This window comes from Colossoma macropomum, unplaced genomic scaffold (genome assembly GCF_904425465.1).
Source record: "Colossoma macropomum unplaced genomic scaffold, Colossoma_macropomum, whole genome shotgun sequence".
Taxonomy (NCBI): domain Eukaryota; kingdom Metazoa; phylum Chordata; class Actinopteri; order Characiformes; family Serrasalmidae; genus Colossoma; species Colossoma macropomum.
This window is the reverse complement of record NW_023494792.1, coordinates 25,990,563-26,051,510: the sequence shown is the minus strand read 5'-3', so window position 1 is coordinate 26,051,510 and position 60,948 is coordinate 25,990,563. Positions and strand designations below refer to the sequence as shown.

Genomic DNA, 60,948 nt, shown 5'->3' with positions numbered 1-60,948 from the left:
TTTAAAACAGAACGCCAGACAACTTGAGCGTAAATGGCGCCTGACTAAGCTAGAAGTGTTCCAGTCCGCCTGGAAGGAGAGCCTTACAGACTATAGACAAGCACTTGCTACAGCACGCTCAGCTTATCTCTCCTCTCTCATAGAAAACAATAAGAATAATCCTAGGTTACTTTTCAGCACAATCTCTAAACTAACAGAGAACAAAACAGCTAGTGAACCCCAGATGCCATCAGCCTATAGCAGCAACGATTTTATGAATTTCTTTAGTGATAAAATTGAAAAAATTAGGCAGAAAATTCAGAATACGCAATTAAACTCTAGAAACCTGCTTCCCCATAATGCCAGCCTCAACCTTGAAAATATTATAATTCCTGCAGAGAGGCTGGAATCGTTTACCTTACTCCAAGAAAATGAACTATTTAAAATAGTCTCTTCCGCGAAATCATCTACCTGTATGCTAGATCCGATTCCTACAGGTTTACTCAAGGAAATTCTGCCAGAAATAACCAAGCCTATTCTGTCAATAATAAACTGCTCTCTTAGCCTTCGGTACATCCCAAAATCTCTTAAACTAGCAGTAATTAGACCGCTGATTAAGAAAGCTAACCTCGATCCATGCGAACTTTCAAATTATAGACCCATCTCGAATCTCCCCTTTATATCTAAGATCTTGGAAAAAGTTGTAGCAAAACAGTTAAGCTCCTTTTTACATAGGAATCAAATACATGAAAAATTCCAATCTGGTTTTAGGCCACATCATAGTACAGAAACAGCACTAGTAAAAATTGTAAATGATCTATTATTATTTTCTGACCAAGATCATGTGTCCTTGTTAGTCCTCCTCGATCTTAGTGCGGCATTTGACACAATAGACCACACTATCTTACTAGACAGACTAGAAAACCTTGTAGGGGTAACAGGAACAGCTCTTTCCTGGTTCCGGTCCTACCTCACTGATCGGTATCAGTTTGTTAATATAAACGGTGAATCATCTGTTCTCACAAAAGTAAAATATGGTGTTCCACAAGGCTCTGTTTTAGGACCTGTATTATTCACTTTATATATGCTACCACTGGGCACCATTATCAGTAGACACGGCATAAACTTCCACTGCTATGCCGATGACACTCAGTTATATTTAGCAAGCGACCCAGATGATAGAATTAAACTTAGCAAGATTGAAGACTGTATAAAAGACATAAAGGACTGGATGTCGAGTAACTTTCTCCTTCTAAACTCAGATAAAACAGAGGTTCTGCTTCTTGGTCCAAAAGCAGCTAGAAACAAACTGTCTAATTTAACACTTAAACTTAACAATTTCTCAGTTGCATCAAGCTCATATGTAAAAAACCTTGGTGTCATTATAGACCCTGATCTGTCCTTCGACACACATAACTAATATTACTAGAACAGCCTTCCTGCATCTTCGCAATATTGCTAAATTGAGAAATGCATTATCTCTACAGGATGCAGAAAAGTTAGTTCATGCATTTATTACTTCAAGGCTAGATTACTGTAATGCCCTGCTGGCTGGATGTCCCAGCAAAAGCATTAACAAGCTTCAGCTAGTCCAGAATGCTGCAGCCAGAGTTCTTACTAGAACCAGAAAGTTTGACCATATCAGCCCAGTTTTATCAGCCTTACACTGGTTGCCAGTAAAATTTCGGATTGATTATAAAATTCTCTTGCTGACTTATAAAGCACTAAACGGACTCGCCCCGCTGTACCTGAGTGAACTTCTCTCTCACTATGAACCATCCCGCCTACTTAGATCACAAGGTGCTGGCTTACTATTAGTACCCAGAATTAATAAAGTTACGTCAGGGGGGAGAGCTTTCTCATACAAAGCCCCCCAGCTTTGGAATAGTCTTCCTGTTAATGTTCAGGACTCAGACACAGCCTCAGTCTTTAAGTCTAGGCTAAAAACCTACTTGTATATTCAAGCCTTTGGTAATTAGTTTTCCCTGTCAGTTCTATACCTGCCAGAGTCTCTGCTAACACTGTAATTTGTGATCGGTCACCCATTACAGAACTAACTCTGTGTGTTTTCCTCTCTGTGTGTTTTCCTTTCTTTTCTTCGCCGAGTTGAACAGCTGCCCATCCTGTGCGTTCTGATGCTGCTGCCTTTTCTGCCTCGATCGGGTGCCACTGCTCGCCAGCCCTCTGGACCGGGTTACCAACATTGAGCCTCCTGCTGTACAACGCCGTGCAAACCTCACCCTCACAACCTGACCCCACTGATACTACTGCTGTTGCTGCATGAACTATTCAAAATTATTCACTTGAACCAATCAATCATTCAAACTAATTCAAATTAATCAATCACCCATTGACTGTGTTTTTCCTCTCTTTCTTTTGCCGAGTTGAACAGCTGCCCCATCCTGCTGCTGATGCTGCTGCCTCTGCTGCCTTGATCGGGTGCCACTGCTCACCGTGCAAACCTCACCCTCACAACCTGACCCCACTGATGCTGCTGCTTCTGCTGCATGAACTGAACTATTCAAATTAATTGTTTCCTTCACGTTTTACCCTGTTTTTTGTACTATAATACTTTATACTAACAATGTTTACTATCCGGTGTCGACCAGAGGAGGATGGGTTCCCCTTCTGAGTCCTGGTTCCTCTCAAGGTTTCTTCCTGTTTCTCTTAGGGAGTTTTTCCTTGCCACTGTCGCCACTGGCTTGCTCATGGGGGCTCGGACCCGGACTTCTTTTTGTAATGCTCATTTCCTTGTAAAGCTGCTTTGTGACAACACCTGTTGTAAAAAGCGCTATATAAATAAACTTTACTTACTACTTACTTACATAGTGGCAACTCATACTTTCATTTTGAGTGTAAACAGATTACAAAGAGATCTGACTCAAACACAGAGAGGCTTACGGAGTTAAAGGGAAGCACCCACCCACAAACCCACACACACACACACACACAGAAAATTAAAAGTACAGTGAGAGCTGTATGGTACAGAGAGAATGTTATGTCTTTCTCAGGGCTCAAGGCCTTATAATCAGGCCTGTTGGAGCCTTTGTAAGACACACACACACATACATACTTTCCCTTACGAACATAAACATGTTCAGTTAGAATAAAACACACACATTTATGCACTACTCAAAGCCTACAATCACTGAAGTAATGACTTTAATATTTTCTTATTTTACTCAAGAATGATTTTCACAATGCAAACTGAAAGAATCTAAATGAAATTATGACTTTTTAAACACAGCACATTCTGCAAGTCAGTCAAAGTTTTTTTATATAGCACTTTTTACAACAGATGTCACAAAGCAGCTTTACAGAAAAATCTGGGTCTAAAGCCCCCATGAGCGTCACCAGTGGCAACAGTGGCAAGGAAAAACTCCCTAAGAGCAAAAGGAAGAAACCTTGAGAGGAACCAAGACTCAGAAGGGGAACCCGTCCTCCTCTGGTCGACACCGGATAGCAAACAGTGTTAGTATAAAATATTAAAATACAAAATGGGGAAAAACAGGTGGAGCAACGGTTAATTAGAGAGTTTGAGTCTGTGCAGAAGCAGCAGCATCAGGAGGGTCAGTTCATGCAGGTGAGGTTTGCACAGCGTTGTACAGCATGAAGTTCAATGGTGGTCGAACCGGTCCAGAAGGCTGGTGAGCAGTGGGCACCCGATAAAGACAGAAGAAGCAACAGCATCAGACACACAGGATGGGCAGCTGTTCAGCTCGGCAAAGAAAAGGAAAACACACAGAGATTCAGTTCTGTAAAGAGTGACTGATCACAGATTACAGTATTAACAGAGAGCAGCAGAGACTCCGGCAGGTCTAGTTATTACAGCCTAACTACAAAGGAGAGACAGAAAGGTAACAGAGACATGAGGCTCCCTGAGACGTCAGCGCCCCTCCACTCCACTGTCAACAAACCTGAGTGAGTGTGTTAGAGCAGCAGGACAACAGCACCAACACTCCCAGTATTTGCATGGAAGTTCTACCCCCTGATGTAGCTTTATTAATTCTAGATACTAATAGTAAGCAGCACCTTGTGATCTAAGTAGGGTGACGGTTCATCTCATCATAATGTCATTCTCAAAATTCCACAGGTGTCTCATTTATTATAAGACCTATCAGAGTGCATATTATCAGCGTCACATTATATATTGCCTATATATAGATGTAGTATATCTCGAGACAGGAAGCACAATAAAGGGTGCAGAACATCTGTCACAGAACTGAATGCTGTGTAAAGTTAAATGAGAATCTACAAAGCGCACACGGAAACAAAGGAAGGCAAAAGGGAAAAAAATAAATAAGAGTCATATAAAATGGAAATGGAAAATGGAAACAGAAATAAACCCCTTTTTAGTCAACTACCAAACTTTTTTTGTTTTCTTCGTACACACATATTTTCTTACTAAGTAACTAATTAACTAAATAAATATATAAATAAACACACACATATCCAGGCTACTCACCTCTTTCTGACTTGCCTAAGGCAGCGTGGAACTCTCTCACTCTAGATCACTCTGAACAGATTAGACAGTTGAATTAGTCTTTATTATATCGTTTATATCGACAGTCTAACCGTTTATGAGAAATAGTATTTTATTTCCTTAAATATTTTACACAAACACACACAGTTCAACATATTGGAAAAAAAAATTGAACATAAAAAACTACCCATTACGTGTAAATGTTAAGTTGTGGTGAAAGGGAAAAAAAAACAGGATGTGCCCCACCCCCACGCTTCTCTGTGACACTGCATTCTGCATGGCCTTCAGCAGTCGTTAATGCAGCGAGGGCAATGCTCAAGAGGTTTTTCAGACTACGAAGATGGCTGGCTGGCCACCTTCAGGAGCTGTTTGTGGGAACACTCATTATCTGCCTGGTCTGGTTAAGCCAGATCCAGATCCAGCTTAATCTTGATTCAGAGGAGATGTGTGCCTGTATCCAGTGTATGGCAGGAAGTAAAGAGGATCCCTGGTTTGCAGAGCGCTACAAGCACATGGTGCCAAAACTTCTGTCTAGGCAGAACAGCGAGCTCCGTCCAAAAACCAGGAAATGGTGGCAGGTAAGGGAAAGAACATCAGCACTGACCTGTTAGTTGTTCTTGTTTAGCTTTGAAAATGGCTGGAAAGGTAAAACTGATGTTGGTTTGAGATCCTGTGTCTTGCCTGTTTCTCTGCATCACTGTATATTGCACTATACACTCCATAGCAGATCTTATCAGATAAACTGATACGCAGTATGCATTATGTGTGTTAAAGGTCTAAGATTTACCTAAGGAATGACAAGAGTACCTTAGATTTGAAATAAGCCTTGAAAATCCACCATTTCTGTAAGAAAAATGAGATTCCTGTCCAGTAGTTTATATATGTCCTTGACAAGTAGTATATATGTATATCATATTTAAATATAGAAAACTGTTATAAGTGTTATATATAGAAAACTGATTTAAGTGTACCCCTTTGAAAGACTTACAGGACAACAAAAACCTAATGATGGAAAAGTATTTCTTTTAACTTTCTGCTATATATATATATATATATATATATATATATATATATATATATATATACATATAAAATTTAATGATTTTCTCTATTAAATTTATTGTTTTAATCATGTTTTAATTATGTTTTAACATTGTTTTTAATTAAACACCATTTTTACTTCACTTTTTTTAAAAAACTCTGACTCTGAATTTTCCCATTTGTAAAGCACTTTGAATTGCCTAGCCTTGCCTATATATACATGTAGTATATCTCGAGACAGGAAGCACAATAAAGGGTGCAGAGCAATAACGTCTGCCACAGAACTGAATGCTGTGTAAAGTTAAATGAGAATCTACAAAGCACACACTGAAACAAAGGAAGGCCCTTTTTAGTCAACTACCAAACTTTTTTTGTTTTCTTAGTACACACATATTTTCTTACTAAGTAACTAATTAACTAAATAAATATATAAATAAACACACACATATCCCGGCTACTCACCTCTTTCTGACTTGCCTAAGGCAGTGTGGAACTCTCTCACTCTAGATCACTCTGAACAGATTAGACAGTTAAATTAGCTTCTTTATTATATCGTTTATATCGACAGTCTAACCGTTTATGAGAAATAGTATTTTATTTCCTTAAATATTTTACACAAACACACACAGTTCAACATATTGGAAAAAAAATTAACATAAAAAAACTCACACTGTATGTTTTTATTTCCCCCATTGGTTAAATTCAGCAAATAAACAGTAATTGAGCATCAGAATGTGCAGAACTGTGTTCTCTGTACAGGATGTGTTAACGAGGGTTGGGATAGCTACTGAAAAATTAGTAGTTAGCTATTTTGTAACCACTTTCCTAAAATTTGTAGCTAGCTGCAATTTAGCTACTTTTCAAGAAAGAGTAGTGGCTACTTTTTAGCTACTTTTTTAAAAAGTAGTGCACTACTTTTTAGCTACTTTAAGAGCGCGATTGTCAGAATGTTTGTGAATCTCCATCTGACACACCAAACAAGCCCAACTGACAGTGTGAACAAGGCACTGCATTTAATCACTGGCCAGGAAGAAACATACAGTTGAAAAGCTGCAAATATACAAAAAGGTCACCTAAAAGTAAGTTTAAGTGTAACCAACAATCAAACGTACACAACCAAAGGTGTGATATCCAACAAAGATTTAGACTAAAGGCAAAGTCAATCATTCCAGGTTTTTCCTAACAAAAATCAACAAAAATAAATGAATACAAACCAGAGAATTTTGTGCAAAGCACTGTCAGCTGTTGAAATAAAACTGCTCCAATTTAAACATTTCAGCAAGATACACCAATCAGGCATAACATTCTGACCACCTCCTTGTTTCAACACTCATTGTCCATTTTATCGCTCCACTTACTATATAGGTGCACTTTGTAGTTCTACAGTTACAGACTGTAGTCCATCTGTTTCTCTGCATACTTTATTACCCTGTTCTTCAGTGGTCAGGGCCCCCATGGACCCTCATAGAGCAGATACTATTTGGATGGTGGATCATACTCAGCACTGCAGTAACACTGATGTGGTGGTGATGTGTTAGTGTGTGTTGCTGGAGCTTTTAAACACCTCAGTGTCACTGCTGGACTGAGAATAGTCCACCAACCAAAAATATCCAGCCAACAGCGTCCTGTGGGCAGTGTCCTGTGACCACTGATGAAGGACTAAAGGATGACCAACACAAACTGTGCAGCAGCAGATGAACTATCATCTCTGACTTTACATCTACAAGGTGGACTGACAAGTTAGGGGTGTCTATTAGAGTGGACAGTGAGTGGACACAGTGTTTAAAAACTCCAGCTGCACTGCTATGTCTGATCCACTCAGACCAGCACAACACACACTAACACACCACCACCATGTCGGTGTTACTGCAGTGCTGAGAATGATCCACCACTCAAATAGTGGACCCTCACTGCTCTGTGAGGGTCCATGGGGGTCCTGACCACTGAAGAACAGGGTAAAAGGGGGCTAACAAAGTATGCAGAGAAACAGATGGACTACAGTCTGTAATTGTAGAACTACAAAGTGCACCTATATAGTAAGTGGAGCTGATAAAATGGACAATGAGCGTAGAAACAAGAAGGTGGTCATAATGTTATGCCTGATCAGTGTATGTACAGACATGACATTTAGAGTCTTTATTAAACTTCAGCAACACTTTAGCCTCAAACTTTAGCCTTCTCATCAGGTACCCTGGCTCTTTTTGGGGTGAGAATCAGGCCTGAATAATCTCTCCACTGTTGCTGTTGTGGCTCCACAGCAGAACTAAATCATCATCATCATCGTTAACCGCTTAGTCCAGATAGGGTCGCGGTAGCAGTTGGGAGAGCAGAGAATCCCAGAAGCTGTCCCCCGCAACTTCCTCCAGTTCATTCCCGGGGACCCCAAGCCGCTCCCAGGCCAACTTGGAGATATAATCCCTCCAGCGGGTCCTAGGACGACCCCGGGGTCTTATTCCGGTAGGCCGTGCCTGGTACACCCCCACCGGGAGGCGTCCAGGGGGCATCCGGATCAGATGCCCGAACCACCTCAGCTGGCTCCTCTCAATGCGGAGGAGTAGCAGCTCTACTCCGAGCTCCTCCCAGATGGCCGAGCTCCTCCCCCTATCAAATAGAGTGTAGCCCGCCACCCTGCGAAGAAAGCTCATTTCTGCCGCTTGTATTCACGATCTCATTCTTTCGGTCATTACCCACAGCTCATGACCATAGGTGAGGGTCGGGATGTAGACCGATCGGTAAACAGAGAGCTCTCTTCACCACTACAGTCCGGTACAGTGACCGCATTACTGCTGCTGCTTGTCCCAGCCTGCGGTCGATCTCACGATCCTTCTTCCCATCACTCGTGAACAAGACACCGAGATACTTAAACTCCTCCACCTGGGGCAAGTCCTTTCCCCTTACCTGGAGTGGGCATACCATCCTTTTCCGGGCTAAGACCATGGACTCAGACTTGGAGGTGCTGATCCACATACCAACCGCTTCACACTCAGCTGCAAACCGCTCCAGTGCGCGCTGGAGGCATCCATGTGATCCAGCCAAAAGAACAACATCATCTGCAAATAGCAGAGATGCCACCCTCCGGCCTCCACACATAATGCCCTCCTGACCCCGGCTACGCCTTGACACCCTGTCCATGAATATCACAAACAGGAGTGGAGACAGGGCACAACCCTGGCGGAGTCCAACGCTAACACTGAAAGAGTTCGACTTAATGCCGAGTATATGAACACAGCTCTCACTCCGGGTGTACAGAGATTGAATGGCCTGGAGTAGTAACCCCGGCACCCCATACTCCCGGAGGACCTCCCACAAGATATCTCGGGGAACACAGTCGTAAGCCTTCTCCAAATCCACAAAACACATGTAGACTGTGTTGGCAAACTCCCATGCCCCCTCAACAATCCGTGAGAGGGTGAAAAGCTGGTCCATTGTTCCATGGCCAGGACGGAATCTGCATTGTTCCTCCTCAATCTGAGGTTCAACTATCGGTCGAAGTCTCCTTTCCAGCACCTTGGCATAGACTTTCCCAGGGAGGCTGAGCAGTGTGATACCCCGATAGTTGGCACACACCCTCCGGTCCCCTTTCTTGAAAATAGGGACCACCACCCCGGTCTGCCAGTCCAAGGGTACTGTTCCCGAGGTCCATGCACTATTGCAGAGGAGTGTCAGCCACGACAGCCCCACAATATCCAGAGCCTTAAGCATCTCCGGATGAATCTCATCCACCCCCGGGGCCTTGCCACTGAAGAGCTTGCCAACTACCTCAGTAACCTCCACCAGGGAAATGGAGCTTGACACGCCAGATGTCTCTGGCCCTGACTCCCGTGAGGGAGGCATGTCTCCCGGATTAAGGAGTTCCTCAAAGTGCTCTTTCCACCGACCGACAATATCCTCATTTGAAGTCAGAGTTTCTCCACCCCTGCTGAATACAGCCTGGGCGCAGCCACCCCGACCGCTCCTGAGTCGCCGGACAGTTGTCCAGAACCTCCTCGAGGCCGACCGAAAGTCTTTTTCCATGGCCTCACCAAACTCCTCCCACGCCCTGGATTTTGCTTCTGCCACCGTTGCAGCTGCCACCTTTTTTGCCTGTCAGTATCTATCTGCTGAATCGGGAGTCCTTCGGGCCATCCAGTCCCTAAAGGCCTCTTTCTTAAGCTTGACGGCCTCCCTCACCACCGGTGTCCACCAGGGGGTTCTTGGGTTACCGCCATGACAGGCACCAACAAGCCTGTCTGTAAGTCTGTGCTTTTGTTTATATTATACTATCAGCACATACTGAGATATACAGCCAAGATGGTAAAACGGACATAAAATGTTGTGGCTCACAAGGTGGTTTGATTTTTGTTGAAAGGACAAAATGGCTGCGACCCCTAAGCTAAGCTACAGAAAATTGTAGCTAACGCTACTCAGCTACTCCCCCATCCCTGGTGTTAACTTATCTACACTTAGAAAATCAACAAAAATATGCCATTGGACCAGGGGCACTTCTGCGTGACTGTATATGTAACCATCTAAAAAACTAATCACCATTATACCTGTTTATTATACTATACACTGTTCAAATACTTGCCATATTTTATTTACAGATTTTTCCACATTTTTTTCTATTTGTCCAACACCTGTGTAAGGTTGCCAGATTGCTTCTATGGTTTGTAGCCAAAACACTTTTGTCTTTAGTGTGGCGGGTCTGAAGAACCAAAAGCTTTAATGTATTATTTGTTATTGTGGACACTTTGAAATACCCTCACTGCATGTTATTCAAACCTTTCACCAGAGATTTCACTTCATTTGTCGTTGTGTATTATTAGTCTGACCATCTTTACAGCTCACAGTGTTAGCTTTTCATACTTGATGTGCTGTTTAGAGCACCAGCAGTCTACCACAGTGCGTGAAAAACATCTATGCTCATTACGACTTTCCAATAACAAAAGTGTTGTAAGGCATACATTACACCCTACAGTACCAGGCAAAAGTTTGTAGAATTACTTAAATACTTGTATAGTTACAATTACATCCATAACACTTTCTTAGGCAAGAGTACATGACTTTATGAAGTCACGTTCCATATGAATTATATCTGTCCATTTCATAAGAATATTGCCCACACTTATGTTATAAGGCACTATAAGACTTTAAAGAACTTTATGCCAGGCTGTTACAGGCTTTAAGTGAAGTGAGGTTTTTTTAAATGTTAAAGAATTTTCACCTCAGTACATAATACCTTACAGATCTTTTGAAGTGCTTTTTACAGCCTTTAAGTGAAGTGAGATAATTAATAATACAACCCCATTTCCAAAAAAGTTGGGACACTGTAAAAAATGTAAATAAAAACAAAATGCAATGATGTGCAAATCATTTAAACCATATATTTAATTGAAAATGCTCCAAAGACAACATATCAAATGTTAAAACTGAGAAATTTTATTGTTTTTTGAAAAATATTTGCCCATTTTCAATTTGATGCCAACAACACGTTCCAAAAAAATTGTGACGGGGCGACAAAAATCTGGTAAAGTTGTGTAATGCTTAAAAAACACCTGGTGGTTAATTGGCAACAGGTCATTAACATGATTGGGTATAACAAAGATGAGAAGGGGTTGACCACTCTGAAAGACTGCATGGGCAAATAAGGCAACAATTAAAGAATAACGTTTCTCAATGTAAAATAAAAAAAAAAAAAACATTTGCTGTTCATCATCTATGGTAGATAATATCATTAAAAGAAAAATCTCAGAAAATCTGGAGAAATCTCTGTATGCCAGGGACAAGGCCAAAAACCAGTATTTGCTGGCGGTGATCTTTGGGCCCTCAGATGGCACTGTATTAAAAACATACATGATTCTGTAGTGGAAATCACTGCATGGGCTCAGAAACACTTCTGAAAACCACTGTCTTTGAAAACAGTTCATCGCTGCATCCACAAATGCTAATTAAAACTCTTAAATGCAAAGAAGAAACCATATATAAACAGGATCCAGGAACACCGCCACTTTCTCTGGGCCTGAGCTCATTTAAAATGGACAGAGGGGAGGTTGAAAAGTGTCCTGTGGTCCAAAGAATCAACATTTGAATTTCTTTTCGGAAATCATGGACACTGCGTCTTCTGGGCTAGAGACCACTCATCTTGTTATCAGTTTACAGTTCAAAAGCCCAGCATTCATGATGGTATAGGGGTGCATTAGGGGTGCACATGGCATGGGTGAAATGCACATCTGTGAAGGCACCATTAATGCTGAAGGTTATATACAGGTTTTGGCAACATATGCTGCCATCCAGACGACGTCTTTTTCAGGAAAGGCCTTGATTATTTCAGCAAGACAATGTCCACATTCTGAATGTATTAAAACAGCCTGGCTCCATGTTAAAAGAGTCCAGGCGCTAAACTGGCCTGCCTGCAGTCCAGATGTGTCACCCACTGATAACATTTAGCACATTATAAAATGAAAAAAATACAACAAAGGAGACTCTGACCTGCTGAGCAGCTGAAATCCTGTATCAAACAAGAACAGGAAAACATTTCACTTTCAAAACTACAGCAGTGTCTCCTCAGTTCCCAAACACTTACAGAGTGCTGTTGAAAGAAGAGGTGATGAAACACTGGGGTAAACAGCCCCCGTCCCAACTTTTCTGAACGTGTTTTTGGCATCAAATTCAAAATGGGCATATATTTTTTAAAAAACAATAACATTTCTGAGTTTCAACATTTGTTGTCTTTGTAGCATTTTCAATTAAATATAGTCTTTTTATAGGATTTTGTTTTTATTTGCATTTTGCACAGCGTCCCAACTTTTTTGGAAATGGGGTTGTAAATCTAACTGGTAAAACTTAGTCATTTGTGTATTCAATAGTACACTTTATTGTAAAAATAAACAAACTGTGTCTCAAATCCTGTTTTCAACATTTTGAGAGACACAGCTTTATGCCAGGCGTCTGTCTTACGCACTGAGTATCAGATGTGCATATATTGCTCTTTTTTCCAGTGCAGGAACTGTTTAAGGTTTCGAATTAGCAGTGCTAGCTTAAAGGCACTGCTAACATTCGCTATATTCCTGAACAAGGCAGCTGTTGTTTACTTTTGTAATCTACTGGCTAACATAATGCCCTGCAATGGACTGGCGACCTGTCCAGGGTGTATCCTGCCTTCCGCCCAATGACAGCTGGGATAGGCTCCAGCACCCCACCGCAACCCAGAAGGATAAGCGGTTTAAATGATGGATGGATGGATGGATGGCTAACATAAAGCACCTCTCTTAGCTGCTAAAAGTTTAGCTTGGGCTGCTAACTGCTAACAGTCTAACACCTGTAGCCAGCTAGCCTAGCATTAGCCTAGTTTCTAGTTATCTAATAATAAACAAACTCTATCAAATTCACACTACATCCACACTAAAAGGAGTGAAGTAGCGATACCAAAAACATCTCACTCCATACAGAAACTTCTCCCAATACATTTTTACCTGGATGTACACCTGGGTCTGCAGAGATATACCAGGAGCTTGTTATTGTGTGTTATAGTGACATACAACATTCAAGTTTACCATGTTTTTGTGAACAATTTATAATGTGTTATAACACCTGACACCTGACACTATCAAGTCATATACTCATTTTAGTAAAGGGTAATTGAAGTAACTATAACTGCTTATAAGCAATTATACAAGCTTATGCCATGCATTATAAGGTATTATGTATGTCATGTAACACCTAATTAATGCATTCATAAAGTGTTATGAACACAGGATCCACATGAAGTATTGATGTCAGTTTTTTTCAATGACAAAAATACCAAAATGTATTATCACCAACACACTGCTGCTATTAAAAAGTGACATTCGGGACACTACACTACACTACACTACACTGCATACCATGTTTTAATTTTCTTAATGCATTATTGCGATACCATAAACTGTGAGAAAAGGCTAGATAATTATTGTCATAATACATTTTTGGATCATTGTTGCTCTACCATATGATAGACAGTGAGGCCACAAGCATCCTGGATTTTATTATGACCCAAAGGGTTCCAAAGTCAAACCAGCTAGTCTACACTGAGACCACACTGAGCAATTTGGCAAAACATTGCTGATTACCGAAACATATTCCTGGCCATCTGATGCTGGCTCAAGAAAATAAAACCTATAGCGACTATGTCTAGCGGCCCTGAGACAAGGTAGACTGCACCTGGGGCTGTACTGGATGTGCAACTGAAACTTTCGCACTAATGGCTTGTTTTATAGTGCGAGTGGCAAACAGGAAGTTGTACAGGAAACACGTTTTTCCTTGCTGACTGCATGAAAGTGGTCCTCTGCATTTCTTTTGTATCAATATCCATTCATCATTTCCTACACCCCTGAGTGGCAGTGCCAGTGAGTATGATCATATTTACACCACTAGGTATAGGTTATTGTGTATATTTCATATCTCACGCAGTTATACAATCCTCTAGGAATGTGTTAAGAAATGATGATGTGCATTCTAATGTAAGCCCTGCTTTTAGGGTATGGGATGCCTGTACATCGATTTTCCTCGATTTTGAGATCTCTCTGTGTTTTATGTTTGAAAATACCCTGTGAAAAACAATTAAATGTTAGTTTCTTCACTGTTTTGTATTTTCACACTAGTCCACAAGTCAACTAGTCGACTAGTCTGAGCAACCTCTATATTAAATCAGTCCAAACGACACATGCTGGCCTGTTTCTTGGAGATAAGATATATGAGGAAGAGTTTAGCTGGCTGTAAAAGACTAATACACATCAGAGGTAACATTAGAATGGAGCAGTACAGTGTGCTAAATCCTGGGCTGTGGTTTTGTAGTTATTATGCAGCACTAACTTCCTTCCTGTACTTTCCAATTTTACATAGTTCCTCTTCTTGTTTTGTCTTCTCAATATGCACTGGGTCTTTGAACCTGAACCATAAAACACTTTACGAAGAAGAATACTGTGTACTTAAGTGAATCAAACCAGTGGCAGAGCAAGTGCCAGTTTGACACTCTGAAGTCCACAATGAGCAAAGCATTTGATTAGCCTTAGATGGATATTACCTACATTATGAAATGGGCTACAATTTTTCAAAATCCTTCAACATACCATCTGTAGTAGCCATCAAAACCAAGAACTGAACATTCAAAGAACAAGACATAAACCAATTGTCAACAGCTGGACTCTTATTTAGATCAGTTCCTGTCCCCTCAGCTGAGATGTGGTACCTCAAGAATTTGACCTCATGCTTTAGAAAATGAGATTTTTCCAACTCCATCTTGAGGCCAATTACTTTGAATTATTCCAGTACTTTATTTAGCTTCTGCAGATGTTCCTTGAACATCCCACAGAATGCCAAAAAATGATCCAAATAAACCAACATAACCTAAAATAATTGCTGCAATAATCTCTGAAACGTCATTGATCTTTTAGAAGGGAATTGTGAACGCAGTCTTATGCTACTTAGCATTAGCACTTCATGCAAATGCTAATGCTAAAGTAGCTGCTCAGAAACCGCAGTACAAAGCCAGAACAGAATATTGGTCCCAGTCACTTCATTTGCAGGACAGATTTGACCCACTGCAAGGTCTCAGTGAGTCTCCTAAGGGCAGTGATCAAAATGCAGAAAGAACCAGAAGTGGCAGCCAGTCAGAGCGCCCTGGTAGAGTCATTGGGCCCTGGTCTGTGGCCACAGCAGACACCCTTGTTTTTGAGAATGACTCTGTTAATGATGTAAAAAAACAGAAAGTCACAGTTCAATGTGAGCCGAACATCGCAGTCTCCGAGCTAAATGAAAAGCTTCCTACATTACTGGCCGACAGTGAAGCGAACCATATTCGTGTAGGCAGGAATGACACGAGGAAGCACGAGTCTGGAGCATTAAAAAGTGACTTTAATGATCTTTTCAACACACTCAGAAAGCTCAACGTGCAGCCATTTATTAGTGGTTAATGATGTTCAACTGTATCAGTGGCTGGAGACCCGAAAACCACATGAGCAATCCTCGGCTACTTGACAATGGGTCTCAACCTATCAGCCACTGTTAAGGATGTCGCTTTGTCAGATCATTACTGCATTTTCTTTGAAATGTTGACCTCACTAGACATCAGGACCAGACACACTTGCTTCTCCTCAAAGTTTGTCAGTGTCATGGATATGATTGTACCAGTTAAAGTTAAACCCATGTCATGCCAACAGAAAGCATCTTGGAGGAATGCTACCACAGTTCAACTCCAAAAGACAGAATGCAGGAAGGCTGAACGCAGATGGTGTAAAACCAAGCTTCAGATCCACAAGATAGGCTTGATTACAACATAATAATGTGCAAAGCTAGACAATCCTTTTTCTCCAATAATATTAACAACAGCGGAATACTCTCTAAATCACCTACATATATGGCCCCTGAATTAGTATCACCTGAGAAATGTCAAGAGTTGCAAATGTAATGAGTGCATACTTTTTTAACACTAAAGTCCATAATATCAGTCAAGCCATTAATACATTTGTATCCACCAAAGAGCCAATGTCCAATCCATTACCACATAAAGGTATCATGGTCAAAATGTCCTAGGTTAGTGCCATTAGCTAGTGCTAAGCTAGTGCTAACTTGATTTTTAATTTAATGACTTTTGTCTTTTAAAATCTGTTATTTTGATCATGTTTTAATTTTTTTTATTTCTATTCTCCTTCACTTTTTTTTTCTATTGTCCTTCACTTTTTAAATGACTTTGTATTTTGAATGACAGCAGTGTATGAAAGGTGCTATATAAATAAACCTGCTTTGCCTAATGCCAACTATTTCCAAGGTCAGTGGTTGAATCAAATACTGTGCTGTGTAAATGATCAAAACTGAAGCTTGGTAACAGGAAAACATCTTTCCTTGTTTTCTGATTACATACATACATCATCTAAATCGCTTATCCTTCTGGGTCACGGTGGGATGCTGGAGCCTATCCCAGCTGTCATTGGGCGGAAGGCAGGAAACACCCTGGACAGGTCGCCAGTCCATTGCAGGGCAGACAGACATACACATTCACTCACCTAGGGGCAATTTAGCATGTCCAATTAGCTTAACTGCATGTTTTTGGACTGTGGGAGGAAACCCACGCAGACACAGGGAGAACATGCAAACTCCACACAGAAAGGACCCTGGTCGCCTGGCTGGGAATCGAACCCAGGCCATTCTCGCTGTGAGGCAACAGCGCTACGCACTGCGCCCGTTTTCTGATTAATTTTAGATAATCAATTTTTGATAATCTATGCACATGTAGATGCTTTTTGTACTCTGACTACACAAGAAGCCTAAGAGCTACTGCTCTCCTGAGTGACACCTTTTCTCCAAAGATTGGACCTCTCTGTTATATTGCTTGTCCAGTGCTGTCAGATAAATGCTGGAATTTCACATCACAATGTAATCCTCCACTGACCTGCTCTACTGGAGACAAAAAACAGTTGTGTTCTGGGGAAAAACCACATGTCCTCATTACCAAGATAAACAACCTATGTGATCCTGTGAATCAACCGGAGTGTGGATGACAATCAGACCTGCAGGCAATGAAATATTTTATGGCATAGATAGCATCATCTTTACTAGATTACTTTGGACAGACTAATGTCATGAGTGACCTCAGATGACAGGGCTGTATCTCTGCCTGCTAATCTAGCAATAGCCTTCTTCTTGACATTATATTTTAGAATTTGCTGAAAATGATGCCTCCAGTCAGATTCAAAACTCTAGAATCAAACTCCAAATCAGCTCCCTATGCCAATTAATTACGTTCATGCCAAGAATACCAAGGACTACATCTGGTTATTCTACACTTTACTACCTAAAAACACACTTTTAGCTACTGTTGTGTCCAACACCTAAACTCTCAACTGCACAGCATTTCCCGATAGCATATTCCACACCTGATAAGGGGATAGCATTGCTTAAGTTGAATCAATAGCTTGCCCCCAAATTGCCTGAATGTCAACAGGAGATTCTAGTTTTCCTGCAAATGGGATTCAGGGCAGAGTACACTTTCAGTTACAAGTGACTTTAATAGGCAAATACTAGAAATATGACCTGACATTTGAAACAGACAGGTTTGCCATCATCTGTGAAATTTTGCTGAGACCTCTACTTACTTTCAGCATAGCTAGAGCTCAACCTCTGGGTAGTGAGATTGTTTACTGCTTAGCTCACTAACGTCTTTCTTTACATGGCTACTGACTTTGATTCACTAACTCCAACCACAGTATACTGTGCAGAACCACCAGCAACCATAAGGCCCTTTGCTCCAACGTTTGGTGGTGTTGTGATCACAAAACTTACCTTGCCTTCTGCCCAATGACAGCTGGATTAGGCTCCGGCTCCCCAGGAGGATAAGTAGCTTAGAAAATGTGTGTGTGCTCATCCACCATTTATTCTGAAATCAAGGGTGTTAAAAGGGAGTTCGCTTTTTTGCAGTAATAGCCTCTACTCTTCTGGAAATACCCTAAAAATAATACTTTCAATCTGCCAATAAGACTTTTTTACATTTTAGTAGTAGCTGTTTTAAAACAAGAAAAGTACTTTAACACATTATTTGTTAAAGGAACACTAACATACAGTTATGCTTTTTATTTGCAAGAATGACAATAATACAAAGTAGGCATCTTTAATCCTGAAAAATCTAGAAATATTTGCAATATGATTAATTAAGCAATAGTGATAATGTATTCAAATTATTTCATACGTTAAATATCTTTCAAGTTATGTATTTGAATTCATGTGAATTAATTAATGTAATTTAAAAAAGACCAATGTAAAAAATTACAAAAACATCCATAATGCTTTATTTAATTTGCTTGAAGAATCAAGAATGGCTTACTGTTTTATGTCTGTGCAGAGACTTCAAGGTGGGCCAAGTAAGAACTACAGTGAACTTGTGGAGACTCTGTTCTCGCTGTTCCCTGATGAAGAACACTACTCAGATGCTGATCCTCACCGCTGCAGAACCTGTGCTGTGGTGGGCAACTCTGGAAATCTGAAAGGATCTCATTATGGCCCTTTAATAGATGCCCATGACTTTGTTATAAGGTACTGACAAAGAATGATTATCTATCTATCTGTCTGTCTGTCTGTCTGTCTGTCTATCTATCTATCTATCTATCTATGTCTAAGTAGAGCCTGAAGGAGCTGATCATGTAGGCCCACATGACTTTTTAACCAATAAAGTCTAGATCTCTGGATTTAAGGAGAAGAAAGAGCACTAACAAGCTCCACTTCACTCTTGGCAGTGCTCAGTTCCCATCTATTTTGGGGGAAAAACAGTGGACAAATCATGTTTACCATGGAAGTTCAAGGCCTGGAAATACCAGCATGCGTCCTTCCACGAGCACTCTGGCCGCATCTGGTTTATGAATTCCCTATAAAAACAGTTGAGGGCTTCAAGAAGAAGGCAGGCAGGTTTCAGTGGAAGAGTCTTGGACTGCCTCAAGTCCAGCCTCCTGCCTCAGCTCCCCTTGAGCAGCCTGAATAAAAACATGATTTCCACATTAAGTTTCATAATGCTTCAGTTATTTCAGCCATTCTGTTTGCAACTCAACCATTTGAAAGCATATCAACCATCTACTGCCAAGAAGCAGGTCAGGTCATTGCTGAGGTTGGTCAGGTAGTACCCACTGTGTGCTTTGATCTCCGTGGTTTCGCTTGTTCAGTGGAATTGTTTTCTGTACAGCAAGCTTTCTTACAAGCACACCAACTTCATAAAGACAATCATCTGACATTTTTCTGTTTGAACAGCATGTTCTGACCACTAAGTCTTCAAACACATCTGCACATTTCCTGCCAGCTATGCCCTGCTCAGCCGCAACTTCCTGTTTATATTGTTTTTAAAATCTTGTATATCTTCCAAATTGTCATCAATCATGCATGCTTTCTTTAAACGTCCATGCGTCAAAGGCCCTTTTGACTAAAAATAAATCAAGTGTGTCTCTGAACATTGATGCGTGTGTGTCCAGAGAAGGGTCAAAGACAATTATAACTTCCCACATTGTGGCATATACACTCACTGAGAAGTTTTTTAGGGACACCTCCTTGTTTCTACGCTCACTGTCAATTTTATCAGCTCCACTTACTATATAGGTGCACTTTGTAGTTCTACAGTTACAGACTGTAGTCCATCTGTTTCTCTGCATACTTTGTTAGCCCCCTTTTACCCTGTTCTTCAGTGGTCAGGACCCCCATGGACCCTCACAGAGCAGGTACTATTTGGGTGGTGGATCATTCTCAGCACTGCAGTAACACTGACGTGGTGGTGGTGTGTTAATGTGTGTTGCGCTGGTCTGAGTGGATCAGACACAGCAGTGCTGCTGGAGTTTTAAACACCTCAGTGTCGCTGCTGGATTGAGAACCAAAAATATCCAGCCAACAGCGTCCTGTGGGCAGCGTCCTGTGACCACTGATGAAGGACTAAAGGATGACCAACACAAACTGTGCAGCAGCAGATGAGCTGTCGTCTCTGACTTTACATCTACAAGGTGGACTGACAAGGTAGGAGTGTCTAATAGAGTGGACAGTGAGTGGACACAGTGTTTAAAAACTCCAGTAGCACTGCTGTGTCTGATCTACTCGTACCAGCGCAACACACATTAACAAGAAAGGCCAAGCTTCGTAATAATGAGCTTGATTTTGGAATAAATGTTGGATGAGCAGATGTCTACTTTTGGACTTCCAGTGTATTAGACTGTAACAAAAAGCCGTAAATTAGCCATAATTCAAATGGAGGTAAAAGCTATAAAACTGATGTGGTCACTGACAGTGGAGTAGCCATGGCAACATAAGCAAGTCCACAGCAGCAGGCAGTTTGCTTTTTCTTTTAAAGGTATTTTTTCTGGTAGATGTTGGGCTTTGAGTGTATGTGTGACATCGGATTATGGATGTCAAATTACATAAAAGCGGAAATGACAACAGTAGCCTTGAGAAGTGTTAGTGGCTACTGCAAGTAGAAACTTATGCAACATTTCATACAAACCTTGATGGTGTTTGATTAATTAAGTAGCCTTGTGTAGTTTGGTGGCTATGATGGGCAACAAATCATTCAAGCTATGTTAGCATTTGTTGGATGAGTCACACCAGCCAACAAATGATATAGAAAAATATTAAATAGCTAGAGAAGGAACATATTTGTGCTGGAAATTGGTGTTTGGCCTATGTGAAACTGAACAGTTCAATTCAAAGGTTTAAAACAAGCTGTTTAAACCATTGCCTTCAGAATAGGACAGTGGGCTGTGTTAGTACAGGATGAGGGTATACCAGCAGATGTAAACTAATGATAAACTTCAAAAATATCAAGACCAGTTTTGAGTTTACAAAAAAACTAAAAAACATGTACAGTAATACAACAGCATCTTATGGATGGATGAGACAAAGCTAAATTGTAACAGAATGATGGGAAAAAGTATGGAAAAAGGAAGGAACTCATTATCTAAAGCACAACATCTTATCTGTCAAGCATGGTGGAGGTAGTGTTATGGCGTGAGCACGTATGGCTCCCAGTGGAACTGGTTCCCTTGGGTTTATTGATGACATAACTGCAGACAAAAATGAGCAGGATGAGTGCTAAAGTGTATATGGCTATATTATCTGCTTAGATTCAGCCAAATGCTTCAAAACCTGCTTCACAATGCAGAAGGACAATGACTTAAAGCGTACTGCAAAAGATTTTTTAAGGTTCTACAATGGCCAAGGCAATCGCCTGACCTCAGTCCAATCAGGATATCACTTAGACTTGCGAAACCTTAGAATTACAAGGCCATATTATTTTTTATGGTTTCTTCACTGTCGTGTGATTGTACACAAATGACAATGTTTTGTTTATTTTGTTTTTGAACAAAGAAGTGCACATGCTTGTTTACACATTGTTAGTGGGAAAAGTGTTGTTGCACCCTGAAACATTCATAAAATGTGCAGGGAAGAAGCATGAATATCTCAGGTAGAGGTGGAAGTTGTTGTAGTCCTGCTGTGTTCATTCTGTACCATGGGTGATAACTTCTTTCAGCTTAACTTCAAATTGCTCCAGAGGGCCTATCCCTGTTGTTGGCGACTGTGCATCGGCATGAAAATTAAAACTATGTATAACTGTTCTACAGGATGAACAAAGCCCCCACTGAAGGCTTTGAGAAGGATGTTGGGTCGAAGACCACCCACCGCGCCATCTACCCTGAGAGTGCTATGGACATGGACAACTCCACCCACCTTGTCCTGGTACCATTTAAAATTATGGATCTTGAGTGGCTCATCAGTGTCTTCACCACCAAACACATCACACGGTGAGAGCGCACACCTGGCCAGAGAAATACACATATAATACAGTCAGCTCCATAAATATGATGCTGACAAAGTCATTGTCATTTTAGCTGCCTTTCATATCATATTGGAATTTAAAGCAGCACTATGTAATACTTTTGTTAAGACCAAAAGAAGTAGTTTTACTGCGGCTTCCAGACTTCAAGCAGTCATGGTCAGCAAAAGATTTTCACTGATAATAACTGTTAGTTTGTCCAGTTACATTTGAGCCTCTAAATTGTGGGATTGTTTATGAAAATGACTGTATTTTCTGATGTTAATACCTTCAAATGATTTCAAACTTCAATATACTGTGGTCGACAGCTAAAATAACAAATCGCTGTTGTCAGAATAAAATTTTGTATCTCAGAAATGGTAACTTCACAGGAGAAGGAAAAAACATACTTTACTTTCAATGTAAGTCAAAGGAACCAGACTTTTTTCGAAGTAGTTTTAGGTCATTTTCTTTTAGTCCATTCATCATGAAATTTACATACAATGTAAAGGGTAACAGGTACGCATTTTCAAATTATGTCAAAACCTGAAAAACAAAAAAAAGGAGATACAAGGTTTTCTTCCGACAACAGCGAAATAGTTTGTTGACGTCCAAATCTTAACATAGAAAGCCAGCAATACAGGAAGTGAAATCTAGTTTTAGAGAAAGTGTTATCAATATACATTTAAACACATTCTTACCTTTAGATTCATTATCTGATCCATAGAAAACATATTCAAACATATAAATACCCTTTTTTGTTGTTGTTTGTTTGTTTGTTTTCTAGCACATATACAAGAGTGAAAAACACAATACAAGCAGACAAGGACAAGGTGAGGACCATGCTCAGTGTTGTTCTTATTTAGTGCCTGAAGAAAAATTACAAATTACTGTACAGTATTTTGGTTGATGTCCTTAAAGTTTTGATCAAACAACGCAGATTCATCTTCTTTGTAAATCTGGCTTTAAGAAGTGCTCTCTGTTTGTTGTTGAAGGTGATGATATTGCACCCTGAGTTTATGAGATATGTCTATGAGATCTGGCTGCAGAAACAGGGGAAATATCCTTCTACTGGCTTCATGATGCTCGTGCTGTCCCTGCACATCTGTGACCAGGTAAAGCCATGGTGGACAGCATGTTCTGACAATTCCTCACATCAGCTTACCAGGGTAACTTTGAATAGACATTTGTGGGTGTCATGCAAACACACACCCATAGAGTCAAGACCAAGACTTTCGAGTAGTGGAGTCAGAGTCAAGCCCGAGACTTTGTAGCAGAGGAGTCAGAGTCAAGACCGAGACTTCGTAGTAGTAGAATCTGAGTCAAGCCCGAGACTTTGTAGCAGAGGAGTCAGAGTCAAAACCGAGACTTCGTAGTAGTAGAATCTGAGTCAAGCCCAAGACTTTGTAGTAGTAGAATCTGAGTCAAGCCCGAGACTTTGTAGCAGAGGAGTCAGAGTCAAAACCGAGACTTTGTAGTAGTGGAGTCAGAATCAAGCCCGAGACATTGTAGTAGTGGAGTCTGAGTCAAGACCGAGACTTTGTAGTAGTGGAATCTGAGTCAAACTCGAGAATTTATAGTAATGGAATCTGAGTCAGACTCGAGACTTTACAGTAGTGGAGTCAGAGTCAAGACTGAGACTTTGTAGTAGTGGAGTCAGAGTCAAGACTGAAACTTTGAAGCAGTGGAGTCAGAGTCAAGACCAAGACTTTGTAGCAGTGGAGTCTGAGTCAAGCCCAAAACATTGCAGTAGTGGAGTCTGTGTCAAGCTCGAGACTGTGTAGCAGTGGAGTCAGAGTCAAGACGGAGACTTTGTAGTAATGGAGTCTGAGCCAAGCCAGAGATTTGTAGCAGAGGAGTCAGAGTCAAAACCGAGACTTTGTAGTAGTAGAATCTGAGTCAAGCCCGAGACTTTGTAGCAGAGGAGTTAGAGTCAAAACCGAGACTTTGTAGTAGTGGAGTCAGAATCAAGACAGAGACATTCTAGTAGTGGAGTCTGAGTCAAGACCGAGACTTCATAGTAGTAGAGTCTGAGTCAAGACAGAGACTTTGTAGCAGAGAAGTCAGAGTCAAGCCTGAGACTTTGTAGCAGAGGAGTCAGAGTCAAGACCGAGACTTCGTAGTAGTAGAGTCTGAGTCAAGCCCGAGACTTTGTAGCAGAGGAGTCAGAGTCAAAACCGAGACTTTGTAGTAGTGGAGTCAGAATCAAGCCCGAGACATTCTAGTAGTGGAGTGTGGGTCAAGACTGAGACTTTGTAGTAGTGGAGTCAGAGTCAAGACTGAGACTTTGTAGTAGTGGAGTCAGAGTCAAGACTGAGACTTTGTAGCAGTGGAGTCAGAGGCAAGACCTAGACTTTGTAGTAATGGAGTCTGAGTCAAGCCCAAAACATTGCAGTAGTGGAGTCTGAGTCAAGCCCGAGACTGTGTAGCAGTGGAGTAAGAGTCAAGACCGAGACTTCGTAGTAGTAGAGTCTGAGTCAAGCCCGAGACTTTGTAGCAGAGGAGTCAGAGTCAAAACCGAGACTTTCTAGTAGTGGAGTCAGAATCAAGCCCGAGACATTCTAGTAGTGGAGTGTGGGTCAAGACTGAGACTTTGTAGTAGTGGAGTCAGAGTCAAGACTGAGACTTTGTAGTAGTGGAGTCAGAGTCAAGACTGAGACTTTGTAGCAGTGGAGTCAGAGGCAAGACCTAGACTTTGTAGTAATGGAGTCTGAGTCAAGCCCAAAACATTGCAGTAGTGGAGTCTGAGTCAAGCCCGAGACTGTGTAGCAGTGGAGTAAGAGTCAAGACGGAGACTTTGTAGTAATGGAGTCTGAGCCAAGCCCGAGATTTGTAGCAGTGGAGTCAGATTCAAGACCGAGACTTTGTAGTAGTAGAGTCTGAGTCAAGACAGAGACTTTTTAGCAGAGGAGTCAGAGTCAAGACCAAGACTTTCGAGTAGTGAAGTCTAAGTCAAGACCAAGACTTTCTAGTAGTGGAGTCTGAGTCAAGCCCAAGACTTTGTAGCAGAGGAGTCAGAGTCAAGACCGAGACTTTGTAGTAGTAGAGTCTGAGTCAAGCCTGAGACTTTGTAGCAGAGGAGTCAGAGTCAAAACCGAGACGTTGTAGTAGTGGAGTCAGAATCAAGCCAGAGACATTCTAGTAGTGGAGTCTGAGTCAAGACAGAGACTTTGTAGTAGTGGAATCTGAGTCAAACTCGAGACTTTATAGTAATGGAATCTGAGTCAGACTCGAGACTTTACAGTAGTGGAGTCAGAGTCAAGACTGAGACTTTGTAGCAGTGGAGTCAGAGTCAAGACCGAGACTTTGTAGTAGTGGAGTCAGAGTCAAGACCGAGACTTTGTAGTAGTGGAGTCTGAGTCAAGCCCGAGACTTTGTAGCAGTGGAGTCAGAGTCAAGACCGAGACTTTGTAGTAGTGGAGTCTGAGTCAAGCCCAAAACATTGCAGTAGTGGAGTCTGAGTCAAGCCCAAGACTTTGTAGCAGTGGAGTCAGAGTCAAGACCAAGACTTTGTAGTAATGGAGTCTGAGCCAAGCCCAGAGATTTGTAGCAGAGGAGTCAGAGTCAAGACCAAGACTTTGTAGTAATGGAGTCTGAGCCAAGCCAGAGATTTGTAGCAGTGGAGTCAGATTCAAGACTGAGACTTTGTAGTAGTAGAGTCTGAGCCAAGACAGAGACTTTGTAGCAGAGGAGTCAGAGTCAAGACCAAGACTTTCGAATAGTGAAGTCTAAGTCAAGACCAAGACTTTCTAGTATTGGAGTCTGAGTCAAGCCCAAGACTTTGTAGCAGAGGAGTCAGAGTCAAGACCGAGACTTCGTAGTAGTAGAGTCTGAGTCAAGCCTGAGACTTTGTAGCAGAGGAGTCAGAGTCAAAACCGAGACTTTGTAGTAGTGGAGTCAGAATCAAGCCCGAGACATTCTAGTAGTGGAGTCTGAGTCAAGACCGAGACTTTCGAGTAGTGAAGTCTAAGTCAAGACCAAGACTTTCTAGTAGTGGAGTCTGAGTCAAGCCCAAGACTTTGTAGCAGAGGAGTCAGAGTCAAGACCGAGACTTTGTAGTAGTAGAGTCTGAGTCAAGCCTGAGACTTTGTAGCAGAGGAGTCAGAGTCAAAACCGAGACGTTTGTAGTAGTGGAGTCAGAATCAAGCCAGAGACATTCTAGTAGTGGAGTCTGAGTCAAGACAGAGACTTTGTAGTAGTGGAATCTGAGTCAAACTCGAGACTTTATAGTAATGGAATCTGAGTCAGACTCGAGACTTTACAGTAGTGGAGTCAGAGTCAAGACTGAGACTTTGTAGCAGTGGAGTCAGAGTCAAGACCGAGACTTTGTAGTAGTGGAGTCAGAGTCAAGACCGAGACTTTGTAGTAGTGGAGTCTGAGTCAAGCCCGAGACTTTGTAGCAGTGGAGTCAGAGTCAAGACCGAGACTTTGTAGTAGTGGAGTCTGAGTCAAGCCCAAAACATTGCAGTAGTGGAGTCTGAGTCAAGCCCAAGACTTTGTAGCAGTGGAGTCAGAGTCAAGACCAAGACTTTGTAGTAATGGAGTCTGAGCCAAGCCAGAGATTTGTAGCAGAGGAGTCAGAGTCAAGACCAAGACTTTGTAGTAATGGAGTCTGAGCCAAGCCAGAGATTTGTAGCAGTGGAGTCAGATTCAAGACTGAGACTTTGTAGTAGTAGAGTCTGAGCCAAGACAGAGACTTTGTAGCAGAGGAGTCAGAGTCAAGACCAAGACTTTCGAATAGTGAAGTCTAAGTCAAGACCAAGACTTTCTAGTATTGGAGTCTGAGTCAAGCCCAAGACTTTGTAGCAGAGGAGTCAGAGTCAAGACCGAGACTTCGTAGTAGTAGAGTCTGAGTCAAGCCTGAGACTTTGTAGCAGAGGAGTCAGAGTCAAAACCGAGACTTTGTAGTAGTGGAGTCAGAATCAAGCCCGAGACATTCTAGTAGTGGAGTCTGAGTCAAGACCGAGACTTTGTAGTAGTGGAATCTGAGTCAAACTCATGACTTTATAGTAATGGAATCTGAGTCAAACTCGAGACTTTACAGTAGTGGAGTCAGAGTCAAGACTGAGACTTTGTAGTAGAGGAGTCACAGTCAAGACTGAGACTTTGTAGCAGTGGAGTCAGAGTCAAGACCAAAACATTGCAGCAGTGGAGTCTGAGTCAAGCCCAAAACATTGCAGTAGTGGAGTCTGAGTCAAGCCCGAGACTTTGTAGCAGAGGAGTCAGAGTCAAGACCGAGACTTCATAGTAGTAGAGTCTGAGTCAAGCCTGAGACTTTGTAGCAGAGGAGTCAGAGTCAAAACCGAGACTTTGTAGTAGTGAAGTCTGAATCAAGACCGAGACTTTCTAGTAGTGAAGTCTGAGTCAAGACCGAGACTTTCTAGGAGTGAAGTCTGAGTCAAGACCGAGACTTTCTAGTAGTGAAGTCTGAGTCAAGCCCGAGACTTTCTAGTAGTGAAGTCTGAGTCAAGCCCAAGACTGTGTTGTATTTGAGTCCAAGTCAAGACTGAGACTTTGCAGTATGACTCTGTGTCAAGACTGGAGCTTTGTAGCAGTGGAGTCAGAGTCAAGACCGAGACTTTGCAGTAGTCAAGTCTGTGTCAAAAGTCAAAATCGAGACACTGCAGTAGTCGAGTCTGAGTCAAGACCAAGACTTTGTTCTACTCTCTCTTTCTCTCTCTCTCTCTCTCTCTCTCTCTCTCCTCTTGTAGGTGAATATATTTGGGTTTGGTGCCAGTAAAGATGGGAACTGGCACCACTACTTTGACAAAAGATATCATCATCTTCTCAACACTGGCGTACACAGAGGAAGCGCTGAATACAACATCACTCTGAAACTCCACCAGAAAAACAAGATCCGGATGTATAAAGGATGGTAAAGTCAGGTAAAGGAGCTGCTTTTTCTTTTTGTTTGTTATGCTTATTAAAAAATGTTCATTTTATATCCAAAAGCCTATAATGTCACAGTAAAGCCAGGAAACTCATCTTTAACCTTCTTAAAGTAACACAGTGCCACATTGCCTTTATACTGTTAATGATCTGAAGTCAGTTATCACGTCTTTTCTCCTCTGCACTATTAATGTACCAGCTGATTCCTCACGAAATAAACATTACCATAAATTTAAATTAAATAGATGTAATTATTTGATGAAACATGTTATTAATGCATTGTCTATCTCTCTCTCTCTCTCTCTCTCTCTGCCGCTCTTTCATCCCAGCAAATGGAGATAAAAAATAGCACCTTCAACACATTCAACTCATTACAGTATAATGTGGGAGATGTATGATGGACCCTTTTGTGAAGAGAAGACAGTGGAAAGCATTTCCACCCTTTGACCAGCAGATGGAGTCTCAACCCTTCTTCAGAAACCCTGAAGTTATGCAGAATACAGGACATTTTTCAATGAAAACACTTTTTTCCACACTGCACAACCTGTTCTTCCCCCATGTAGCATTATGTTTTATAAAACCTCATATTCATGGGGAAAATAAAGTAATTATTTATAACATTCATTCCATTTTTTAAACGTGTTTTCTCTTTTGATTTTGTTCTTATGATGGATTATATTATGAAACTTAGAAAAAGGCATGCAAATCCTGTCCACACCAGTGGCGGCTGACACTGGAAGCACAGGGGGAGATTAAAAACTGCGTGCTCATAAACAACCATTCAAAAGTGTGGAATTGCTAGACGTACAAAACATTCTGGATATGAATGTATTATAACTTCATTCTTAATGTTAAAAAGATTTATCAGTCTACAGTTCTGTTTGAGTTTCAGGACAAACCTAGGACTGGATTTCTCTTTTTTTCAGATTCTCAATTTCCTTCTCATGTCTCAACTTTTTATGATGCTGCTACAAGTTAACTTATAAAAGAAAAGAACTGAACTCAGAACCTTGTGTTTTCAATTTCTTCACAATATTTCCCCAATGGTGATGCAAGCTGTGAAATAAATTGAGCCAATGACACAAATTGTAGTTTTCAAAGGATTCTCTTTAACTAGTGTTGTAGTCAAGACCATTAAGTCTGAGGCAAGACCGGGACCTGGAGTGGCTGAAACCGAGACCAAAACCAGAGTAAAATAATGTCAGAATATAAAAATAAAAAGAAGAAATTCACTAGTAGGCAATTAATGAGTAGCATTATATTATATAATTTACATAGCATTAAATAATAGATTGAGTATAAAGAATATATATTGCTGCTGTCGGAAGAAAACCTTGTATCTCCAGTTTTGTACATTGTGTGTAAATTTCATGAAGAATGGACCAAAAGAAACAACACAAAATTATGTGGAGAGACGTCTGGTTCCATTGACTTACGTTAAAAGTAAAATATGTTTTTTCCTCCTCCTTTAAAGTTATTATTTTGGAAATATGGGGTAACTTTGGTAGTAAATGATGGTGAGGTTCTTCTCAGTCCCTTCTTCTCTAAAGCTTATTCAGAATCACCACCTAAAGTCCTCTGGGGGAACTGGAGCCCATCCCAGCGGTCACTGGGCAGAAGGCAGAAAACACAGGTTTCCAGTCCACCGCAACTAATGAACATCAACAAACAAATAACATCTATTTAAGATCAAGACCAAGTCCAAGTTATGTTAAGACAAAAAAACAAGACTGAGTCCAAAGTAATGCTAAGACCAAGACAAGGCCAAGTCCAAATGATCTCAAGACCAAGACAAGACTGAGTCCAAATGATGTTGTGACAGTGACAAGACTGAGTCTAAACAATCTCGAGACCCACATGAGACTGAATCCAAATGATATTGAGAGAAGACTGAGTCTAAATGATGTTGAGACCATAAGAAGACTGAAACCTTTAATTTACATTTTCAAGAACAAGACCAGACTTGAATACTACAACACTACTTACAACACTATATTTTTTATTTTAGTTCGAGTTGATGTCAATATTGGCAGTTTCTCATGAAATCTCACAGCTGAGAGCTCCACCAATCATCACATACAGCAGCTGAGCTTCCAGTCCAGAAATTACATTCGTACAAGCCTACAGCCCAATAAACATGATGATTTTCACAAGTAAAGAGCACTACTGTTACCACATAGACTCCCTATGAAGCCTGGTGTCTGGGAGGGACCCCATATGGCCTTGTAAAAGCCTGGTAATGTTTTCCACGAAGGGTTATGTAGCACTACTGGGAAGGTTGCATAACCAGCTGATGTGTTACCCGCAAACCATCACTGATCTCACGTTTAGTGAAATGGCCAAATCTAAGTGCAGCAATACTGGAAATATTTCAAACATAAAGATGACAAATGAGTCCAGTGTATATTGTGTGAGTTCAGACACGTACACTTGCATTCTGAAGAGAGAAACTCAAACTAAAACAGGGAAACACATAATCACTGCAGAATGAATTGAGTTCAATACTATGCAAATACAAGTTGTGTTAAAAACTGTTCTTTGTTTCTGTGATTTTGCCTTATTTCTTATAAATCTGATACCATATCAAAGTCAAAAGGTCAATCTGTATGGATGTTTTTGGATAGTAAATAAAATGTCTATATCTGTGTTAGAGACATTCTGACCCCTGGTTCCTATCACCACCACTGTAAAAAAAAAAAAGTCTGTAAGTTTCTCTACAGACATATAAACAAATAAACATAACAGATTAACAGACACAAGGACAGAATCAGTGCAATTTTCCTTGTATCTGTTATGCCATTTGTGATTTTTTCTGAGGTGGAATTGGGGGTGTTTAACATGTTCTATATATCTAAACGGACATTGATACATCTAATGTAAGTGCAAATATCCATATTTCCATATTTTAATGTTATTTGCTAACTGGGGTGCTCAGTCCTGCTTCTGGAGATCTAGCATCTACAGACTTTAGCTCCATCACTAAACAAACACACCTGATCCATGTAATGAAGGGCTGTAGGGGCATCTGAATAATAGACCCAGGTGTGTTGGATCTGAACCAGCACCGAAATTAAACACCTCTGCCCTAGAGAGTCCTGAGCATTGAGTTCATGTATTTGAATTTTTTCCCCTTTTAAACTGCCATTGACCATAAAAATTGTGGCAATTGTATATGCTATATACTGTACATATAGACAAATAAACACAACAGATTAACAAACACAAGGACAGAATCAGTGCAGTTTTCCTTGTATCTGTTATGCCATTCATCATAGGGTGGGAATGGGGTTGTTAACATGTTCTACACATCTAAAGTGCAAATATCCATATTTCCATATTTTAATGTTATTTTTTTGCTAAATGTTTTTGCTAAAAAAAGGATTGAAGGGTGTATTGTTGTCCATTTAGATGTCGCTGCTGTTGGAACAAAACCTCATGTCTCCAAAATGACAACTTTACCAGAGAAACGAAAAAACATACTTTACTTTTAATGTAAGTCAATGGAACCAGATTTTTTTTCCAAGTAATTTTCGTTCATTTCTTTTGGTCCAATCATCATGAAATTTACATACAATATAAAGGGCAAAAGGTATTTTCAAATTATGTCAAAAACTGAAAAATGACAAAATTGGAGATTCAAGATTTTGTTCTGACAGCGATGATATATGTATATATGCACAAAACTGCACAAAACTGCACAGTTTCAACAGAAATGTCAGTAGAAGGCAGACATGTTGGTTAAATTTGGTATGCTGTCAAATTTGGACCATTAGAAACCATTAGTATTAAAGCCTAATGATTTTTCTTTCTAATGGGAATTGGCTTGTTTTCCAACAGAAACCACTCATTCCTGACAAACACCTTTAGATCCAATTAGGAAAGCATCAGATGCATTTAGAATTAGCCACTGAATACTTGTTAAACCATTAGGATCCTTTGCACTCTAACATCAACACATAAAAAACACCAAAACACATCACAAAACCATCAGGAACCAACAGAAATACTTAGGCTACGTTCACATTACCGGGCTTAAGTGGCACAAGTCAGATTTTTTGCCCTGATGTGACTCAGATCTGATGTTTTCAGAGCTGTGTGGACACACAAATCTGATCTTTTCAAATCCGATCTGAGCCACTTTCATATGTGGTCCTAGATCAGATATGTATCCGATTCGTGGCCAGTTTTTCCACTGCGTGTGCACCATCATTCAGCATTACCATGGCAACAGCACCGAACAGAAGCTAAAGCCTGTAAACGGTGGAAAAGCAGCTCATCTCACCTCTTTCTCCTTCGTCTCGCTCTAATAATGAAGCTGAGAGCTGATCAGAGTTAATTATCTTTGCAGCAAAGCTCGTTCTGCTCGTTAGTTTGTTTGCTGATGATGCACGTGATTCAGAGAGATCGGCAAAATATCGGATTTGGGCAAAAAATCAGATTCGAGCAATGAAGTTTGTAATGTGAACGTAGCCTTAATGGGAGTGCTTGAAACAATTGTTGCAAATTTGTCATTCAGACTGGTTTGACGTGAAATGCTAGAGTCAGAATTGTTCACAGTGGGAACCATTGGATCCACCTCTAAAAGCTCCCTCACAGAAAGTTATTACATGAAATTGTTATGAACACACTGTCTGATGCCTGCGACACTGTTTTCTGATAGTTTTGACATAAGATTTGGAGCGTTGAGTGTTTTGCGGCAAAATAGAACCCAAATAAACCATATTTTTTCAGCTTTTCCATAATTTTACCATGATCAAAATTACAAATAAAAATTTAGAGGACACATAGGTTCACTGGTGGTTTTGGTTAATAAACAATATAATGAATAATAAATAAATAAATGGTTTGGTTAATAAATAAAATGGCTATTTTTCTGTTAGATATTGTGACCCCTGGTAGCTAAAAAAATCAGTGGAAGAGAAAAAAGCTTGTGAGAATGATTCATCAACCTTATTCAAGACTTCCCAACCGTGGTTTTAGCTGTATTTCAGCGTGACATTACACCAGAGCATGACATGGCCAAAATAAATACTCACGAGCTCAATAATTCATTACTCTTATTTACTTGCGCTCCATCAGTTTTCCCGGCGGGCCGAGCGGCTGGACGTCAGATCTGTCATCCGTAATTCAGGTGTCGAGAATGAGCCTGAAATGAATCAGCTGAGGGCGTCTGTGGGACAGACCCTTTCTCAGCGAGGGCCACAGGTTCCTCCACCGTTATCTACTTTAATGAAGATGGATCTGCCTGTCAAAAACAGGCGCAGTGTTTTACATGCAACAGATGCAGCGCTCCTGCATCAGCGAATCAGCCCTGGTCTCAATGCATTGTTGCTTAGAGAGGAAACTCAAACTGAGAACGTGTTAAAAGGTTTTCTGAAAAGAGGGGGATCAAGGGTTGAATAAGGGGGGTAAGGACAGAAAAGGAAAGCATCATTGCTGGTTAAATCCTTGTTGATGCTGTGTAATGAGGAAATGAGTGTAGAATCAGAGATGCTTGCCAGAGGGACTGCCTCAGGAAAAAAGGTGAAGGATTTTATATTAATGTCTTGCATGTTTTAAAGGAAGATATCACATTGCAGGCTGGAGTACGCTGCAGTGCAGAGCTTCTCCTGGAGATCTTGTAGAACGTATGATGAATGAGACTGGGTTTCACACAGCAAACCAGCTTGTAAGAAAAGCTACCAGCCAATCTGGCTTGTGTGAAGACCTATAAATATGCGATTATGGGACTGTGCTGGTTGCACTAACGAGAATGTCTACACTGTTAGAAATAAAGGTGTTGTGCAGGTACATTTTTCATTCAAGGTACAAACAATGTAAATGTTTCTCCAAAGGTACCACAGCGGTTTTAAGGTCCAACTCTGAACCTTAAATAAGTTTTTCCAGGTGAAAAGTTTGTATTTGTACCTTTTCATAACTGAATGTTTTAAAACAGAACAGTAAAATAAAAGCCTGGAGACGAGACGGGGTGTGTGGAGTCAGTACAGCTTAGAGAATATAATTTCAGTGGATTATGGTTCAGTTATGTTCCCTGACTAAAGGTACTGAGATGTACCCTTGAGGGTCCCACCCCAGTGACAGGAGGTTTCATGCCTTTAATTCTGAGAGTGTAGGGACAAATTTTAAGGCTAAATGTTGGGGAAACGTAGACTTATTAGGTGGGAACAAAATGAGTTTGCACTCAAAGTAGGGGACGATTATATGCTTGTCAACTTTGTCTGATGGAACGCAATACTGTCCTTAGCACAACATAAGTTAGCATGGCTGAAAAGTTCCCACAAAAAAAATGTAATTAAGCATTCAAACATGAGTCTCATGTGTGTTAAAAATAAACAAATATTATCTATTACAAAGGAAAATATTATATTAGCTAACGATAAAGCTTCACTAGCTAGCTTGTTGTACTTCAGTAATTGGTTGTACTCTTGTACTCACATTAAAAGAGTACAGACTAAAGAAACTGGGGCAGGGCTTTAAAGCGGACATACCTTTGTTAGCGGCAGATTTCAATGAATCTAGCACCAAAAGTCTGTGAAAGCCAGAATAGATTAGGACTTGAGCTGAACTCAGAGTTGGACATTCCATAGTGTAAAGCAGGTAGTGTGCAGTGCTGGAGTGGGAGAATTCATGGTCAGCTGGTGGGATTCTGGGCCAGTTACTGTTGTCGGACATAACCAGAACAGAAAAGTGCACAGTCAGACTCACTCAAACGTTCAATTTTAAACGTTACAATCAAGTCTGTGTGTGTAGTAATTTAGGGATTAAATCAGAGCCCCTGTTCAAGTGGTATAGGCCCAGTTTGCTGATTGTAATTGGTCAGTTAGAGTCTAGTAGAGTGGGGAGTCTCATAGAGAGACTAGCCTGAGCAATTTTGGTTTGGTCTTGGGCTGGTTGACACAACAGTCAGAGTTCTTAAGAAGACATTACTTTCAGCATTGCTTATCAATGTAGCAATTTCCATACACAAGTCATATGAAAATGGACAGCAGTGGCCAAAAATATGGGATATATCTGAGCAGTAAGGCAGTGAGAAATGCTAACTGGGTATCTTGCATATTACCTCTAACTAATTAACTACTTATTTCACATTTAAGAAAAAAAAAACTTTCTCTTTCATTTTATCTCTATTTAGCTGGCTTGGTTGTTTCATTGAGGCAAATAAATACGAGTAGACAATCAAGAAGATTAAAATGCATAAAACTTTATTTTTTAGCTGGTTAAAAGTTTAGCTATTAGCAATTTTCAGAGATGAAGGGATGTGACTGGATTTGCTGGTGTTGATAGTTGAGTAGTCTTTCCATTTTCTGAAGGCTAACTCCTCTTTGATGGCTAATTATGATCATGTAGATGGTTAATTGTGTCAAATTTGTTACCAAAATTTACATTTTTTTTCATTGAACCTTCAACCTATCACAGTCCAACATACTAAAATATGCTAACCAGAGGATTATGACGTCACACTTGCTCATCCTCATTAGCACTAGAAGCTAGTGTTAGCTTATAAAACAGCCTCATGCTCAATTTCGATGCTTCATTGACCAAAGTTAGTAGCTAAGCTATTAGCCTGCTAGACTAGCGCTAGCATGATCAGCTCCTCTGTGCTTGCTTTAGCACTGTTCAACATTTAGCAATTGCTGTTGAGTTTATAGTTTAACATTTATTGGGTGATGGAGTGAAAAAGTCACCACTTTATTTTCGATTATTAAAGTTACAGTGAGAGCTTATCTTAGTTTCTGCTCCATCTCGTCTATATTCCCCATTCTGTAAAAGCGAACTGCAGGGTAGTGGTAGCTTCTATGCTAACTTGAGCAGTTTCCAGGCCACAGCAATAATTCTGCAATGTGTTTAACAAATTATTATTCAACATATATTATGTTTTTTGGTTGAACCCTTCATATTCCAGGCTTATTACATACTAAGGCTTATTATTCAGCAACTACAGGGACTTCAGTGCAAAGTAATGGAGGTTTCTTAGGTTGCAGAAGTGTGTAATAAAACTTTGGACCAACTGGTGGTCCCATGGCTTGGTAAGGGGTTAAATTATGACTTTTAGGGGTACTTTAGGTGAGGTATTTCAATTACAAATAACTAATTTTAAAGCTTACAAGTTTTAAAAGAAGAAGTATTGGAGCAGAGTCGGTATTGGCTGATACTCAAACAGTGGGAGTGTTCCATGTCTAGTAAAAGTGCAGCTCAGAAATCTTCTAAAATATATACAGACTACAACCAAAACTATAAATCCTAGAATGAACAAACTGAAAGCTGAAGTCAATATATAAGTTTTGAGTTATTTGTACACAGAAGGTGTTTGACAGATTTGAACCTCGAGTCTTTGGAGCATAAAACCAGAAATCTGCTTCACCACTTCTCTTCTGTTTTACTCTGGGAAAATCCAGCAGGCATTTGATGACCTTAAGATTTTGATTTTTGGACACAGTCTGTCAGACACTCGGTAATTTATGAAGGTGCCAAACCATTTATAGATTTATAACAGCTTTAAAATCAATGCAGGAGGAAACAGGCAACCGGTGCAGTGACGCAAGAACAGGTGTAATGCTCTGCTCTACTTCTGTGAGTTAGAACTCTAGCAGCTGCATTGTGTACAAGCTGTAACTGCTTGATCGTCTTTTTTAGGTGACCCAGTGAACAAGGCACTGCGGGAGTCTGCACAAAAAACATGAATCAGCTTTTTCATGTTGTGCAGTGGAACAAAAAGACACTTGCCAGAATATCCTGGGTGAACATAGAAGTTATTGGCAAAGTAGAGTCTTTCTTACATAACCCTTCCTCACCTACCTTCGCTGTACCTTTTGCCTCTGTTTTGCTTTTCTTAAAGGGCTAAAATGAGATATTTAACTATTGGTACATGTGTACCGACTATCTACCTACTCAAACCCTAAAGCTGAAGTAGTCTCTAGACAAACACAAGGCCCGTGAAATTATTTTAATTTTCTATTAATATTAGCTCATCTTACCCTGAGCTGCACTACAGTCCCCAGCATGCACTGCAACATAATGTCTGCTCTGACTCCCTTCTCCCAACAGCAGTCTGTAGGTCAGCGGTTACACAAAAAGAAAAGATGCCTGGTGTTTAGTTTAGGCAAACAGGCAGTTTTAAAATATCTCCCTCCTGGAAGCTTTTAAAGAGGTTTAACAGTGATCTGTAGCTAATGTAGCTTAATGTTTTATAAAAAACAATTTATTTTTATTTAAAATTAGTTTTTAATAGTTTATGCCTATTTTGCTTTTGCAGTTTTGGCCTGTTTTGAATCAACATTGTTGAGATTTTTTAATATGGCCCATTTAGTGGTTGAGTTTGACAGCCCTGCTCTAGAGTGACATTTTTAGTTTTAAAGATTAGGAAAACCCCCTTCAGATGATGTATCTTGAAAGTAAGAGGAACTTCTGAAAACATATGACTGCTTTGGTGTGGATTCCGGGGGCTGTTTTGATTTTTTCTTTCTCAATAGCTGGTGCTCTGCAGAAGGAAGGCAGAAAGCTAACATTACTGCTGGAAAGCCCAATATCGCAGCCGTACAACTATAGTAACTGTATTTAAATCATCGTTAGAATGGAGAGAATGGATTACTCAAATGACAGAAGTCACTCAAATGAGGAGGACAATAAGCTAAAAGCTAAAGTTATCTGGTTACCATATCTCAGTTTGGCTCCTTTTCTCTGGCTTAAAAAAGGCAAAAACAACAACAAAATCTCCATTTTGAGGTGAATAAGGATCGAATTGCTGTTTTATTTATGATTATGTTCAATGACCAAGAGAGGTAGTGCTAGCAAAGTTGATTGTATTTATTAGCCTATAGATGAATGGCTAGCAGTTACACTGTTAGAAAATAAGGTTCTGTGCAGGTAAATGTTTCGTTCCTCAAGGTACAAACAGTGTAAATGTTCCCTCAAAGGTACAACAGTGGTTTTAAGGTCTGATTGTGAACCTTAAATAAGTTTTTCCAGGTGAAAAGTTCGTATTTGTATCTTTTCATAATCTAATATTTTAAGACAGAGCAATAAAATAAAAGTCTGGAGACGAGACGGGGTGTGTGGAGTCAGTACAGCTTAGAAAAATATCATTTCAATGAATTATGGTGCAATTATGTTCTCTGACTAAAGGTACTGAGATGTACCTTTGAGGGTTCCACCCCAGTGACAGGAGGGGCACTGCCCCAGTGACAGTTTAGTGCAGGTTTTTTTCTGAGAGTACAGGATTGGCTAACACCACAAGGATTCTCAATGATTGTGTGCATGCTGGGGACTATATAGTGAGAAAACTCTGATAAACAAAACATAAAAATGATATAAAACCGTGAATTCTGTCAAACCGATGAGGCTAAGGGATATAATACTACACCACAGAATGCTACATAAATGCTAGTTTTACACCAGAATGCCCTGCTCGCTCTATTTATTTGTTTAAGTCTTATTGAGATTTCTGTCTGTTTTCCAAGTGAGCCCCAGAGGCCAAACCTCTCAACACACTTTCCGCTGTGATTAGGTGAGAAGGAATGGTGGGGTTTGCTTCGGGATGGATGCGATTGCGAGAGGCCCCTGTGGGAGCGCTCAGTGTCGTCTGAAGGAAACGATTCTGACGAGCTTTTATAGCCGCAGCCTCTAGAGTTCCCTCCGGTCTAACAGGTCTGAATTGTGTGAATTGAGTGCATTTGTGTGTTTTGAAAGAGGCTGTCTTCCATTAGACGTTTCTCTGTGTCAGAAAGAGCGAGAGATAGAGAGAGAGAGAGGGAGAGAGAGGTGGTGATGATAAACACCTTGGCGGCTGATGGAATTTCCAAGCTAAAAGATGAGGAGTAAGTGAGAGGAATGGCGAATAGAATGCAGATACGTACTGTATATATTTAGTTTTCCCATCCAACTTCATGCGTTTCGTTCTAGTTTGATTAAGAATCCATATCTCTCAGCATCATTATTTAAACAGTCCTTCAGCGGCGAATCGAGGATCTGCATGAGGAAGGCAGTGGGGCGGCAAATTGAAATTGATGGCACAGGTAACTGTGCACTAACACAGAGAGAGAAAAGAGCATGGGGTGTATGAATATATGGTACAACAAAGTGGCAAAGACAGATGTAAGGAACAGAGAGGGTCTTTAGACGCCATGGATTTCTGTTAAAGCAGTTGTCGTGCTGGGCAAAGATTAATGCAACTTAACCCAGGTAGAGGTCATTGGGACTAGTAAAAACTGACCTGCAGGCATGCACCGTATGGGTTGAATGCAAGCTAGACAATGTGTTCTGTCTGCCAAGGAGGCCAGGGGAATGCAACTGACTGCATTATCAATTACATTTTATTCGTACGGGACTTTATTGTCACAAAGCAGGTTGTCCAGGTATAAACCACCTAACAAGCTTTACCAGAGGAGATATCAATAAAAACTGCTTGAGACTCTGAGGGGGGGAAACACTGAGAGGTGCCAAGACTCAAAATGAGAAACTTGCTAAAAGCATGAGGAAGAACCACTGAGAAGAACCAAGGCTCTAAAGGAAAAACTCTCTAAAATCTTGAGGAGAAACCATTGACAGGAACCAAGATTCTAAAGGAGAAACTACTTAAGAGCATGAAGAAGAACCACAAAGAGGAACCAAGACTCTAAAGGAGAAACTCACTTACAGCATGAGGATGAACCACTGAGAGGAACCAAGACTCTAAGGGAAAAACTCACTAAGAGCATGAAGAAGAACCACTAAGAACCAAGAGTCAAAAACTCTGTAAGAGCATCTGGAAGAAACATTGACAGGAACCAAGACACAAAAGCAAAAAACTCCCTAAGAACATGAGGAAGAACCACTGAAAGGCACCAAGACTCTAAAGGAAAAACTCACTGAGAGCATGAAGAAGAACCACTGAGAGGAACCAAGACTTGAAAACAACAACTCTCTAAGAGGATAAGGAAGAAACACTGAGTCTGTGGGAAACATCCATGAGAAAATGATGGAGAAAAAGGTTAGGAGTTCATGCAGGGAACACAGTCATGAATCCTGAGAGAAGTTTGAGACATATATGATGGTTGACTATTCATTAAAATCTCTGGAGCTTCCAGGCAAAGCTTGTCGTTACAGCTGGAACATGCAAAGTGGTCAAGGAGGTCCAGAGAGCAGGAAGAACCATAGCCAGGAACATCAGGATCCTGAGTTCATTCTCAGGTTTGAAGCACTGAACAGCAACGGTCAGTCACACTTTCATTTGCAAATGTCCACAGTGTTGCATTCCTGCAGTATATTACACACCCTAAAAGTAGAAAGTAACTGCTTCTTTTGGAAAAAGAAACACTATTCCCTTCACCTCTGCATGGCCATACCACATATACCAATTACCTGCCTCCACTTGAGATTATAATCCATATTCTGGAAGGCAGCAGATCCTGAGCTCTAATTGGGTCTCCACCTCTGACACCAGGGCCTCATTTCCCGGTGTGCCCCCAGGTCGGCGGAACTGCGTAATGTTTTATACGTGTCCAGCGTAGCGAGATAATTGTGTGAATAGGCTCACGGGGAATCAATGAACGTAATCACCCGAAGAGAATGAGTCCACATTCCCCGCCTCTCTTTCCTTTCTTCTTTGAGTTCATCCTGAAGAACAGCAGTGTGGAAGGGAGCAGGCATCCCCCAGAGCCAGCTGCACACTCCAGGTTAGTGATGCTGTCAGGTGGGGAGGCTGAACCGAAGTCTTTAGTCTCCTTGGGGAAATCAGGGATGGGTCAGAATCACAGCAGATCTGCTTCAGCAACCATCTGACAAACATCTCATAAAGCTCCAATCAGGAACTGCTGTGGCAGTGCCACTTCTACAGCTGCCTGAGGGCTGTCTGTGAATTTTACTTATAGAAGTGTAGTCATAGGCTGCCAACTTTGATGAGGTGACTGGAGTGAGATTTTCAGGTTTGTGGAGTGAGATTATCAATTTTAAATGAACAACTGCGTATCCCTTGTTGCACTGCTTAAGACCTAAATTTGAACCCAAGGTCATGGACATTAGCATGTAGCTACGAAGCCAGCTGTAAACTAGGAGCGACACATCAAGAGCAGCAAGAAAAACTCAGGCATAACATTATGACCACCTCCTTGTTTCTATGCTCATTGTCCATTTTATCAGATCCACTTACTGTATAGGTGCACTTTGTAGTTCTACAGTTACAGACTGTAGTCCATCTGTTTCTCTGCATACTTTGTTAGCCCCCTTTTACCCTGTTCTTCAGTGGTCAGGACCCCCGTGGACCCTCACAGAGCAGGTACTATTTGAGTGGTGGATCATTCTCAGCACTGCAGTAACATTGACGTGGTGGTGGTGTGTTAGTGTGTGTTGTGCTGGTCTGAGTGGATCAGACACAGCAGTTTTTAAACACTGTGTCCACTCACTGTCCACTCTATTAGACACTCCTACCTTGTCAGTCCACCTTGTAGATGTAAAGTCAGAGACGATAGCTCATCTGCTGCTGCACAGTTTGTGTTGGTCATCCTCTAGTCCTTCATCAGTGGTCACAGGACGCTGCCCACAGGACGCTGTTGGCTGGATATTTTTGGTTGGTGGACTATTCTCAGTCCAGCAGTGACACTGAGGTGTTTAAAAACTCCAGCAGCACTGCTGTGTCTGATCCACTCAGACCAGCGCAACACACAATAACACACCACCACCACGTCAGTGTTACTGCAATGCTGAGAATGATCCACCACCCAAATAGTACCTGCTCTGTGAGGGTCCATGGGGGTCCTGACCACTGAAGAACAGGCTAAAAAAGTATGCAGAAAAACAGATGGACTACAGTCTGTAATTGTAGAAGTGGAGCTGATAAAATGGACAATGAGTGTAGAAACAAGGTGGTGGTCAAAATGTTATGCCTGATCGGTGTATGTACCCCATGTGTACCCCACCTATTGGATAAGTTATGATCCCACTTCTGTTCGAACTGTTCACCGATCTTAAATGCAGAGGATTTTCATTTAGAGCAGAAATGAGCAGATTGTTTGTATAAAAGATGATTAGTCTTGCGCAAATGCTTTTAAATTATTAAGCAAAAAACCAAAATCAGTTGGCTTGATCTCCCTACACGTCTACATAATTGTATGCTATATTGCTTGTGGCTATGCCTATTGAAGGCCTTTCTAGCAGCTTAAGCTTAGCTCTGCGTATGAAAACATTTTCACCACTGTTTTCTCGAGCTGGAGATTTCCCTTTTTTCACTATTAGAAAGGATCTCATTGTCATCCTCACTGTAAGGTTTGGCAGAAGCTTGACTGCTGATGTGCTCATTTGTGTAAAAGTGGGTTGGACTGACAGAAGCTTATTAGCTGGCGTGTTTGTCTTCCCGCATTCCGCACCACCCCTACTCCTCGTTAATAACAGTAACGAAGCAATTATCATCAGCAAAGCGCAGGCAGAGAACTCTGGGAGCGTGGACGACTTGGCGCTCAAGCCTTGATTGAGTCGATTATACCGTCACCCTTCGTCTCAGATTAACACTGGCGTGAAATCACACCGCTAGATTAGCGGTCTGGCACTAATAAGGTGGCTAAAAATAACAGTGACTCAGGTGAGCAGGATTGCAGTGGGCTGTCACACGTCTTCCTTTAATCTCCTTTCTGTGTATTTCCCAACATTATCATCTTTCAAGGCTTATTTCAGTGGAAACATTTAATGCTATGGGACACAGGCTCTAATAGCAGTAGTCTGAACTTGGCACCCTACTAACTCAATACTTAGTAACACCCCCTCTGGCAGATATCACTGCTTTGCAAATGCTTTTTCTAGCCAGCTAGGAGTCTTATTATTGTTTTAGGAATTTATACCCACTCTTCTATGCAGCATAATAGATCCACCCCACACTTGGCGAAGTGTTCTTTTTATTAAATGCTTTTTTTTCAAATATATCTTTGGTGATTGTAGCCAAAAGGTCCATTTTTACCTCATCAGTCCACAGCACCTGTTTCTAATATGCCTCTGGCTTTTGCACACTTTAGACATTGCATTTTGTGATGAGATCGTAGGTAAGTTTTCCTTCTGATGACCCTTCGAAGCAGATTATGTTTGTACTCATCAATGGAGATTATCAGTAGAATGGTGCCCCACCACTCCAGGGACCTTTGCTGTCATATGGAGGTTTTGCTTTGCCTTTCTGGTCAGCATATGAGCAGTTCTAACTGAGAGTTTTCTTGGTCTACCAGTGTCTTGACTTTCTCTTAAAAGCTACTTCCTAATTACATTTCGAACAGTGGAAATCGCGAGCAGGAAGTGCTTTGGTATCTTTTTAAAGCCTTCACCTGCTTTTCAGATCTTCAGCCAGCTGCTTAGGGAGCTCATGATTGTTGAATGTTAGCACAAGGTTTGAACAGTGAGAGAATATGTTATGCTCTGGAATTGTCACAGCTGACAGTGCCTAATGACAATTCCTGACGTGCCTAATGAGTTAAGTTCTTAGGCTTTACAGCTGGAAAGGCATCCAAACTTTTGCACATACCACAATTGCTATTTTATTAAGTTAATCAAATGTAAAGTAACAGTGCATGAATATTTTCATCAAAATGTTATTTTTAAAACAGTTTGCTGCAGAGATTGTGCTTCAAAGATCAACAAAATATGTAATTTAGTCAGGGTGCCTTATCCTTTGCATACAACTGTAGTTGAAATTGAAAGTGTCTGCAGATCAAAAGTGTCTGGCAGTTTATTATATGAGAAACTGTTTTCACTTTTTTTTTGTAATCTAAAGTTTGTTAGTCTGTCACTATCAATAAACCTCAGTCAGATATTAGATACTATAAGCCTCTATCCCACAACACCCACCTTATCCTTCTCAACCACTCTACAAAAGCCCTAACTGGCAGTAAGACACTTCTTTTGTATCACAAAAGAAGAGTGAACTACAAGGATTACTTTTGATTTTAAACCTATGATGACTTCTGTCTGACTAGCTAGAGCAAGTCCCAGTATCACCAGTGAATGCACACTACTGGTCAAAAAGTTTGGAATCTGTGCTTTCATTAATCTGATTAATATATAGCCAATCTTTTTAAGATACATGTATAAAATGATTATATTATGATGCTCGCTACTCTAAAACTTTATTCATTTCAACCAGCGGGTAGGCCTGTGAAAAAGTGAGTAGGCCAATTTGGTAGACACAATTTTCCAAACACACTAATCTCTCTTGATGTCGCTGCATCATGCTGTAGCCTGTCCCTGACAGCAGTGCAGTCATCACCCTATGTATTCCAAATCTTCTGATCTTATGGTAATATTACCATATTCTGTCAATTAGCCAGAATACTTAATTCACATAAACACAACCAACACTGCAACACCCTTTACTATAATGACTATAAAGCATGTGTCCATTTGCCACAGGCGTCTTTGCCCAATGAAGAAGATGTAACCAAGTTAAAATCAGACAGCTGAGATGTGTAAAGTCAAGGGAAAACAACACGGCAGATTTCAAGAGCTAAACCTAATCATTGAGAGCAAAAACATACTGAAAAATGTTTATGGTCCATCTTTGATTCATTGAAGTAACATTAGATGTGATGTGTGTTTTGATTTTCCCAAAGCCCATTTGTAACTAGTAAACCTGACGATGACAAAAAAACTGATAACAATGATGTTTTTTCAGCTTTGGATGGGTATACATCAATATGCTCTATGGGATGGGATCCTACTTTTAAATGTCTCTAGTAACAACTTTTAACCACATCCGGAGCTTCAAATTCAAATTTGGGCACACTGATAACAAACTGAAGGCTTGAGGCAATGTCGGATGGCAACTGTTGTTGTGCAGTGATTGGAGGACTGAGAAAATAAGGCAGAGCTTTAAAACAGTGACAAATACTCACAGATATTGCATTCTCTTAAAAATTCAGTTGAATACTTATATTTTCTCATTTAATTGGGTGGGTCTGCAATCAATCTGGGTAGGGCCAGGGGCACCCAGGCCTAAGAAGGCCTACATGTGCCAGTGTCACTGATTTCAGCTGATTAGTAAGAAGCTGTAAAACATATAGAAATGTTAGATGAGTTCAGAATGATTATCAGAGCTGTAGAAGATTCTAAAATGACTGAGAAAGATGTGAAACATAACGAAATAAACCTATAATAAAATTAACATCCAGAATGCTTCATATTAAAAAAGTGATCACAAGGCAGATAACTTCTTAAGAAATTGCTGTAAATTGATAATTACAATAGGTTATTCATCATTAAAAATCTCTTGGTGTTCCCAAAAGACTTTAAATATTGATACAAACATTGTACAATATCTTTTTGTTTCCGTCTGCGCTGTTTATCATTAAAAAAATGACAGCAATTATCAATAGGACAAGTCGACAGTAGTTTAACGGTCTAATCCATCAGATCAGATTTGCTCTGAATCCAAAATAGTGACCAATAAGTTTTTATTATTTATTAAATGTGCATAGAAAGTAATATTTGTACATTGTAAAAGATCTCACAACGAAATTGAAAGCATAGTAAGAATCAAAAGCCACATACGGCAGCACTGAGCGCAGGCCGTAAAAGGTTAAATCTGGATAATTTAACCATGACTTCACGCTCTCGTCCCCGCAAGAGGAATTAAAATCCATCCGTAGCGCGGCGGCGTAGAAAACCCAAAGGTCAAGTCTGGATAATTTAGCAGCAAGCACACAGACAGTGACCAATCGAACCTGAAATTAAAACGCTCGCTCCCTCTCATTCTCTTTCTGCCTCGCAAATTCGAAGAGATGAGGATTGTCCTGCACAAACCGCCTGATTAACTTATAAATCCTACAGCCAATCTGTGGAGCCCTAACCAACATTTTCAATTCCATGGGAGAGAAAAATTAAAGGAATTCATAGTGAGTCATCCATTAAGGAAATTGCAGCAGTCTAATTCCTCGGTGGCTGAATGGGGGGTTGTTATTAGTCATGAGCGGACAGCGGGATCAGAATGTCAGATCAGTGTCTGGAAACGTCAGATACACTAACAGGAAGATGACAGCATAAGTTGAAGGCTCCCACAACGCTTCCCTACCCAGAAAATGGGCCTTTATAACTGGGTCTACAGAGAAATCTTGAATGTTAACGAGAGGCTTACACCTACAACTCTCAGACAGCAATAAGCAGCTGTATATGATATTATTTGTATAGCTCTTTTCACAATAGATATAAGTTACTTTATGTCCACATCCCAAATGAGCTCATCCTGCAAGCTGTTTTGTTTCATTTTATGGCTTGATGATTTTGTATGTATTTAGCTTATCACTATCTCTATTAGTTCTTTGGGTTTAAATAGATTATAACATAATTCTGTAAATGTCTAAGATCTGAGTACTTCATTTTTACATTTTTTTAACTAACTTGGTAGAATGATTTATATGCATACAATAAACAATGAAATGCACTTTGCTAAATAAAAAGCAGAAATGCATGTCTGAAATTTGCACAAGGATTTATAGAAATTACAACTGTTTTAGACCAGCATGTTAGTATGAATTATTAGTAATAGTTCATATTTGTCTTGTCATGTTGAGAAAGAAGGGTTGCATGTATTACAATCTCATGTACACCAAGCCCACAGTGAAGTATGAGGGTGGGAGCATCATGACTTCTCTGCAAACAGTACTGGGGAATTATACATCATCAAATGGGACATGAATGAAAATATCCTTGTGAAGTGATGAATGATCTACCGGGATACATAATCTCCTAAGAAAGGGGAGAAAATGGATGTTTCAAAAAAACAAGAAGCCCAAACATACAGCCAAAATAACTCAAGATTGGTCATGGTGCTTGGATGGTCTGGCCAATCTCTTGACTCAAATCCTACTGAAAGATTCAATGGGGGGATTTTTGAAATTGCGAGTCCTTCAGAGAAACATTCCTTGGGGAATTGAAGACAGTTTGCCAAAGGAATGAGCCAAAATGGAACCACAAAAGCCAAGTATAAGTCTGGAAGCTGTAACTCCCAACAACAGCTTTGTAACTAGTACTAATGTGCAAGTACTAATGTCATTTATATGTGATGTTGTTTTTTAAATCTATCTTTATTTATGCTTATGAATATGTACTGTGGTTTTGTTCAAGTCAAAAGATGCTATGTGTGTACATGTGACATGGATGTTTGCACTGCAAGTGTATTAAATAACAAAAATCAAAGTCTGAATACTTGTTTCACTTACTAAATGTTCTACATGTGTTACAAGGGTTGCACGTTTGAAGCTTAGTTCTACTTGCAGTCTTGCATTTGTTTATGGGAGAAGCATACACTTGCTGATATTTATGATTCCCATTTACGCTTTTTTGTGGTTAAATTGGTCGTCCCAGTATCCAGCTCTCTCCTAAACCTTTAGTAGTTACTGCAAGTCAAATGCAGACAAACACTATTTTATTTTATTTACCTTATATATTTGATAAATGCATTTCCATCTTAATTCATCTCATTTCTTTTTTATAGGCCAAAAATGTATCCACCTCAGGCGAGGGTCTAAACCTCTGTGTGAATTCTGGCAATTTTATTTGATACGTGACATTTCCAGCAAGCCTTTTTTATTCAGTGCGTGGATGGAAACCTAGCTAGTGACACAGATTTATAGATGATGGATAGACAGACTTAATCACTCTCATTCCTCTTCCAGATAAATGAGAATTGAGTCCCTGGCTATAAATATCTAGGTACTATGTGGTATAACCACAGAAAATTGCATATAATTCTTTAGCACTCCAATTACGGGGGCTGCAGTCTGACAGGCCCCTGCCTGTTTTTTTCCTAGCTTGGAGCCTGTGCCCACAGTTGCCGCTTGCAGGATGATCTTATTATTTGCTTTTCGGAGCACAACTCCATTCCTGGGAAAAGCTGTGCTAAAGTCACACGCTGGAGGACAGCATGTAGTCCGGGGAATGGAGGTAAACAAGCTCCGAAGCCCTTTCTTTCTCCCAGCGGCAAGCTTGAAACTCACCAGTGCTGTTCTATGCCTTTAGGCTATGCCTCAGCATTGTTATTTCATTTTATTTAACCTTTATTTTGCCAGGAAAAACCTTAGAAATGAGTGCTGTGGTCAGGATCGCAGAATCAGATCACGAAGTTGCAAACACAGTAACATGATAGCTCCTTTTTTTCCAGCAGTTTAACGACTTTAATGCCCAAAGTTTTATTATACACATCTATAACCTTAGAATAGCTCAGCCAGTTTCCATTGAAGTCCCTGTAGTTACTGAATAATAAGCCTTAGTATACAATAACCCTAGGATTTTAAGAAGGTTTAACCAGTTAGAAACACTTACAGTAGACTGGGAAGTTTGGTTCTTCACAATGTCTCTGACTAACCAAAATTCATTGATATAAATGTAGAAATGCTTCTACTCTTCACTTTTGACCTCCCATTCCTGAATTCAGTGTTTCTGAAAATGCATGGAATTGTTAAATGGTTTGCAAGACTTACAGCTTGTAAAATTTCAGCAGAAAAAATACAAAGCTGAATAAATAAGGAGCTTTAATGCAGTAAATGAATAAAACTTTTCATTTCAGAACTTTCTTGTGTGACCTTAATAATAATAATGAGAGTAAACTAAAATTCCCTACTAAAGACTTGAGGCTCTACTCACACACCAGAGACCTAAAATTCTACTGGATTCACACCTCAAACACTTGAGACGTGACTCGGACTCAGACTCAGAGAATCGAGACTCGACTAGAACTTGAGACTTGATACAAGACTTCAGACTCGACCTGGACTTGAATCCCAGACACTCAAGACTTGACTCAGACTTGCATCCCTGAGACTGTAGACTTGATTCAGACTCACACCTCAGAGAATGGAGACTTGACTAGAGCTTGAGACTTGACACTAGATTTGACTCAGACTTGGACCTCTGAGACTTAAGACCCGACTCTGCTCACACCCCAAAGACTTGAGACTTGATTCCGAATTGCATCTGAGAGACTCGAGACTCGACTATGACTTGCACCTCAGACACTTGAGACTCAATTATGACTTGCACCTCAGACACTTGAGACTCGACTCAGACTTGAGACTTGACTTGGACTTGCACTTCATAGATTCAAGAGACTTGGACTCATACCTTAGAGACTTGACTCAACTTAAATTGGAACTCCATTGACTTGAGACTCGACTTGGACTCAGAATCTAGAAACATAATCGACACAAGACACAACTTGCCTGAGAGACTCAAGACTCAACTTAGACTCGCAATACACTCTGGTTCTTAAATTTTCTCTTCAAAATGAATTAAAACCTCAGACACTCTAAACTCGCCTAGAACTTGGGAGTTGACACTAGACTTGACTCAGACTTGCACCTCTGAGACTTGGGACTTGACTTGGACTCACTCCTCAAAGACCGGAGACTTGACTCAGACTCGCATTTCAGAGAAGTGAAATTTGGCTCATACTCAAGGCTTAACATGAAAGTTGACTTGGGTTTGCACCTCAGAGACTTGAGACTCAACTCAAATTCAAACTCCATTGACATGAGTCTCAACTTGGACTTATCTAAGAGACTCAAGACTTTATTAAAATAAAATCCTAAATTACAAGTAAAAAATGCAGAGAAATAGGTTAAATAATCCTATAAGCTTACAATAATCTCAAAATGAGAAAAATATAGTTTTTTTTTAAAGAACCACATACATTAGGTTTTCCATTATGGAGAAGAACCATTTAACCATACAAAAATTATTTAAGCATTCAAATGGTTCTTTGAGTTGTTGCACTGAAGTTGGTACCTTTTTTTTCTGGAGGCAAATGGCTGAAAGCCAGCGATTTACATTGTTTTCTTCCCTTTTAGCAGTACCAACCCAATTGTACCACCCAACTGATGTGGAACAACTTGCTGTGACAGATGAGAGCCGGAGGCGGTTGGACGTAAACACTAAGTGGCTTTATGCCCACTTTTCCAAAAGTAGTGTTGAAAACCAGAGAGAATGTTTCAGTAAGAAATGACACGTTTTGTTTAGGATGAATTAAAGCGAATATCCTCCTGTTAGCTTTATGCAAATGGAGTCATGCAAAAAGAGGGCTGTTACCTTCAATATATGGCTATAACCTCTGTCATTAGCCCATGTTAGTATGTTAGGTCAAGCGGTGCTTCTAATTTGGTCAGGTTCATAATCATGAACTCCAAAACAGGCTAGAAAGGTAACAATACACAAAAATATGGAGATTTATAAAGTTGTGTGCTTTATAGACATTAGACTGTCTTTTGGCACAGTTTGTCAAACTTCCCTAAAGCAACTACAAGCTTTCCCACACTGTTGGAATGCCTAGAATGTCCATTACGTTTCATGTTAGTCAAATTTTTATGTCACATTTGACACATTCGGGCACTTTGACATGCTGGTAAACTTATTGAATACTCCAAATCATGTATTTCCATTTAAATTTACTGTCCACTTTATTAGAAACCCCTATGTTTTACTCACTGGCCACTTTATGGCCACTTTATTAGAAACCCCTGCATTTAAATTCATTTACATTTAAAATAAAATAAAAAAAAGTTAAAGTGCACTCAAATGTTATTTTATTTTATTCACTACATGTAAATACTGTGCACTCTGAGCTCCTGTAACCAAAACCAAATTCCTTGTATGTGTAAGCATACCTGGCCAGTAAAGCTTGATTCTGATTCTGATTCTGATTCCAATCACTGGCCCCTTTATTAGAAACATCTACCTTGTACTTTCACTAACTTGCCACTTCATTAGAAACACCTACCTCATACGTGCACTCACTGGCCACTTTATTAGAACCCCCTATGTTTTACTTCCACTCACTGGCAACTTTATTAGGGACCTTTATGTTCTGCTCCATTCACTGGCTAGTTTATTAGAAACACCTACCTTGTACGCCCACTTACTGGCCTATTCATTAAAAACACTTACCTTGTACTTCCACTCACCCTGCCCTTTTTATCAGAAACACCTACCTTGTACTTCCACTCACTGGCCACTTTATTAGAAACACCTACTTTGTACCTCCCATAACTGGCCACTTTATTAGAAACATCTACATGGTACTTCCACTAATTGGCCACATTATTAGAAACCCCTACCTTGTAATTCCGCTCACTGGATTCTTTATTAGAAACAACTGCATCGTACTTCCACGAACTGGTTACTTTATGGGCTTCATATACTTTATAGATTTACTATATAGGTGTACAACAATAGATTGTTGCTGTACTTTTTATCAGCCCTTTCATCTTTGGTCAGTTTTTGACCACAGGACTGCTGTTGTCCAGAAATTATTATTTGAATGGTGGACTCCAAAAATATCCAGCTAAGAGTGACTCTGTGACTCAGAAACTCATGCAAACTGTCCATTACCAAATGAACTTCAGTCTCTACTGTAGACCAGCAAGGTGGAACTTCAAGGAGAGGGTTTCTAATAAAGTGGCCAGAGAATGCATTTCCCCCAGTTTCAATTGCCAAGTAACCTTGCTCAGTCACTGGAATATTTGCCAAAGACTGATGTCACGGTGCAATAAATCACGATTACAGCGACACACTGAAACTGCAGGAGCGGAGACTTTCCTCACTTGGGTCAGTTTTGGGTCCCGTTCTTCAGCAGGGTGTCCGTTACAGCACACTGACTCCATCTCCGTACGTCAGAGTCTGTCTTCTTCCTGGGTCACAGCATCCATGCTAGTTGCCATGGAGGTTGTTGCTATGGCAGCACTGTGTCTGTGTGTGTATGTTTGTCTGGAAAGGATCAGGGCTACCTAGCTTGCCCAATACCTTCCTACCTTGTCTTTGTCTTGGCTCAGCCACATGTCTACAAAAGGGCACTGGAAGCCTCCACCTATGTGTGGCTTTTAATGCAGCAGTATGCCTGAAACCTGCCTCACTCAATGTCAATGACAAATATCACTCAGAGTGAAATGTCAAATGTGCCTTGATGTAACCACAGTACAGCCACATTGCACATGAATTTAACTTTTGATTTACTAAGACTGCAGCCTATTAAGCAAACTGCATGTAGCTTCACCCACTAACTGCTTGCTCATGAGGCAGTAGAGTAATAAAGCCATCAACAAACTCAAGACAAAACAGAACCTAAAATAAAATAGCACCTTCCTTAAACCCAAGGACACAATATATAAGCAACAAAATACAAAATCAACAATAAACAGCACACACACACAGTTCCCATAGCTGGTGGGAAGGGGTGGGGACATTGTCCAGACCATGTTTCAGAATTGCTTAGCTAGTCCGGAAAGGGTCTCTCTCTGCCCACCAGGCCCTGCAACTATGGTCCAACATTATGTAGGCAGTCAGTAACCATGAAAGGATAGCATTGCTCAAGCGGCTGAACACCACCAGCCCAGGCAGGCTCAACATCTGCTAAGTGACTGGTGTTACTCATACAGCTGAACAGGGAGCAGTCATGGGCTGGAGGTTAGGGAACCAGCCTTGTGATCAGAACATTGCCGGTTTGATACCCCTGACCTGACAGTATGTGACTGAAGCACCCTTGAGCAAGGCACCTAACCCCCCAACTGCTCCATGGGTGCTCCCGATAGGGCTGCCCACCACTCCAGGCAAGTTTCTGTGTTGTCCTCTGTGAAATTTATGTTGGAGCCCACTTAAAGGCCCACTAGAGCATTTCTGCAGAACTAAGCATTTTTGTAAGCTTTGACTTGGCCACTCCACAGCCCTTCTTTTCTTCTTTTTGAGCCATGCTTATAGGGATTTCCCTGAGTGGTTTTGGGTCATTGTTGCATTGAAAAGGCCACTTGTGGTTCAGCTTCAGCTTTTTGGCAGATAGACATTTCCTTCAAGTGTTCTCTGATAGTGTACACTTCATGGCTGCCCCAAAGGAGCAAAATATCTCCTCCTCCTTCACCACCACCTGAACTGCAGGCAGTCATGGGCTGGAGGTTAGGGAACCAGCCTTGTGACTGGAAGATCACTGGTTCAATCCCCCAGTATGTGACTGAAGTGCCCCTGAGCAAGAAACCTAACCCCCAACTGCTCCCCGGGCACTGCGGATAGGGCTGCCTATCACTCCGGGCAAGTGTGCTCTCTGCGTCCTAGTGTGTTTGCATTCACTAGTGTGTATGTGGTGTTTCACTGCATGGATGGGTTCAAGTGCAGAGGTTAAATTTCCAGGCATCTATATAGCTGCGATATAGCAGTGTAGCATTGCTCATGCAGCTGAACACCACCTGTCCAGGCAACCTCGTAGTTGCAATGCAATGTAGCTATGCTATAGCATTGAACAAGCTGCTGGTTCAGGCAACCTTGTAGCTGTGATGTAGTGCCACACAAACAGCCAGCCCAAGAAGCCTCAGAGCCATGGGGGGAGGCCACTGTTGGCAGCTGTCTCAGTAGATAAGACGACAAACTTCTCAGCCAGCTAGGAAACATTAAAATATTCACACAAACAAAACAAAACAAATAGGAAACTAATGCAAAGCGGCAGAAATACTGCATTAGTGTACTTACACTGGAAAACACATACACTTCTCTACATTAATAGAATTTTGGCCTGCACACCAGTTTCATACATAATACACAGACAGAACGCGCCTGATTTGTGCCATAAAGCGGCACAAGAGGCTCAGTACATCGGCCCCTCTGTGTTTACTCTGGTAGCCAATCCTCCACTGTTTGCCCCTGGAAAGGCCAAAATGTTAACCAGGCCAATTATCTGCAGATATTGATGATTTATGTTGTGTTTGAGATGGCAAAGGTCAGTGAAAGTTCAAAGCGAAGGAAGGACACAGAATGAGAATTAGAGTCTGCTTTCACAACAGAGCACATAACCCACACATAACTGAGAGATCAGGCACTTTATCCCTTGATATTTTTATGCATCTCTCTCTCTCTCTGTGTTTGCATTTGTGTGATTTTTCAGGTGTGCATGCTTCTTACCGCAAGATACTATTTGTGTATAAGTTTGCATTTTGATTAGATGGGTCATATGTGAGTGACAGATCCAAAGCAGCAAACAAAGCAGCAACATTAAGCCAGTAAGTACAAAATCATTTCTCAGAAAATGCTAAACCAACTTCTATGACTGAATTTTGGAGGTGTGAAAAATGCCCCTGCAGATTTCTTTGAAGTTGTAATAAAGGCAAAGGTTGAACACACTAAAAATATACTGAAAAAATATATCTAGTTGCAGAAGTTTCTGTGTTGTCCTCTGTGAAATTTATGTTGGAGCCCACTTAAAGGCCCACTAGAGCATTTCTGCAGAACTAAGCGTTTTTGTAAGCTTTGACTTGGCCACTCCACAGCCCTTCTTTTCTTCTTTTTGAGCCATGCTTATAGGGATTTCCCTGAGTGGTTTTGGGTCATTGTCGCATTGAAAAGGCCACTTGTGGTTCAGCTTCAGCTTTTTGGCAGATAGACATTTTCTTCAAGTGTTCTCTTATACAGTGTACACTTCATGGCTGCCCAAAGGAGCAAAATATCTCCACGACCATCACTTTATAGTTGATATTGGGATGGCTTCCCAGATCCAGCTCTCATTTAAGCTTTCAGTGGTGACTCACCATTGACATCACCAATTCAGTCCAAGGCTAGGCTTTATCTATATCTAGTTCATATAATATTTTTGGTTTTTGACAAATATATTGCCTGGCATTTAGGCCAAATAAGTCATTTGTACTGACTCATCTGCACATATACCTATGGCCAAAAGTATGCGGATACATGACCATCACACCTTGGGCATTAATATGGACTTGACCTCCTTTGTAGCTGTAACAGCCTCCACTCTTCTGGGAAGGATTTCCACAAAGTTTTGGAGTGTGTCTGTGGGAATTTGTGGCCATACAGTCAAAAGAGCATTTGTGAGGTCAGGCACTGATGTTGGACAAGAAGGTCTGACTCACAATTGACATTCCAATTGATGCCAAGGGTGTTCAGTGGGGTTGAGATCAGGGCTCTGTACAGGCCACTGGAGTTCCTCCACACCACACTTGTCAAACCATGTCTTTATGGAGCTCATTTTGTTGCAAACATAGTTGGAAGCATATAATTGTCTAAAATGTATTTGTGTGCTGTAGCATTAACATCACCCTTCACTGGAATTAAGGGCCCTGAAAAACAGCCCCAGCCCATCATCCCTCCTCCACCAAACTTTACTGTTGACACTATGTATTCCGGTGGGTAGCGTCCTCCTGGCATCCTCCAAACAGAGATTCATCCGTCAGACTGCCAGAAAGTGAAGCATGATTCATCACTCCAGGGAACACATTTCCACTGCTCTAGAGTCCAGTGGAGGTGTGCTTTACACCACGTCAGCTGACACTTGGCATTGCACATAGTGATATTAGATGTGTGTGCAGTTCTTGAGCTGATGTGGCTTCCAGAGGCAGTATGGAACTCTGTAGTGAGTGATGCAACAGAGGATAGGTGATTTTTACGTGGTATGTGCTTTACACTTCGTGGCCTTGCTCTTAATTACACTTACAGTTTGCCGGGCAGGTCCAGCAGGTCAATTTTGGGAACTGACTTTTGGCAAAAGTGGCACGTCACTGAGCTCCTCAGTATGACCCATTCTACTGCCAGTGATTGTCTGTGGAGTTTGCACTATGTGCTTGATTTGACACACCTTTTAGCAGTTGTTGTGCAACTAATATGGCAGAAACACCTGAACTCAGTAATCGAGTGGTGTCCACATACTTTTGGCCATATAGTGTAGTTCTAGTCCTGCTTTTTACCCAAATGTTATCTGGCAAAATTCAGTTGCACAGTTACACTGCCTGTCTGAGGCTCAAAGCTTAACATTTCAAAATCCAAATTCTTATTAATACAGATGGGTTTGCAAGCACTTAACATATTAAAGACTAAGGATAGGATAGGGTTTTAGGATATTGGAATTTATGAAAAAAGTCTTTGCCCAAAAGAGTTTTAATATTAGCTTTTGACCATAGTTAATAGTCTGCTGTTCATACCGAGGAAGACACTTTGATAAACATGAAGTTGAGTGTTGAAGAGCACCAATGCATTAGTACATAGCTGGTTCATGGTAACTAAATGGTAACTAAACCATTGCAGGTACCAGAGCAGTGACTTCTTCATTCCTCACTTTGCATGTGGCCAATATTTGTGTGGTCTGTTTCCAACAGTTGACTCATGCATTTTAACACTGACTGTATCAACAGTTGCCTGCAGATCACTTAAAGTAAGCTCGGGGATCTGGAGACTTCTTTAAGCATCATTTGGTCAGCTCTTGAGCCAAATTTGGTTGGACGGACAGGCCTGGGCAGTTTGCCAGCTGTGTGAAATGTTCTCCATTTGTAGCTGATCTTTATAATGATGTAAGGCCTGACATCAGATTGCTTTGAAACTTTTTCCCAGATTTGTGGGCATCAACAAGCTTTCATCTGAGGGGCTCAGTCAAATCTTTTAATCTCATGATGTTAATGTTTCAATGACTAATGCTAAACCAACCCACCTGTTTTATAGCTGTACATCATTCATTATTGTTTCATGCACATACAGTACTGTGCAAAAGTCTTAGACAGACATCAAAATAGTGTGATTTTGCCAATAAAGCATTATATACCACTAGAATAAATGCAAATAAAATATAGTAAGAATGTGTTGTTTTCAGTTATTTGATTCCTGACTTCTTGCTGCAGTCCCGCCATCATCATGGATTTGTTAAATTCCATCAGCAGCAACTGATTTAATTTAATTAAGAATTGATTAGTTACATCCAAATAGGTATTGCATGGTAACTATACATACTGGACTTCCTCAAGGAGAGCTCTGGAAATGCATATGTTTATATCTATATGAGGAGTTTCATTCCATGCTATATATACATTTGTAATAATTTTGGATTTAAAATAATAACAGCTGACATATGACACTTTTTTATTTTTCTAATAAAAGTGATATTAATCATAATATAGCATTGATTTAGCATTGATTTGCCCTGTTTATCTTGTAAAATGAATGAGATTTGGTGGCATTTAATGTATTTTAGGATGTAACCTTTCATATCTAAATCTGAAAATGAAACTAACTGATTTCTACAAAGCAGGGTGTAAAGGAAGGCTATAAAAGATACTAAGGCACTTCCAGCTAACAGTTTACACTGTATGAAATGTCATTAAGAAATGGCAGTTGTGGAGAACTGTAGAAGTCAAGGCAAAATCTGGAAGACCAAGAAAACTCTCAGATAAAACTGCTCATATGCTGGCCAGAATGGCAAAGCAAAACCCCCATATGACAGCAAAGAACCTGCAGGAAGGTTTAGCTGACACCTGAGTGGTGGTGGACCATTCTACTGTGCAGCACTGCTTGCACAAATGTGATCTGCATGGAAGAGACATCAGAAGGAAACATTACTTGAAACCTCATCATAAAAGTCAATATCTGCAAAGGTATGCAAAGTTATCTAGATAAGCCAGAGGTATTTTGAAAAAGGTGCTGTGGACTGATAAAGTAAAATTAACCTCTTTGGCCACAATCATCAAAGTTATGTTTTTTTATTTTATTTTTCTCTTTTTTAAAGTTAATTAAACATAATGTAACCATGCATTAACACTTGCAGAACAATGTTATTTTTAATGGTTTGCTGCAGAGGTTGTGAGAGTCTGAGTTGAGTCTAGTCTGAGTCTGGTATGAGTCAAGTTTTGAGTCACTGATATGTAAGTCAAGTTTCTAATGTGCGAGTCTGTGCAGAGTCTCAAGTCTCAGGTGTCAAGTCAAGTATTGAGTTTCTGGGGTGTAAGTCTGAGTTGAGTCTCAAGTCTCTGAGGTGTGAGTCCGAGCTTTAAGTCTCTTACTTGTGAGTCTGAGTCGAGTCTCGAGTCTCTGAGGTGCAATCCCAAGTCCAGTCTTGAGGTGGGAGTGGGAGGTTCTCCTGAGTTCGTCAGGCTCGAGACTTGACATGTCTGAGTTCTTAGACAGGTGGGAGTTCAAGTTCAGTGTCGAGTCTCTGAGATACGAGTCTGAGTCAAGTTTTGAGTCTCTGAGGTGTGAGTCCGAGTCAAGTCTCGAGCCTCTGTGGTGCGAGGTCGGGTCTCAAGTCTCTGAGGTGTGAGTCTCGAGCCTTAAGTCTCTTATTTTCAGTGGTCATGTACTTTCATGGACTTTAAAGGAAAAAGATTTGATTCCAATTCATGAAATGTTCACACAGTGTAAAGGGCAGCTGGCATTTTTAAATGGTGGGGAAAAAAATACAGAAACAGTGAGTTATGACATTTTGGTTTGCCAGAAAGATTATTATGGAGTGTACATACTTTGTCTCAGCGCTTTCCACATAATATACTATGATGCTTCTACTGTTCATGCAAAGGGTTTATGGAAATGTATTGCTTTGGCTCCTTTGACTTACCCTAACTCTGAGCTATTTGTGTACATTCCACTCAGTCAAAACAATCATTTGCCTTGTAAACTGGGCTATTATTTATAATAAATTTGTCATGATATGAGCAAAGACATGTTTGGGGGCGCTGAATATTTTTAATTTTGCTCGGTGTCCTAAATAGACATGGCAAATGAATGGTGCTTTATGGCTGAGGTTGCTGTGCTACACTCTACATTTAACATTAACTCAAATATCCCAAGTCTTAAAACAGATTGGCCCTTTTTTCAGGTTGTACTTGTAATTCTCTCTGTTACATACTGCTGTACTCAGAGTGGCCTTGGCTTTGTTGTTGCTGTCAGGGTCGATGGAAATCTCTAAGGTAGATGAATGTGTACAAGGCTTTTAAATTCAATAACACCTTAACTGTGTTTGTCTCCAGCTGCTACATGGACAAATGCTGTTATACGGAGGAAAAACACATATCAAGTGCAAATACAACAGGTCCCACCCACCAGCCAGCAGGGAATGATTAGCATTATTCAAGGAAACCACTATTCTATAAACTAGCCCTGAAAAATAAATGAAAATAAGAAATTGTGTTTGTAAAGCAGTTTATCGAAAAGTAAGGCATCCCTCTTATTACTAATTCTGGTCTGCTTTGTGGAGTCTAGACACAGCTATAGTTTATATGTATATAAATCTGAATTTGTAGCAGATTTGATGGTGTTTAAAATGCTAATAAAAAGTAGGAAAACAACTTGGATATTCACAAAGTTCTGTCTATTCAGGAATTATTCAGTTTGAAGCATTGGTTTTGCCATAACTCTCAGTCTATGTTGAGTCTCTGAGTCCGAGTTGAGTCTCAAGCCTCTGAGGCTGAGCCGGGTTTCGAGTCTCTGAGGTGTGAGTCAGAGTTGAGTCTTGAGTCTCAAAGATGCAAGACTGAGTCAAGTCAGAAGTCACTGAGGAGAAAGCCTGGGTTGAGTGTCAAGTCTCTAAAATGTGAGTCTGAGTCAAGCATTGAGTCTCTGAGGTGTGAGTTCAAGTTGAGTTTTCGAGTCACCGAGGTGTGAGTCTGAGTCAAGCCACAATGTCTCTGAGATTTGATTACCGGGCCAAGTTTCTGGGGTGTGAGTCTAAGCTGAGTCTCCAGTCTCTGAGGTGTGTGTCCAAGTCTTGAGTCTCTTAGGTGCAAGTCCAAGTCTAGTCTTGAGACTTTGAGGTGGGAGTTCAAGTTCAGTGTTGAGTCTCTGAGGTGCGAGTTAGAGTCATGTCTCAAGTCTCTAAGATGCGAGTGTGAGTCAAGGTTTGAGGCTCTGTGGAGCGAGGTCTGGTCTCAAGTCTCTGATGTGAGAGTCCAAGTCAAGTCTTTGAGGTATGACGTTGAGACTCGAGTCTCTGAGGTGTGAGTCCAAGTCGAGTCTCAAATCTCTTAGGTGTGAGGTCGAGTCTTGAGTCTCTGAGGTGTGAGTTTGAGTCAAGTCTTGAGTCTCTGAGGTGTGAGTTCAAGTCGAGTCTCGAGTTTCTGAGGTGCAAGTCTGAGTTGAGTCTTGAGTCTCTAAGGTGTGAGTCCAAGTCAAGTGTTGGGTCTCTGACGTGTGAGTCTGTGTAAAGTCTAGAGTCTCTGAGATGACAGTCTGAGTCAAGTCTTCAGTCTCGGGAATTTGAGTCCAAATCGAGTTTCGAGTCACTGGGATGTTGGTCTGAGTTAAGTTTCAAGTCACTGGGGTTTCAGTCAAGTTTCTCTAAATTTATTGAGTGATTTGATGTATTGTTCAGTGATGGTGATAGGAGCCAGACATCTGAAGAGTTTAATGCCTCCTAAAGCTACCGCACAAAAAGTTATTACATAATATGCTGCCTGATGTCTGACACATTGTTTATGATAGTTTTGAGAAGGGTTTGTCCTAAAGAATTGTAGACATTGTGACCCCTGGTTCCTATCACCACCACTGTGAAGAAATCTGAGTCCGTAAGTTTCTCTACAATGAACCATTTCACACCAAACCACTCTGAAACCACTCTCTACTTTGTAAACACCTCAATCACTAATTCTGAAAAATTAGTAGAGTTCACTTTTTTTTTGGCCACTAATCAATCTTCATATCCAAATGATTCTGCCCAGGGCTACGCCATCTGGATACAACAAATAGGCCTGAGAGATAAGACCTAACGGCCAGTCCAGATTATCAGTGCAACTGTGTGCTGGTTTTGAGCAATATGTCAACCTGTGGACATGAGTGAATGTTGCATGGTATTAAATGGAGACTTTAAAATGGACAGTTCTGGTTCTCAAAGCTGAATGCTTGAGCTTTGCTCGAAGCCAGTAAAAATACTCCATGTACATACATATGACCACAATTAGCAGTTGAATTCTGTATTAATGCAAGTTATTAAAAACTCTTGTGTTATGGAATGATATTTGACTGTTATGTTGCATGGATAATGAACTACATTTCTTGGTGGAAGAATTGTTTAGTTTTTAATTACTGTTAATAATGAAACTATTTAGTGAACATTGGCTTATTGTATCATATCATATTTTATCATTGAAAGGAATTGTGTTCAACAACACCTCTTAACTGTGGTCAAATGGCTGTAATGCACACAAGTTGGCTTATTGCTTTACTATATTCAGCTCTTTCTGCTTGGGTAAGTTAAGCTTACTGCACTGGCAGTCTCATCTTTCTGGTATCTGTGGTCAGTATCTTAGCTTATTTACAGGACAGCGTTTTGTTCATTAAGAGCAACGTGCATGCTGAACAACACAGATAATCATCCTATTAGCTTCGCAGGTCAGACAATGGCATGTGACAGGTATTAAATTAAAACCACTCTCAGGGCACAGCCACCTCATTATCTATGAACTCTGCTGTACAGCTTGATATTTAATGTCAACACTAGGTGTGTTGGGGGAGGGCCTACTTGATATCCTTGGCTATGAGCTCTGAGTGTTGTTCTCTCCGCTTAGCAAGTGTTTCCCCTCCATAATGACACTGA

At 40.6% G+C, this 60,948-nt stretch overlaps 1 protein-coding gene across 1 annotated transcript; it reads left to right on the top strand.

Moving 5' to 3' along the window:
- Positions 1-4,734: 4,734 nt before the first annotated feature.
- Positions 4,735-28,647, top strand: LOC118812041 (CMP-N-acetylneuraminate-beta-galactosamide-alpha-2,3-sialyltransferase 1-like). The gene is made up of 7 exons (XM_036576720.1): positions 4,735-5,040; positions 18,354-18,544; positions 21,598-21,777; positions 22,576-22,621; positions 22,784-22,903; positions 27,500-27,673; positions 28,007-28,647. The coding sequence occupies exons 1-6, from the start codon at positions 4,774-4,776 to the stop codon at positions 27,665-27,667; spliced, it is 972 nt and encodes a 323-aa protein (XP_036432613.1). The 5' UTR covers positions 4,735-4,773; the 3' UTR covers positions 27,668-27,673; positions 28,007-28,647.
- The last annotated feature ends 32,301 nt before the right edge of the window (positions 28,648-60,948 follow it).

Bases quoted from the DNA above. Each gene is read 5' to 3' on its own strand.
- LOC118812041 (XM_036576720.1), top strand. From the start codon at position 4,774: ATGCTCAAGAGGTTTTTCAGACTACGAAGATGGCTGGCTGGCCACCTT. The intron at 5,041-18,353 runs GTAAGGGAAAGA...ATGTCTGTGCAG, and splicing joins AAACCAGGAAATGGTGGCAG to AGACTTCAAGGTGGGCCAAG. The intron at 22,622-22,783 runs GTGAGGACCATG...TTGTTGTTGAAG, and splicing joins TACAAGCAGACAAGGACAAG to GTGATGATATTGCACCCTGA.